Raw genomic sequence first — 72,089 nt, forward strand, 5'->3', positions numbered from 1 at the left:
TATTGACAGCCTTAGGCAGAACCTACAAACAATGACTAAAATCCACTGTTCCAACCGAATCGTCAATCTTGGGGTTGCTGGTTGTCTGTGAGGACATGTTGGAGACACTGTCAACCTGTGCTGTCCAAATGGTGGATTTCCCACTCGCAAGGACCCTGAAATTTCAAATAGCACTTTCTCTCTAAGGGCACCATGTATGTCCACGAGGCAGTATTTAGTCATTGTATGGAAGTCAGCCATTAATGTGTTTCTTTCCGGAAAACATGATGACCTACACCTTAGAGATGGTCACGAGACCTCCAAGGGTTTAGGGAAATACCATCAGTATACAAATATGTACCTGTTTTCAACTGGGAAGTGATGACCTGAACCCTGAAAGGCATTGAGTTTCATCTCAGCTCACTGGCCAGGGTCATTAGAGTGGTGAGTTCCTCCTTTGGGCTAGGGCACAGTGGGTACAATCACTAACACATTGTGCTGTGCCTGCATTAATGCCAGAGGCCAAAGAAAAGGGTCAATATAGAAGCCTGGGAGAAAGCCACCCGGCATTCTAGGGGGAATCCTGATGGTTTACAGCACTTGTGCAGCTGGCTGTGCTCAGGACCCTGAAGCACATGGTTGAGGTCAACACTGAAGGCTGGCCTCATCTGCCTACTTGGAGTCCTTTTGAAGGCTTCCTTAATTGGGTACTGTCCCAGACAAATTGAATGGATTTTGTCCCGCCCTCTCCAGGTCACATTAATCAAAGTGGCTGGCAGAGTGGCTTACTCATAGGAAATTTTGCCAAAATCCAAGACAGTGCAGAAACAAGCAATGTTTATTATCAAAAGGCAATTCCCCATGGGCTGTGCTCATATTTCTGCTTATCTTGCAATAAAGCAGAGGTACCGACTGCCTTTGTTCCCTAATATCTCTATTCCAAAATGTCAAGGATGTTTTCATAGTAATCAGTCTTGGAAGATAGAGATAGCATCTCCGTCAAGAGCAAAGGGCATGTTTATTTACTGGCCATTATAAAAGAGTTATGTCCCCAAAGCTCCGATTCCTCTCTGGTAATGCAACCCACTGTATATGTTTGTATCACCAAGACTCTCACGCTGTCTGAAGGAATTAGGGCTTGCGGAAACAGATGCAAGAAAATGCTGATATTCTGGCTCACTACTATTTTTGTGAGTCATAATGCCCTTTATTTCCAACCCAGGAATCTTATGTCTCAGCCAATATGCATGAAACTGGCAGCCTATGGTTTCAGCTTGTAGGTAGGATAAATTAGCAAACCTTTTACAGTTCTTGACATATGTTTTTTCCTGTAATTTTTTCTATTAAGTCATTTCAACACTTTTTCTTTATTACCTAAGTAGAAGCAGGACAGAGTAATGAATTGGGGCTTGCAGGGAAGTATTAAATACTAAAGAAAAAAAAATCTGTTCTTTAGAAACTTAACCATATTCTACATACATTTATTCATTCATTTCATAAACAAATATGGATTGTCAACCATGTCCTAAAAGTTACAGGAATACACAGGTTTCTGTGGAGTTAAACACACATATTGTTTCACTTACTTCATTGTGTTAGAACTTTTCTCAACCAATTACTGGAGTTGAGAAAAGATAAATATCCACTGATTTGCATGCTTTCCTGACTGCTGAAGGGGACTTACTTCCCCTGGGTTGGGCAGCACAGAAATCTGGGCTGGAGAGATAAACTGTCAACCTGGTATGCCAACTTCAGGTCCTCTTGGCTACACTCACCTCTGTTTCTTATTTCAGCCGCTACTCTGTAAGGGATTCACCCAATCTTACTCAAACGAAATATGACAACACCTTTCAATATGCCTCTCACCTGCCCAAAAGCTTCTCATCTGACGCCGAGGCACATGAGACTTTGGGAGCCACGGAATGGGCATATGTGAGCATCCTGGGGTAGAGAGGATACCATGCCCTGTGGGGTAAACCTTTGACCAGCAGAGTCAGGAAAGGGCAGACACATTTGTTCCCCTTTCTCCCTCCACACAACCCATCCTATGGAATATTGAGACACTGCACTCATATATCATGCTGGAAGAAAGTCTGATGAGACTGAGCACTCGACAGATAATAGGTGATAAACATCTGAGAAATGTGCCTTTGTTTTGGCTCACTCCTTATTCCCAGAGACCACACACCAATATCCACGTGGACAGGATTGTTAAAGAGGTCATATTTAAGTTGAGCATGAACACACACACACACCTGTTGGTATATGTAGAGAGGCAGGAAAGCCAGAACCAAAAGGCGAATCTAGGGGACCATTTTTCTTTTGAGGGGAAAGAAAAAAGGCATGGGTAAGAAATGACAAGTTGAATTTGACTGCAGTATTTTATGCATAAAACTCAGCCAGGGTAATTCTGCACTGAGATTCGGACCATTTTGATGGAGAGATTTGTGGTCCCCTTATAGAACCTTACGTGGCAGAGATAATTGTAAGTGGGGTGTTAAGGGTATCAAGTTGAAATTCGAGCAAATGAAAGCATGGAAAGATGAGCACAGGTGATCAAAGGAACGGCAGCAAGGAGAAGAAATGTCCTCCTCAAATATCCAACCCCTTTTCTGTCACCTTATGTTAAGCCTTATTATTTTCAAAGAGCCAACAAGTGATTCTGATGTAAATCTCACCAGCCCCTCTGGGTTCTGTAGTTGTCTTCCATTAAGTTGGTGTTGCTTGGACCTGTCCCAGTAACACAAGAAAGCAGAGAGAACCCAGGTAGTGTGTGCAACAGAGGGGCTCTGCACATACTTGTCTGAGTGGTTTTTACTCAGTCACATGAGGATAAAGAAGTGAAGGGAAGTAGAAATAACTGATAAGAAGAGCGATCTTGAGCAGGGAAGATAAAAACCAGGCATTTAGGAGACAATAAGGAAGACAGGAGATTCAGTAAATATGCATCCAAACATCCAGTAAATATACATCAAACTAGCAACATAAGACCATTGGATAAGGAAGTACAAAAGGTATATGGTAGAAAAAAAGAAAGAAAGAAAGAAAGAAAGAAAGAAAGAAAGAAAGAAAGAGAAAAAAGCTTTGGGCCACAGAGAAAATAACCTATAAAAAATATTCATCTTCACTAGTAAACAAAGAAATGGAAAAAAGAAAATGTGCCTTAAAAAAAGCAAACGGTTTACTACAGCTTTGTAATATAATGAAGTCCAGAATTGTGATGCCTCCAGTTTTGTTTTTCTTTTTTTTTCAAATTCTTTTATGTTTATATTTATTTTTGAGAGAGCAAAAGAGACAGCACGTAAGAGGGGGAGGGCCATAGAGAGAGGGAGACCCAGAATCCGAAGCAGGCTCCAGGCTTTGAGCTGTCAGCACAGAGCCTGACGTGGGGCTTGAACTCACAAACTGTGAGATCATGAACTGAGCCAAAGTCAGACACTTAACCGATTGAGCCACCCAGGTGCCCCAGTTTTTAATTTTCAAGACTGCGTGGCTATTCTCTGTAATGACTGTACAACAGAGTATGATGCTAAGCAAAAATAAGTCAGTCAGAGAAAGATGAATACCATATGATTTCACTCATATGTGTAATTTAAGAAACAAACCAAAGGAACAAAGAAAACAAAAAGAGAAAGAGACAAACCAAGAAACATTCTCTTAACTATAGAGAAAAATCTGATGGTTATCAGAGGGGAGGAGAGGAGAGGATGGGGAAAGAGGTGGTGGGATTAAGAGTGCGCTTAATGGTGATGAGCATTGAGTGTGGATAGAATTGTTGAATCACTATGTGTACACCCGAAACTAACATAACACTGTATGTTCACTAACTGGAATTAAAATTACAATCTTAATAAGACTTAAAAAATAGCAAACTGGTTTCAAAATAATAATTCTAGTAGGTTTGACCTCTGAGCAAAGGCTCTTTCTTGCACTAATTTGTAGAAAGCCATTTGCCAAAATGTTTTGGGCAACATTAAAAGTATTTTATAGTCAACTCACATTATTGAACTCCTAGAACTAAATACCTATAGCTAGCATTTGTTCAATGCACTCTAAATTTAAAAATGCTATGCTGATTGTTTTCTGAAGGTTATACCTTTCCATCCTCTCCTACCCTAGAAGGTATGTAATATCCTCATCTCCAATCTACAGACCAAGAAATAGAGGCTTGGCAATGCTAGGTAATTTGTAAAAGCTCAAATAAATTTTAAGTGATGGTGTCACAACTGAATTCAGAATCAACAGAGGACTACATATACATTTTTTTCCTTTGGAATATTATGAAGCCTTTATAAATAATTTTTGTTGTTTACTTATTTATTTTGAGAGAGACAGAGACAGTGCAAATTGGGGAGGGACATAGAGAGGAGAGAATTCCAAGCAGGCTCTGCGCTGGCAGCACAGAGCTGGAAGCAGGGCTTGAACTCACAAAACTGGGAGATCATGACCTGAGCCAAAACCAAGAGTCAGATGTTTACCGGACTGAGCCACCCAGGTGCCCCAGTCTTTAGAAATAATTTTAATGGAAAAACAACTGAGAAAAATATACAATATTCATAATACAGTTAGTTCCGCTGTGCTGCACGCTTAGGAAACATGAATTTGTTCCAAGAGGATTAAAATCTTGGGAACAATGTGAGGGTAATAGGAGTTTTGTGTTGTTTCTGCTCAATTTCATTTACAAGACGGACTAGCCAAGTGTGGCAAACCACACGATGAACCGAGCTGCATCAGAATACACAGCACAAATGAACACACACATCTCTGACATCCACCAGCTGTGAGTAGAAGAACTTCGGTTCAGGTCATGATCTCATGGTTTGTGAGTCTGAGCCCCACATCGGGCTCCATGCTGACAGCTCAGAGCCTGGAGCCTGCTTCAGATTCTCTGTCCCTTTCTCTCTGCCCCTCCCCCCTCACACTCTGTCTCTCTCTCTCTCTCTCTCTCTCTCAAAAATAACAAACATTAAAAAATTAAAAAAATAGATCTTTTTGAAGGGAAAGAACCATGTTTACTGACATATTATGTATCCTATAATCACTAAACATGGAAAACCATGCCACTGCTTTTATTAGATTCCTCTCTTTTTTTAACTTAGCTTTGACAAAATTGTTCAAAACTTAAACTCCGTTGTTTTTTTTTTTTAATTGTATGATTTTGTATAGCATGGGGGTGTGTAGGGACACGTATGTAACCTTATAGCAGAACTGACTGTACAATGTTCACAGGGTAGAGGGACACGGAATTCTACATACGGTGTGTTAAATCTATATAAACAGTAAAATAATGGAAATAAATACATCAAAATGTTGAATGATTATTTCCTGGTGTTTTTATTTCCGTAAGATTTCCTGGCCAGTGGCATTTCTGGTATTCCTCTCAAGAATTCCATTTACTTCACCTTTTTACTTTCTCTGTTAAATCTGCATTATTTTCCTTGTACAAGAAAAATTAAGGTGGTCTGAAATCTTAACTTTTAGTAAGAAGGCCTTTTATTTTCTAGCAATAAAGTTAAAATGATACGTGACTCCATAGCTTAAAAGCCAGTGGTACTTATATTTTGAACTATCCCTATATATATTGTGAGAGAGAGTGTCATTATAAATTAATATGAGATATCATAGAAGAAAACAGTGGTTCAAATTTGGAAGTCATATGAGCACAGAGGAATGAAAGCGACCTTGGCTAATTATACCAATATGTATGCGGGCTAAAACTTGCTTGATTTAAAATCATCACTGAGCCATCAGTTATAAACATTACAAGATTTCTGGCATGATAACCTGAAACTCAAAGAACTGAATCTTATTCAATATTTTTTTCCAGATTATTTTACAAGTTACCCAGCTGGGAATATCTTAACACAACTTGAAATGAAATGTTACACTGCAAAATTTTCATGTGAACAATGAAAAATGAGGTGTTTTTTTTAAAGGTGTGACCACTGAGATCAAGACTGCTAATGAGTCACATAACTTACTTAAAGTTGACAAATAAGGCATAAGGTTCACTAGTATCAACCAGAGTTCCCACCCACCCAAAAATTCAGTGAACCACACCCATGGTGGTAGTTGCTCTGCTTTGCTGTGATTTCATCATATGGGCAAGTTCTTATGATCTCCAGTCCTGATGTCCTCAGAATGGGTAGTGCGGTTCAGAGGATATGATGGACTCGGGCTAAAAGCCTGAAGCCCTCACTTCAGAAACTGACTTTACAAGGTTAAATGCCTCGAAACATGCATCATATGAAATGCTGTGTAAGTAGCCCCTTCAAAAGACTGATCTTTAGAATCACTTCTCTTGTCTTTTATATGATGTCAAAAAAATTGTACTCATATCAATATTCCTTTATTGCTTTTACAGGTAGTGGGTTGTAACCTTGATCCGACCTCCTGTAAATTTAACAACAGTGATATCAGAGAGCACTGTAGTGACCAGGTTTTATTTTTATGCTTCCTCAGACACTACTTTAAAGGTGATCTTCACCTTCCCAGAAAGCACCCAATTGAGGCTGAATATGTATTCTCAGCAGGCTCGGGTTGCAGGGTCATTTAGGCAACTCTCCTTTCTCAGGTATCACTCAAGATCAACAAGTGTTAAATACAACAGAAATCAACAATACTCAGGTCAATCACAAATAAGTTCCTTGGGCCCTAAAAACACATACAAAATGAGTTGACTGTCATCCAGTGTGAGAGGAAGATAAATCTGAGAAAAGAGAATTATTAACATAAGACTGTCAAACATGAATTCCAGAGAAGGTTCACAGTGTCTTTGGGCTGTTTACTCGATGGTTCAGGCCCTGCCATTAACTGGTGTGAGAAAATTCCTTTTTTTTTTAAACTGGAATAAATAATACACAATTCCCGAGGGTGATACGAGGCATAATTAAGAGAACGGTGTGAATATAGTCAATGTGGCATCTGTCGCCTTCTGTTGGTTCTGTGTTTATACTCATGTGGAAGAGAAGGTGAAGATTGTCACATCAGCTTCAGAAGGAAATGGAAGAAAACCAAATGAGGTACTGTCACGACACTACCAAAATATCTCAACTCTACGATAAGTTTGTCTAACAAATGCTCCTACGTAGGTTTATGTACATGTGTGAACCATGTCTTAAAACTATCGCTGATCCTAATCTAGACCCAGGATAGAAATAAAAATAGTAGGGCGCCTGGGTGGCTCAGTCAATTGAGCATCTGACTTTGGCTCAGGTCATGATCTCACGGTTCACGAGTTTGAGCCCGGCGTAGGACTCTGTGCTGATAGCTTGGAGCCTGGACCCTGGTTCAGATTCTGTGTCTCCCTCTCTCTCTGCCCCATTCCTGTTGGTGCTCTGTCTCTGTCTCTTAATAATAAGTAAATGTTTAAAAAAATTGAAAAAAAAAAGAAAGAAAAATAGTAAGTCCCTCATTTAGCTGATATGAATGAACGCTCATTCAAATCATGTTCATTCTAGGTATTTTTTTCGCAGCACTGGGAACAAATTAGTTATTAAAACAACTATAAATGTTTCCATTTGGGGGTTAAGTTCTAGCACACTATAAGCTAATACAAATGGAATTACATTACAGTCATTAAGACAATGGGTATATTTCAATGGTCCATGCTATGGTCTGAACATGTCCCTCAAAAATTCATGTGTGGAAATCTTCACCTACCAGGGAGATGGTGATGAGGACGTGGTGACTTTGGGAGGTACTTTGGTCATAAATATCAAGGCATCAGGAATGGGATTAGTGGCTTTCTAAAAGAGGCCATGGAGAGCTTCCTTGCCCCTTCCATCATGCATGGATACAAGTCTGCACCGTGGAAGAGGGGCCTCACCTGACCATGCTGACACCCTGATCTTGGATGTCCAGCCTCCATAATTCTGAGAATACATTTCTATGGTTTATAAGTTACTCATTCTATGATATTTTGTTGCAGCTGTCTGGATGGATGGAGACAGACCATATACAGAAAACGTAAGCATATACATGAAAACAGCGGCCACGGCCACCATTATGGCATCCAGGCTCCAGTTTCAGAAACAGCCTGATGACAGGTAGCTTGGCTGCTCTAGGATATGCAGAACCAGACGGGCACTGGTGTGTGGTCAGGCTAGAATCCAAAGACAGGAAGGTGGGGGCTGCATGTAACACTGACTCTTCTGGAGAATAAGACTGCAAGAAGGCGCCCTCCACACCTGGATGTTCAGATCGTTGAAAGACACAGCAGTTACAAGTAGGACTTGGAAAAACCATGTGCTTGTGTGACTGGATCTGTGATATCACCAGTGTCCCAGTAAGATGGAATTCGCAAGTGGCCAAAATATGATCTGGTTTGAATGTAGCTGAACAGAGGTTCAAGTAATGACATATATATGCATGCCAAGTCTTTAGGGGAAGCATACACACACAAAAACAAACAAACAAGAGCATATAGCCATAACAGTGATGATAATAGCAATAATAGTTCTGTGGTAAAATAGAAGCCAATAATTTGAAAACACTGATGGAGATATGTTTATAGAGAAATACAAATTACCAAAATTAATTTTTTAATGTTTATTTTTGAGAGAGACAGAGAGAGAATGCGAGTGGGTTGGGGCAGAGAGAGAGGGAGGCACAGAATCGGAAGCAGGCTCCAGGCTCCGAGCTGTCAGCACAGAGCCTGATGCAGGGCTCGAACTCACGAGCTGTGAGATCATGACCTGAGCCGAAGTCGGACGCTCAACCGACTGAGCCACCCAGGCGCACCAAAATTAACTTAAAAATAAAATGGAAAGCCAGAATATCTTCAAATTCTTTAAATGTCATCCTGAAAAGACACATCATGCTAAAATAATTTTTTTCAAAGGTAAGTTTTACCTAAACATTGAAGAAGAGATCATATTTATGATGGTTATTCTTATGAGTCAACTTGACTAGGCCATGGGATGCCCAGATATTTGGTGAAACATTATTTTGGATGTCTCTTTTGGGGGAGGGTGTGTCTTTGAAGTTCTGTATGAGATTAACATTTGTACTGGGTAGACTGAGTAAAGCAGACTGTTCTCTCTAATGTGGGCGGGCCTTACTTAATCAGTTGGAGGCTTGAATGGAAAAAAAAAGGGGAAGAGGGAAATCTTTCTGTCTGACCCCCAAACCTAAGACATCCATCTTTTCTGGCCTTTGGACTTGAACTGACACATTGCCTTTTCTTGGGTCTTGCTTGAACTTACTGGTTTTCTAAGTGAAACTAAATTAGCACTCCTACCTCTCTGCATGAGCCAGTTCATTATAATAAGTCTCTATCTATCCATCCATCCATCCATCCATCCATCCATCCATCCAGATACATTTGTTTTTAAGTAGGCTCCGTGACCAGAGCAGAGCTCCATGCAGGACTTGAACCCACAACCTGGAGATCAAAACTTGAGCTGAGATCAAGTGTCAGATGCTTAACCGACTGAGCCACCCAGCTTCCCCTAGAGAGATACATTCTAATGGTTCTGTTTTTCTGAAGAACATTGACTAATACTGATCTTATAGAAATGTGTGACTGGATGTGGATAATTCTAAAAGCAGAAAAGATAAAATGGGATAGGATAGCACATGGCAAATTAATTTGCTCACATGTGAACAAAATAGAAAGCGAAGATGCAAAAATCTTAACTAAAATATTAACACATAAAATACAACAGTGTGTGTTTAAGTATATGTGTGTCTATGAGAGTGTGTGTGTGTGTGTGTATGCATGTGTCTGTGTAATCCCTAAAGTTGTAGTACAGTTTCAAGCTTCTATAAATTTTACAAAGTTAAAATAACCATAATTTTAATTAATTTAAGATTTAATTATATTAATCACTTATATTGGTGATATTTTAACAATGTGTTTTCAGTTCTTTGTGTGCTTTTGTTTGGAAAACTTGAATTCTTTGAGATTCCTAATTCTTTCCTCAGTTGTATCATACCCCCTAATGAATTTTTTGAAGACATCCTTTGTGTCTCTCGCCATGCTTTTCTCTTCTAGCATTTCCAGGTGATTCTTTTAATTTCCTTCTCTCTGCTGAAAATTTCCACCTATTTATATACATTTCTTTCTATCTTTTCTACAAGAGACTCTCAGACCTAAATCACTGCTATTTTAAATTTAAATTGTAATTTAAAGTTTCAAATCAAATGATAGTCCAAACACCTGCATCACATTTGAACCTGGTTCTACTGACCATTTTACCTCTTGAGATTTTTTTCTTCTTTGCATACCATGTAATTTTTTTAGTTGAAAGTCAGGCATTAGGTGAAGAGCAATGTAGACTGAAGTAAATAATATTTATGTCTGGAGATGGCATGTCTCCTCTTGCCAAACCTTTAATCTGGAGGGTGGAGTCCATCTGGTTAGGAAATGAGGTGGATTTCAGCATTCCCATGGCTGTGCTTAACCACAGTGCGGCACAGATTTCAAACGTTTATTAGCTTAACTTTGTATTTAGGGGTATGCTCCAGCCCCCCACGTGGAGTCTTCAGAACCTTGTGCTGGAGCTCAGAACTGGCCTGTCCCCAAGTTCTGCTTCTTCTTCCGCATGCACTGCTGTTACTTGTCATCTGACTCTTGTTAGCCCAATGGGGCCCCGGGATGGCTCCTTCTACTGCTATGGGTCAGCATAAGATTTAGGCAGGTAATACGTCCTTGAGTCTCAGGAGAGGTGTTTTAATGATCTCAGGGTATTTTTACGCCCTTCCCCAAGAAAGAGGGCTAGGATTTTTTGTCGTTGTTTTCTTCACTTTGTCTTCGGTTCCTTTTGCCCTGCTCTGTTGGGTGTTCACTTATTCCCTGAAGGTGACACTTTTCTTCCTTCCCACAGCAGTTTCAAGCTTTTGTTGCATCGAGAAGACAGGGAAGAAATTTATATGGGGCTTCATTCTCTTCCCAAAGCATCTGCCCTTTCCCTCTCCTAGACCTGGCCCTTCCCTAGAAGAGAAAGGCCTCTCTCCTGACTGCTGACCAATGCTACTTTTGACTCAGTCGGGCCTGTGCAGAAGAGTGTAAACCCCCTATTTCCGCAGCCCCCAAGGACTCTGTTCTCTCACACTTGCCTACACTTGGCTTTCTGCAATATGTTAAAAATACTGAGTGGAATTATTCCTATTGGGTGGTAAGGTGTCTGTGTCTGTCCTGGGGAGCAAATGCAATCACACTGTGTCTCCTTGGGGCTACCTCTCCACAGTTTTCAGGTTAGTTGTTTGCCTGGTACCTCAGATCCTGGGGGGGGGGGTAAAAAAAGTTGTGATTTTGTAGGTTATATAGCATTTTTAAAAGGCTATGCATGCAGCTGTAAGAGCCAGAACAATGCTTTGTTCTGCTTTTCACATTCCAATAGAAGTCAAAATGATTATTTTTATGAATGATCATTTATATATTTATATTTCTACAAGTGATATATATGCCATTATAAACGAAAAAATCGTTTGAAAATATTAAACTGTTTGGTTTCAAAATTTACAAAATTTCAAAATAATGTTTTCAAAAATATGTACCAGTTATAGGTTTGAAGCTATTAAAGCTTAAAGCTGAAATACATACATTTCACACACACACACACACACACACACACACACACACACACTCCTATACAGAAATGTATTAGTTTCCTAAGGCTGTTGTAACAAAGGGACAGCTTAAAGCAACAGAAATTCATTCTCTTTCAGTTCATGCATCTGGAAGTCCAAAATCAAGGTGGTGGTGGGCCCATGCTCTCTGAAGATTCTAGGGAAGAATCAATTCCACAATTTTCTTTACACTTGTGGTCTTTTATGACCATCTTTCGTGTTCCCCGGCTTATACATGGAACACCTCACTTCCCAGCAATATCTTCATACAGCTTTCTTCTTATAAGGACAATGGTTGCATTTGATCCAGGCTTCATCATACTCCAGTATGGTCTCACCTTAAATTAACAAATCACATCTTCCTTGACCTTAATTTCCAAATGATTAACATTCTGAGGAACTAGGGGTTAGAACTTCAACCTATATTTGCAGGACAAAATTTAATCCATAGCACATATACACACATACACAATTTTGGCAGGGTTGTTTCCCTCTAGGACTGCAAAGATGGTTCAACATTAGATAATACATCTGTACAACTCATCACACTGATATTCATAAAATCATCTTATTTGATGGTGGAGGAACCATCACATTTGAATTTACATATCCACCTTACATGATAGATACTTTATCTAAAACAGATTACTACTAGAAATATTTCTTTTTTTTTTTTAATTTTTTTCAACATTTTATTATTTATTTTTGGGACAGAGAGAGACAGAGCATGAACGGGGGAGGGGCAGAGAGAGAGGGAGACACAGAATCGGAAACAGGCTCCAGGCTCCGAGCCATCAGCCCAGAGCCTGACGCGGGGCTCGAACTCACGGACCGCGAGATCGTGACCTGGCTGAAGTCAGACGCTTAACCGACTGTGCCACCCAGGCGCCCCAATATTTCTTTTTTTTTAAAAAAATAATGTTTATTTATTTTGAGAGAGAGAGAGAGAGAGAGAGAGAGAGAGAGAGAGAATCCAAGCAAACCGCACCTTGTTAGCACAGAGCCCAGTGTGGGGCTCAAACTCACAAACCATGAGATCATGACCTGAGTTGAAATCAAGGGTCGGATGCTTAACTCACTGAGCCACCCAGGTATTCCTAGAAAACTTTCTTAAATACCTTATTTATGAAACTTTAGGAGTACTCCACTATGATCAGAAGGAAAAATGTCAACCAATCTCCCTCTTAGTAGGATATATTTTCTGGAGTTCCTAACAACTTTCAGCTAAAACAAAGCAGATTAGTGTAAAATTTATAAATGAAGAAACATTTTCATTAATTCAGATGACCTAATATATATTTCTTAGAATTTTATGTAGACTCATCACAAAGTATAAATATGTGTAGTCTTTTCAATGTCAATCACACCTTAGCAAAGTTTAAAAAAAACAATTAGGGGTTTAATTAAGGAGAATGTCACTGACCACGGTTTTTTTATTACACAGATTATAAAATGGCAAGTAATAAAATAAAACCAGCAATAAAAATAGAAAGAAAGTTAATTAAGTGTTATTTGCTACAAATGATTATTATTTATAGTTTTACCATCAGAAAAGGCTGAGAACTGAGATTCAGAATCACAGAATACCAATCAGGCATAAGGGCCAATATTTTACTATAAATAGCTCTATCTAGAAAGAAATACTCACCAGTTTTCTAACGGGAGAGTATTGTTTAGTACCTGTAAGCATCCATTTTTTCACATGTAGGTGTAATATTTCTGTTTTATATATTTAAGGGCAAACACACTGTAAGAAAGCACATCCATTGTACTATGTAGATTGAACTTGTTATATCATTTGCTGCCTTCCTAAAGTCTAAAGATCAACCATAAATATTATTAAAGAGAAAATTGATCTTGGCAGATACAACTAATTTTGTAGCTACTATTTTAGCAACCCGGTTGTATACTTTTAAATCTGACACACTGTATGATACAGAACTCTCAATGTTTGACTTTGAAAGGGCTATGAGGCTGCATCGAGAAAATCTAAGAGGCTGGAAGGTGAAATCCAGGACTCAGACCATGGCAGAGGCATTGGCTGTGCTGAACGCCAGGCCCTGGTGTGTTAATTATATGCAGTGGTCAATTACCCACACCAATGATCCCCTTTATTGCTGCAGAAAATCAAAAATTTCAATACTTTACTTAGATCACATACAAATCAGGTTGATCTTGAGTAAGAGCATCTTTGAATATGAAGGACAAAAAAATAACCCTTTAATTACCATGTTTATGTCTCCTTTTTTAGTTACCCACAGAAAGTAAACATACTTAAGCGCGTCTTAGCAATTATAGCCTGCTTTTCAGACTGTTTAATTATGAGTGAATCAATCAATATGCCTCTATTCACTGCCTCATTTCAATACTTTATACCAGTTTTAAAACTGAACACTTCCTATAGACTTGGGCTTATATTTCTTGCTTATACGGTTATCCTAACGCTTAAAAATGACTAACTATAATAGTGCATCATTCTCGTGTACTTTCCACGGTATTGGCTTCTCTCCAAGCTGTTTAATGACTATTTTTTTGTTTGTATCCATCACACAGCCATTCCTGAATAAAGACGTCACGATTTCACCAGGCTGGCCAGAATGACTCTCTGACATATGCCTCAATGCTCACAATTTCCCTCAAAAGAGACCAACACTTTCACTCACTCTTTAAAGCTTAAAACTTAAAAACTGAACAAGTTAGGGTATGATGATATCTGTTGTGCAGCAGGGAAACTACTGATGATTTGGATCAGGCTTTTACTGGGATTCAACATGCAGTGTGGGTCGCTCCCACTTTTCCCATATAGCAACTAACTTTTCCATTATGTTTAGAGTCCTAGGTTGCCATCCACACTGTCCTCTCAAAAAAGAAGCCAATACTATCCAAAGACAAAAGAAAACAAGTTCTGATGAGGTTGCGGACAGAAGGATACTCTTGCATACTGTAGGTGTGCATGTAAATCAATAACAGCCATTATGGAAAACAGTACTGAGGTTCCTTAGAAAGTTAAAAAAACGGAACTACCCTATGATCCAGCAATCTCACTTCTGGGTATATATCCAACAGAAATGTGCACCCTCGTGCTCACTGCAGCATTATTCGCAATAGCCAAGACATGGAAACACCCCAGTGTCCGTCGACAGATAAATGGATAATGACAACGACTATATAGAGACAATTATTCAGCGATAAAAAAGGAAGGAAATACTACCATTTGTGAAAACACAGATGAACCCTGAGGACATTATGCTAAACGAAATAGGCCAGACACAGAAAGAAAAATACTGTACGATCTCACATGTGGAATTTTAAACAGTCGAACTCAATGAACCAGATTTATACAATGCTGGTCGCTGGTGGCTGGATGATGGGGAAGATCAGGAGACAAGGGTCACAAGGTAAAAACTTTCGGTTATATGATTAGTGAGTTCTGGGGATCTCATGTACAGCATGGTGACCATAGTTAAGGTTGTGTACTTGAAATTTACTAACAGGTTTCTTTTAAGTGTTTTAATCACCACCACCAAAAACAACAACAACAACAACAAAACAAAACAAGATAACTGTGAGTCGATGAGTGTATTAATTAACTTGACTGTGATAATCCTTTCAAATGCATATGTATATTAAATCATTATATTGCACATCCTAAATATATAGTTTTATTTATTTATTTATTTATAAAGATTTTTTTAACATTTATTCATTTTTGAGAGACAGAAAGAGACAGAGCATGAGTGGGGTAGGGGCAAAGAGAGAGGGAGACACAGAATCTGAAGCAGGCTCCAGGCTCTGAGTTGTCAGCAAAGAGCCTTAGGCGGGGCTCAAACTCACAGATGGCGGGATCATGACCTGAGTGGAAGTCCGATGCTTAGCCAACTGAGCCACAAGGTGCCCCCCCCCAAATATATAATTTTAAAAGGCTAGTATGCTTTGAAAAAGTAAATAAGCCATGTTTTCTTGGAGACCAAATGTGGAATCATTTGTTATTAGAGGCCAGCTCTAATAGGATAGATCTTAGATCTGAACTAGATCTGAACTAGATCTTAATATATTTGAGTCTTTTCATTCTAGCTTTATCCCTAATTTGCTGTGAGCCAGAGTTGGCGCATTCCTACAATGACCTATCTATAATTATGGCCATGAAATACAAAGGGCAGATATTAAGATGAGGTAAATATTAGGTCAAATGAAGACCTCTGCCTTATGAAATGATATACCCAAGCAGTGCTTTCTCCTAACTTCCAGTGAGTATCTAAGTACTGTGTACGTGCACGGTTGATTTCCAATCAATATTAACAGCACTTCCAAGGTTCATGTTATTTGACTGATACTCGACTAACTACCATCTTATTTTTATTGTTCATTTGTTTCTTTTTGTCCTTCTGCAAACAGGAAAGCATCTTCTTTGTTTCTTCTCTCCTTACTAGGAAAAAAAAAAAAAAAACAGTGAAGGGAAACCAAAATCTCATCTTGTTCTCTTATCTTAAACAGAGATAAGAAGTCTCACATAAGAGGAGTAAGCTGCCTGAGATCACTGAGCTTGATTTGAGAGTTTTTTGAAATGGGTAAAATCCCAAACCTAATGCCATCCCCATTACTTTGTTGCTGCTATGCTATCCAGAACTGACTTGAAACAGATCACATATGTTTTATTCACGTCAGTGTTTTGTGTGCTGGAAACAGGGAATGACTGAGAAAGACAATGAGAGAAGACTCACTCACAGCGGGTCTCCAGTGAGTAGCACACTTTCAGGAGAATGGTACTTGGACAAGTGTTACGATGGCCCAGAGATAAGACTGGATCCATTAGTCGGGGTAAAGCACAAGACGGCAGAATTTTCTGTCTGCCTTGGCTTTGAAATTGATGGTTTCTACCACTGTGTCCCTACAAAGTCCCACCACTCGTCCTGAGACCATCCGCTAAGAAATTAATCAAAAATATGCATTAGCACAGGCCTTCTACCCCTGACATTAAGATTACTATTTCTCACTCCACAAAAGCAAAACCTATTTGACTAACCGAATTGCTCGTGCTGTGGGCAGACCAAATTATATCCTTTCTTTGATTTGAAGTCAACATAGAAGCCTACCTTAAGTTTGCAATATTTTGGTAAGTTGTTGTGAATCCCCCAAATGCAACATACAAAGAAGTAAAACTTCTACTGGAGAATGGCCAGTGTGACCAGACCCGTAAAGAGGGCACACTGAGGATTTACGGTTGGGTGAGAGAAGGCTGAGGTCTAAACTGGCAAGCATTTGAACTGGGAGCATAATGGATGGAAAACGCCTCTTCAAGACAAATATTTTATTTATTTTATTTTTTTAGGTTTGCTACTTTATTTGGGGGGGGGGGGAGAGAAAGAGAGAGAATCCCAAGCAGGCACTGTACTGTCGAGGCAGAGCCCGATGTGGGGCATGAACCCAGGAACAGCGAGATCCTGACCTGAGCCTAAGTCAAGAGTTAGATGCTTAACCAACTGAGTCACTCAGGTGCCTCAAGACAAGTGTTTTACTGCATCACATTATGTTACATGCCATGCAGTAATCACACTGTTTAAGTATACATACAGTAATCATATCTTACAATGCACATGTTTTTAAAACTTCTAACTTTTTACACTAAATATGAAAAAAAGAACTTATTGTTTTATTTTTAACACGTTTTAAAATATATTTTTAACGTTTATTTTTGAGAGAGAGAGAGACAGAGTGTGAGCGGGGGAGGGGCAGAGAGAGAAGGAGACAGAATCCAAGGCAGGCTCCAGGCTCTGAGCTGTCAGCACAGAGCCTCACGCAGGGCTTGAACTCATGGACCCTGAGATCATGACCTGAGCTGAAGCTGGACGCTTAACTGGTGGAGCCACCCAAGCACCCCAGCACTTACTATGTTATTCAGGCTTTTAATACTGTAGACATTAGTTTGAAATATGTTCAGTGATTTCCCAATCACACACAAACACACGCATGCACATACATTCTATTCTGTCTGCATATAATGTTAATGTGTCTTTTTATTTATCAAAGGTATTCTAGAAGCAAAGATCCTTAATCTGAAAGATTCAGGCATTTGGACTTTGCATAAGCAAAACCCACATTTTTCTTGGAAAATGTAACATTTTAGACAGTTAACATTAAATAGGCTGTTTCTTGAATGATGATTGAACCACCATATAAATAAGTCTATGCTGAATGTGGACATACATGTAGACAAGGGGGGGCACAGAAAGACACGATGAAATCTGTCCTTTTGGAAAGTCCTATGGCATGTTAAATAAACTGAGAAAACTTAACAACAGGTGCATTAATAATGAAAGAGAGAAATGATATCTGAATTTAACTGTGCATCATTTTATCTGCTCTTTTAAAAATAACACAACAATGATACTGCTCTTAATAAAAAGAAAAGTATTCCTTTGGGAAAGAAAAAGAGACAAGAAATGTAGCATTTGGAAGCTGCCTTTGAATTAAGTAACTTTTAAAAAGGTGATGCAATTTAGATTTACCTTTATCTAGAAGCATTTTGAACCGACATTGTAACTTTCTTTTTTAAAATATCATTACATAGATACTGTTCAGATAAAACACATCTTTTATGTCTGTGGGAAGAAAGTAAGTCTAATATAAAACTTCAGAAGAAAATAAGTATGAAGGAGACAGTGGTAGGATACAAACTATTAGAGACAGGGCAATGGAACAGAATAATGATATGGCTGTGGCAAGATATTTTTCACATACAAGTTGCAATTTCAGGCATGCAAAATTAAAAGTAAAAAAAAAAAAGCCTGTTTATTGCAAAATGTAGTCCCAAAACAATGCATGTAATGTACAGGCATCATACAAAAAGCCTGGTTATTTTATTTTACTGTTTTCATTCATTTTGACGTAGGTTACAATGATGAGAAGAAATCTGGGGATAAATGGTTTATAACTCTGCTCCACAATTGTTTGTAGGCTTTTCCCACCACTACTGGGGGTCACTTACTATTATAAAACTTTTATTATGCTACCAATTTGAAATGTTAGATAAGATGGTGTGATTAGAGGAAATGCTAAGAACTAATCTTGACTTCAAACCCTACTTGCTTGTTTTCCTATCTTGTACATCCCTTGCATCAGACAGTGGTATAATGCTTTGCTGCTTAGAGCTGTTACTTCAAAAGAGCTACCAAGGGCTCAGTCAGTTACGCATCCAACTCTTGATTTTGGCTTGGGTCATGCTCTGAAGCTCATGGGATCCAGCCCCACTTTGAGACCCACGTTGGGCTCATGAGTGTGGAGTCTGCTTGGGATTCTCTTTCTCCCCGTCTTTCTTCCCCTCCCCCACTCGCTTGCTTGCTCTCTGTCTCCCTCTCTGTCAAAATAAGTAAATAAGCATTAAGGAAAGACCTACCAAAGTTTTGACAAGTGAATGCACTTAAGACTCTGGTTTTCAAGGGCTAGAAAACCACTATCTTATGGAAAATAAGGACACTCTGCAAAGTTAAATGGGGATCTGGAAGATGCCAAAAGAAAGACCTGCACAAGTATTACTTAGAACGGATGTGACCTGTTGTCGTTTCATGGAATTTAGCTACAGAAATCCATACAGCTGTATTCCAGGGTGTCACCATCAGCTTGACTTCAATAGATTCTTGAGTAAAAGGAAGTCTGTAAGTGTTTGCCAGGCAGACACGAGGACGAAATAGTCCGCTGTGGTCAGGGTCATGAAATAGAGACATCGATGCAGTGCTTCACCGTGGTGCTGCGATTCGCAGTTCTCAGAGGAGGTTGGTGGGGTAGCACCCGAAAGCTGTCTACCATGATGTGTGGACAGATATGTAACGTCACATTGCCCGAGCGGAAAATCGTGTTTCCTTGCCTCTGCCTGTTTCTCCTTAGAAAAGCACATTCTTTTTTCAATAAGTCAAAATCTTTTCCTGATTTCAAAAAGATAATTACTTGAAATGCTGATCGTAGAGTTGAATTACAGAGGCTCTGGATCAGAAATGTATTGCCTACAAACCCAAGAACGAATGCAGCATACCAAACCGGAAAACTCTGAAGCGAGGTCATTTCCTCATGGTGATTTCCAATATCCACACTTGTCAGATGAGAACTGTGAAATGGACTACATTCATAAATTAGAGGGCAATGGCAGTCCCATCTGAGCAGCTGTAATTAAGCCCTTTGATTCCTGAGAATGTTCTATAACCTAGATATACACATTGGCTCAAGAATTGCTCCCATCTCAAGGTTATTCAAAGTACGATTTTCAGCGAGTCAAAATAAGGCAACAGTTTTTAAAATGTGTTTTCTTACTTTAATAACAATACACGTACCATATTAGCACCGTGGAATAGAGTTCGTTTTAGACAGAATCTTACAAGCACGCCAAAGTTTGTATCAAATGTCTCAACACACGCACTTACTCTTAAGCCATCAAACACTGCCAATATGGAGTAATGGATTTAGTTTAATGCATGCGAATCTTCCAGAGAAAATAAACATCCTGCACACATTTACAAAGTGGTCTTTATTTACTTTTGAATCTGCACCTGATATAATTCTATGTAAAGGTGACATTTAAACGTACACCAACAACAGCAAAAATAGAATTCTGTAAGTGCAAAAGATTAAAACTATAACTTAAAACTATAAAACAGTACAGTTAAATCATTTTTGAATTTTATGTTAAGAGTATGACTAGTCTTATAGGTTTATTTAAATGCTCTCTTATTTGGCTGGGAGAGGGATGTTACAGCTTCATGTTCGGTGCATTTTCCTCAAAGGTGTCTAAAAGGATTCTTCCACAGTCAGCCTTGGAAAATGAAGTGATCAAAAGATCCAGTAGGAAGATGGAAAGACGTTTATTTAATTGATGGGAACACCGCTCACACACAAGAGCTACGGCATACCATTTTGTACAGCACATGGAAAAACTCCAGGTTTGGTCTGGAACTGATTGTAGAGCAGGAGTTTAAGAATATGGACCTTTCATCGATATTTCATGAGCAGCCCTGGGAACGATGCAGCGCACTGTTATGTGAGTGCTCTGGATTACTAGTTTGTGAACCCCCACTAACAGTGTGAACACTTTTTTAAGGAAATGTTTTATCCTTTATTTTAGGAAAATAATGTCTGCAAGAAAAGACTTATTCTCTGAACCATGAACTGTGTAGAATGGGTACAAATGAATTACTTTATTTTTTAAAGTGTATTTATTTATTTTGAGGGATAGAGAGAAAGAGAGCAGGGAGGGGAGAGAGAGAGAGAGAAAGAGAGAGAGAGAGAGAGAGAGAGAGAGAGAGAGAGAGAGAATTCCAAACAGGTTCTACACTATCAGGGCAGAGCCCAACGTGCGATGTGATCTCATGAGCCATGAGATCGTGACCTGAGCCAAAATCAAGAGTTGGATGGTCATCTGACTGAGCCATGCAGGTGCCCCCAAATGAATTATTTTCAAGATAACATTTCACTTCAGTATGAGGTATCTGGTTGAATTACCACCTACGCCAAAATAACATTTTTTTTTCTACAGTGTAGATGTTCTACCCCGGTATTCCTGATCTGTGGAATAGCTCACAGCAAGAATCATCGCTCCCACAGAAATTCTCGAGCTGCCAAATGTGTGCAAGCCTGGTGAATGGGCACTCTAGTGTTCTTGGTTGTTGGATCGTATAATCTGTGTGCAACAATTTCTGCAAAGCCTGTCATTTCTGTCAGCACAAATAGCTCATCTTCACCACGGAAAGGAAAAGACATTGGTCAATAAGGTGATTACCTAAACAATCTTCCACCAGATGACAGAAGGCTTCATACTCTTACTGGTTTCTCAAGTTCACAGACTTTGGAAACTCTCATTTTTGTTTTTATTAAAAAGGGAACAAAATATCATTCTCACGTAGTTTTTTTTTTCTCTTCCTGACTTACACTTTATCACCTTGGATAACATGATATATGAGTAAGATTTGGCCAGTGGGTTCCTGAATCTTACCTAATACAATCCTAAGAAAGTAAACATTTCTGTGTGCAATCCTCACTGTATCCAGAGATCATAGGAAGAGCCAACACAAACAAATAAAAAAAAGCCCTGAGACACAGAAAAAAGGGGACAAGACTCACTCATTATACCAAGAGATTCCTACATGGCACTGATTTCCCAGTAAAATGAATAAAATTCAAGTCTTTGAATTTGGGAATTAATTCTGCAAAAGAGGACATGTTCACTTTCATATAATCCACATGTACTTCACACAACTCACAAGGTTTCTTAGATGTTTTTAAAAAGATTTAAGATTTAAGTCCCCCCCCCCTTTTTTCCCCTTTGGATGACACACCTTTTGCTCAGGCATCAGGGCTTGACAGATGATCAGCAGTCAATGTTGTCAAACGAAAGTTTTCAAGTACCCAGTGGAAATCATTGGTGTGTGCTATCCAAGAGATGATAACTTCCAGAAATGTCACATGCATATCCATTCATATGTTTAAAAAATTCTCTATGGAAGTGATAGCTTGGATATGTCTAAAACTATGCCTTAAAATTTCAATGAGTGGATTTTGCCCACTGAAAGCCGTTCATGGGCACAGATACTTTGGACTTCCCTTTACCGGATTACCTGGTCCCCATAGCTTTCCTTGCGTGCCTCATGAATTTGCAACTGATCCTCAAAGTTTGCTTAGAATGTGCCCTTTTAAAAAAAGTTCCACATCTTTGCTCGCTTCCCTAGGCAGATTTAAGCCCTCTCTTCTCTTTACGGCGCAGAGCTACCCCTCCAGCAAGGCAGCTGGGAAGCACTGAGATTATCTCCCTCTACGTCTCAGCTCCTCCCTCAGACCACACTAGACTTTTCCAACAGCAAGTCCTGACTCTGACCTGCTTCAATGACCATCCTAGTGAATAGCTCCATAGCTGTGTTTGTGGAGGCAGGCAGCAAGGACATTAATAATTTCTACGATGACCATCCATATGAAACAAAGTCCTCACAAGTGGCAGGGAACATGCTATGTGTTTACTCATATACACTCCTCAGAAATGAACAGGTAATACTGTCCCCCCCTCCCCCCAGTGCATAAAGGAGAAAACAGAACAGTCAGAAACACAGACTTAGGAATCCATCCAACCTGTCTGTCTGTACACAGGTTCTCAATCACAGCGCCACACTGCTTTACAGCCTTTTAGAATCTCACTGAATGAATGATGAGAGAGAGCCCGTGTTCACACTGAAGGATTTGGCTTGAACATTGAGATCCTACTTGAATATCATTTCCTCCATTGGGTCTGCCTTCAGGTCAGCCACTTTCCCATTACAGGGAATTCTAACTGCACTTTCTTCCACATAGTTCAGACGGTGGCCTAACACTCAGCACGTGGTTTCACAGTTACTGTCCTAGACTGTGAACATCTTGAGGGCTGGGAAACTGCTTTTCTTCCTCTCTGGATCATTGTGCCTTAATATATATTTGCTGAAATAACTGGAAAAAATTAACATTCACTCATTAAAGTGCAGGAAAATGCAGCTTTAGATGTCACTGCTGGTCTCATTCATCTCTTAGGCTGGTGGCTGTACATTAGAACGATCTAGAGAGCTTTAAAAATGCAAATTCCGTTATGGGCATTCTGATTGCATGGGCGGAGGCTTGAACTATCTAATCAAAAAGTTCCCTTCAAATGTGAATGCAGACTCAGGTTCTATGATGGCTTTGATGCTCTGCATTGCTATTTATTCATGTATACTCAGATGAACCCTAGATGCTGGGGTGGGGGGAAGCCTCCTGAGAAAGCCAACCCTGCTCATAGTGGAAACTGGTGTGTGTTTTTTTTATAGACCGCAACTTCCTAGTTTTGTTTTGATTTTTTATACAGGCGCCCTGTATAGCAGCAGGTGCAGATAGACATTTAATGAGTATTTAATGACATGCTGAGCATGATTTAGTGTACTGGACAGGTAACACAATGAATGATAGCTCAAAGTTTGGAGATGTTGACTCCAACATTGGCTACCTTCCACCTATGTAACTTTAATAATCTGTCAGAGTTTGTCAGGAAATTTTAAAAATAAAAGCTGCTGTGTTGTTTTGTTTCATTTTCCAATGTGGTCCATTTTCTCCACTTACATACTGTATTAGCTTAGTGTTGCTGCATAACATGTTAACACCAACTGGGCAACTTCAACCAGCACAAGTTTATGACGTTAGCGTTTCCTGGGCACAGGCATCTGGGCATGTCTTGGTCTAACAGTGAGCACATCCGGTTGATTTCCAACGCCCTCCAGGCTGCTGTGTTTATCATGTACCTTAATCCGGGGAATGACCAGTCTATTACCATTTGTCATAAGAAGTAACCGAATCAAGGGAGGTAATGTTGAGATAACTCAGATTCAGAGGTCGCGGCCATACTCAACAGGAAGGAATATGCAGGGACTTCATACCCTGTGTCTGGAATCATGGATGCTGTCAGAATTCTGCTTACAGTGCCTTCCTAGGAATCTGTACAATTCCAGAAGCTCCAGTTTTAACCCTTAGACCTATTTCTCATTGAGGGTCACAAGCTTCAATTTTTACATACCCTGATTTTCTTTACTTCAACAAGTTTTAAGTAAAAAATATAATATTTAATTTCCTTCACATCTTGGTGGTTGTTTTTATTTAGATATTCTAACAATAGGCCTTGCAGAGAGGCTTGAAGATGTTGAATTCTAAGAGACCAATGTCCTTGAGCCACACTGGGGTAGGTTTTTATTTGAAATACAAGAAATCAAAAGAAAAGCACCTATTTAAAGTTTTTTCTGTAAGCCCATTTGCCAACACGAGCAGATATTAATCCTCAGGGTTATAAAATCCGTAAATGATTTTGATTTCTTCTTCTTGCAGAGTGTGCATACATTAAGAGTTTATGCGATTATTCTCCATCATTATTATATTTTACTAACTAAACTCCCGGGATTTTTCTCACCTTCAGTATTTGAGGCTCAGCTTTTTTCCCCCAACAACTTGTTATGCTCTCATTCTTCTGTCTTCTATGCTGATGGTTCAACTAAAGGAGATCAGCTGTAGGTCTAGTGGCTCAGCACAAGAGGCCCTGGGGCAGCATGCCCAGACAAGAATGCAAGCTCTGCCACTTATGACCAACCCTGTGCTTTATTTGTGTGATAGCACAGACCCTATCTTTCTTGGCTATTGTGAAAGCCCAATGAGTCGATACTTGTAAAATATTTGGGACACTGCCTAGCACATCATAAGCATCACATAAGTGTTTACAGTTATCCTAAGCTTACATTCACATTCTCTTCACTTTTATCTCAATGCCAGAGTTTTCCTCTGTACCCTGTCTCCTTTTTCTCTGCACTCTTACTATTTTGAACACATTGAATTAGTTCTTTATCATCTTTTATCATCAGTGCTGTGTCTTGAACATTTCATAGTTATTCCTCAGAACTAAATTTAATTTAACTCTCTGCCCAGTCCTCCATCTTGAAACTTAAATGTTCTCATTTTTACGTGACCATATCCAACAGTCCAAATTGTGTGTCAAACATTATGTTTCCAATATTGAACTTTCTATGATAAAAACAACAAACTTGTAGGCAATATATAAAAGGAGAAAGAAGGAAAACCTTCTTCCCGGTGACACCCACTGTATACTTTTAGTCTGCATGCCTAACCACAACCCTTACATATTTATTTTTAGAGAAATGCAATCATACGATTTGTGCTTCTGTGAAAGCAGCTTTTTCCCTTAACTTTATGATAGTGCACTTTTTAAAGTTTACTTATCTTTGAGAGGAGGGTGGAGCAGAGTGAGAGGGAGAGGGAGAGAGAAAATCTCAAGCAGGCCCCGCACTGTCAAGGCAGAGCCTGATGTGTGGCTTGAACTCATGAACCCTGAGATCATGACCTGAGCCAAAATGAAGAGTTGGACGCTTAGCCCATTGAGCCATCCAGGTGCCCTTATGTTTGTGCACTTCTATGTGAAATATGAGTCTATATTGCCATTCCAATTGTTGAGTGGTATTTGGTTGTGTAGGTGTACTGTGGTGTAACATTCCGCTATTTTCCAGTTGTTTACGATTTCTAACACACGCGTGTACACGCACACCCACACACGCACAAATCCAGACTGATCATGAATGTGCTCTATGTGCCATACCTTAGATCCGTCTTCATCCTGGAATGTTTTCTAAAAACCAGTACTTAGAAGTGAGACTTACTGTGAAGTGCATCATTAAGATTTTCTGCATGTTGTTACATTTTTACTAAAACATTATTCCAATTCATGATCTGATGACAGTATGTGTGAGAGGCGGTGTCACCTCCCCCACGCCAACCCTGAAAGCTGTCATTTGAATTCAGCAGTAGTGGTGTCACTTCTCTAATGGGCCTTGTACTTGGTCAGCCATCTCTCACATCACAACACTAACTAACACCTGACAGGATGCTAAAAAGCTCCCTAGCTCATGACACAGGAGGAAGTGATGGGTTGAAGGAAAGTAGTCTTCTACAAAGTTTCACATTTAGTTCAGGTTAAAGAGATACCAAATGGATAAAGAAAACTGATCTAACACCATCATCATACCTGAAAGTACAGAACAAGCCACATGTTGCAAAAGATCATACATTTTTTCAAATCTTGTGTTTTTAAGACATGAAAGCATTGAAATGAAATGTTTGCAATTTGTCACTTATCTTTTTGCTTGAGAAATTTCCTAGAAAACTTTGTCTTTCTCTCTCTCTCTTTTTCACATATCACTCATGATTTTTTTTTGAGCGCTCTTGTGTCATTTCCAATCTCTTTCTGGGATAGTGGCTTAAAGAATGATTTCTAAAATATGGTAAGATAACATAGTCTTCTGTGGGAGAGATTGTGAATTTTAAGTATCTGCTTCTTTTTGTCTTTATGCAAGTTCTCTTACAAGATTTGCCTCAAAAAAAAGAGAGTCTTGGAGTGATGTCAGCAAAATGGTAGGCTAGGGCAACTCTAAGCTCTCAGTCTTCTGTGGAAACACTAAAAAAACCCAAGCAGAGTCAATTTTGTTGGAGTTCTGAGAAGAGTCAAGAGTTTACATGAAATAAACAATGGCTTAATCAAGGAAAAAGAAACGCCTTCAAAATAACAGGTACTTTTTCTTGCCCTAGTCTCACTCCCCCCTGCCACAGTGACCACCTTTCTCCCTGGATCCTTGAACCTGAGCTATCAGAGCAGACTTATCTGTGGACTGTTCTGCAGGACTCCTGCAATGTGTCTGTAGGACACCTGAAGGCAGGACACAAGGACTTTGTCTCTGTTTCAACTAATGTAGAACTCGGGTAAGAAAAAGGGCAGGTATTGGGCATTTAAACATTAAAAGCTCAAAGCAGACTTTAAATCAAATAAGGTGACAAGAGGCAAAGAAGGACATTTTACATTAATAAAAGTTTCAGGGGTATCTGGGTGCCTTAGTTGGTTAAGTGTCCAACTCTTGATGTCAACTCAGGTCACGATCTCACGGTTTGTGAGTTCCAGCCCCATGTCAGGCTCTACGCTGACAGTGTGGGGCCTGCTTGGGATTCTCTCACCCTCTCTCTCTGCCCCTACCCTACTCATGCTCTTTCTGTCTCTCTCTCTCTCAAAATAAATAAATAAACTTAATTTTTACGAAGTTTTTATACATTGAGAAGGGATAACAATTATATTTCCATACCTAAAAACAGATACATTATATAAAACAAAATTCTAACAGAATTAAAGGGAGAAATAGACAGTTTTAAAATAATGGTTGTTGGGGCGCCTGGGTGGCGCAGTCGGTTAAGCGTCCGACTTCAGCCAGGTCACGATCTCGCGGTCCGTGAGTTTGAGCCCCGCGTCGGGCTCTGGGCTGATGACTCGGGGCCTGGAGCCTGTTTCCGATTCTGTGTCTCCCTCTCTCTCTGCCCCTCCCCCGTTCATGCTCTGTCTCTCTCTGTCCCAAAAATAAATAAACGTTGAAAAAAAAATTAAAAAAAATAAAATAAAAATAAAATAAAATAAAATAAAATAAAATAAAATAAAATAATGGTTGCAGACTTCCATTCCCCACTTTCACTAAGGGATAGGGCAGCCAGACCAGAAGATACAGCAGGAAAAGAGAGGGTGCGGCCCCACAATAAGCCAGTTTGACTAATGCACATATGCAGAACTCTAGCCAACAACAGCAAAACACTCATTATTCTCAAATGTCTAGAGAGCATTCTCCAGGATAGACCATATATTAGGCCACAGAAGTGTTAATAAATGCATAGAAAATTGAAGTCATACAAAATGCTTTTTCTGATCATAATGCAGGGAGACTAGACATTAATAGCAGAAGGAAATCTGGGAAATTCGCAAATGTGGAAATTACACAACCCACCCTTAAACAGCCAATGGGTCTGGGAAGAAAGCACACAGGAAATTAGAAAATAAATGGAGATAAATGAGAACAAAAACACAATGTCACAAAGCTTGTGGGATTCACTGGGACAGGGACATGCAGGGGAGAAGGCCACGTGAGGGTGCAGAGACTGGAGGACCCCCCCACACCCCAGCTAGAAGGGGCAGAAGAAGGTTCTCCCCTAGAGCCGAGAGAAACCCTGCACCCCGTCATTTGAGAGCTTGGGGCTCCAGGGATGTGAGAGAATACATTTCTCTTGCTTGAGCCACTAAGTTTGTGGTAATTTGTCCTCTCAGGTTCCATGTCAACCCCCTTGAATGACAAGTGGTCAGCTTCTGTCAAAGGTCCAGGGACTTTTCTTTGATTCCTCTACCTATAACAGCTTATAGGTTCCTTTTTATTTTTCACACTATCAAAATTGTCTCAATTTAGCCACTACTGGCTAATGGCCCAAACATAAGCTCTGATCCCTGAAATTTCAACATCATCATTAAGCCTTTGGCACAAGATTTAAAGTGAGGATGTGTTTTATCTTGCTTCTTTTATGTCTTTGAAGCCCCACTCATCAAAGTGTGTAGGAAATAATAAAGTGGTTATAGACTTAATTGCATTACCTTATATGATAAATTCATCTAAATGAAATAATCAGCAAGAATGCTACCTACTCAGTAGAATCTGTAATATTTGGATCTCCAAGTCTCTTAAAATAGCTCAACTATAATAGTAAACAGATTGGCATTTCCAAGTCTCTGGGTGGATTTAAAAGTTAGAAAAAGATACATAGGCATCTTAATAACCAAACCGCACTCCTGGTCATACAATAAGAAATTTTCCCATGAAAAATAATACAGGCTAGATATGACCTACCACAAGTTGGTACCTATGCTAGTGGAAAATATGTCACATTTTCTTCCCCAAATGCACGCTCTGGATCACCACCTTCCCTTTGTTCCAACAAAATGAACAAAGGTACAAGGAACACAGTACACATGCCTCATGGCGGTCAAAGTTTAGCGGTGGAGAACAGATTTCAGTCCAGCTGGTTTAAACAGAAAAAGATTGATGACAAAATATTAGATGGCATCTGGAAGTTTTAGGAGAGCTGAAAAGACAGATGCTGGCCTAAGTTTCCAGAAACAACTCCAAAAGTCCCCACCTGAATATATGTTCCCAGGTAAGCTTCAGCTCCGTGTCTGTCAGAGGGCTCACTCTGCAACACTAGGAAACCATCACTATGGCTTCCAGCTCCAGAACCACAGTTGGTTGTTGTTGTTGTTGTTGTTGTTGTTGTTGTTGTTGTTGTTGTTGTTGTTTTTCAATCCACATCCTCACATAATCCAGTTCTGAATTCAGAACCCAGATAACATGCACTTTGCAAAAGGGTCTGGGAACTGTGAGAAATAGAGGCTTGTTGTTTAAGCCACCCACTCGATGGTATTTTTGTTATGGCAATCCAAACAGGCTAAGACAATATGCAATCATGCCATGTGCAAATAAGCCCAACTTATCTCTTCCTTTCCAATCTGTATGCTTTCTATTTCTCTTTCTTGCCTTACTGCACTGGCTGAAACACCCAACTCTGTGTTAAATTAAGAGTGGTGAGGGCAGACATCCTTATCTTATTCTATTATAGGAGACACGTATTCAGTCTTTCAAAATTTGTGTTTCTTTCCAACATTTAAGATTAAGTAGACTTTTTGTGTGTTTTTCAGATGCTCTTTATCAAGTAGAGAATGTTACCTTTATTCAGACTTTTCTGATAAGTTTTATCATGAATGAGTGGTGGATTTTGTTAAAGGCTATTTCCACATTGACTAAATGATTATGGGCTTTCTTCCTTAGCCTGTAAATATAGTGGATTACATTGATTCATTTTTTAATATTGGACTAGTCTTGAAACTTTAAAATAAACTACTTTTCCATGGTGTATAATTCATTTTATATAATGGTGATTTCTGTTTGGTACTACTGTGTTAATGATTTGTATACTTACATTCAAAACAGATTTCATAATAGGTTTTGGTCTGTAATTGTTTTCTGTGTGTGTGTGTGTGTGTGTGTGTGTGTGTGTGTGTGTGTTTATTTTGTACTGTATTTTCTGGTTTTATTATTAGAATAAGACGAGTTTCATAAAGTGATTCATGAATTACTCACTATTCTAATTTCTGGAAAAGATTAAATGGAACTAGAGTCAATTATTATTTAAAGTTCTGTTATAAATCTCCAGTGAAATCACCTGAGTTTTATTTTAATCTATGAAGTAAAATTCCCTAATAGATGGAATAGGACTATTGAAATAATTTACTTTATGTTGAGTGGGTTGTGATCATTTGAATGTTTTTTTTTTCCTTAGAGGAAATGGTTCATTTTAGCAATGTTTTCAAACTTACATGTGCAGAATCGTTTGAGGTATTCCCTTATTTTTCTACTAATGTCTGCAGATCACTGTTTCATTCTTCACAGTGGTAATTTTTTCTACTTTTTTTGTCAGTTTTGCTAAACATTTCTTAAGTTTATTAATTTTTCCAAAAAATAAGCTCTTTGTTTATTCATATTCTGGTTGATTTTACTTTTTTAATTTCATTGATTTATGCTTCTCTTTATTTCTTCCTTTCCTTGTTTGCTTTATTTTGTTTTCTTTTATGTTCTTGAGGTGGAAGCTTACATTATTGATATCATGTGTATACTTTATTGTAATGTATGAATTTGCTGCTATAGATTTACTTCTCTGCTTTTTCACAGTTATTGATAATTTTTAATTTTCATTTTCAATCACTTCAACGTACTTTTTAAGGCTTTCTCTACCCTTGTATTATTTTGAAGTATGTTGTTTAGTTTCCAGGTGTTTGAAAATGTTTCTGTTATCTATTATTGTTTTCTACTTTTATTTTATTGTGATCAGAGAACATATCCTGCATGATTTTAATTATTTTAATTTTTTTCAGCCATGTGCTATGACCTAGGGTATGAAATATCTTGGTGAGCTATTTGAACATATTTTACAATTCCATTTTGATCTGTAGTGATTTTATGTGTATCTCTGTACAGCTTTTTAAAGTACAGCTCTCAGTATTATATCATAAATATAAAACCTTATCTATTGGTGTTATTTTGCCATTTTGAGTAAAACTAAAAACAAAAAGAACTCACCTCCTTGTAGGTCCTTTTACCTTTTCCCATTTATACTTGTCTTAAGTCTTTCCTTTCTATCTAGTGTTAAAACTTTTGCTTTAATGAAAACATATAGTTTAGAAACCTTAAAAGGAGAAAGAAACTATTGTGTCACCCACAATTTTGCTTTGTGTATTGTCTTTTTTTTCTACCCCCCCCCTTTTTTTCCCTTCCTGATGTCCTAAATTTCCTTCTTTCATGGTTTCTTTTCTGTTTAGAGATGTTTCATTAGCTATTCTCTTAGGATAGGTATTCTGGTGTCAAAGCTTTCAGTTTTCCTTCATCTGAAAATCTCTTGATTTCCCCTCATTCCTAAAGGATATTTTCACTTGAATATAGGATTCTGGGCTGACAGGTGACAGTTATTTTATTTGATTACTTGAGAAATATTTTGCCACTTCCCTATAGCCTTCCCTATTTCTGATGAGAAATACTATATCATTTTTATCTCATTGTAAGTTTTTTTTCTTGAATCAAATAAAAAATATATAAAATTTCTGCAAAGAAACAGAAAATTCCACCAAGAAATAGAAGGTATAAAATAGAATCAAGTGGAAATTTTCAAACTGAAAATATAATAAGTGAAATAAAACACTCAATGGATGGCCTAACAGCAGAAAGGAGTAGTAGTAAAATGAATCAGAGAAGTTAAAGATAGAAAAATAGAAACTGTCCAATATGATAAACAGAGAGAAAGTAAACTGGAAAGCAATGTAGAGCACTGAGACTATAAAAAAGACCTAATATATGTATCATAACATTCAAGATAGAAAGGAGAAAAAATGTCAGACTTAAAAAAAAAATCCAAAAAACTACAGCTGAAGCCATAATTGGTAAATAACAGAAACCTACAGATGAGGGAAGCATAGAATTCCCAAATAGGGTAAACTCAAATATATCCACAGTAAGACATACCACAACTAAATTTATGAAAACTAAAAGAACTACTACTTATTTTTTAAAATTCAATTTGCATCTTCCCTTCTCTAGGAAATCACCCTCTAATACATTCCCCCTCCGAGGGAATTCAGTCTTCCCTCGAAGATTAGGCATTATTCCTCCAGACTTCCTAATAACCTTGACCACTCCTTAATGGACCTTTCCATCAATTAGAAATGACTGAAATTCTAAAAAAAAACAGAATATATGACTCATATTTTCATAAGCAATAACATTTTGTTTTCTCATGCACAAAAACAGAGAGTTAAGAGGTTTCACTATTGATGCAAATCTCTGTTATACCAGAGATCTTGGCCAGCATTTTGGCAATTACCTTGCCTTTCACCCTTGTTGCAAGACAGGTCTGTAAGGTGTAGTCCTCTTATCTTTAGATTATCATCTCAGACGTGCAGGAGGAATGGCCAGAAAAAGGGAAATTTACTTTCATCATGGAGAAAAGTACTTTCTAAAGCATCCTTCCATCAGATTTTCACCAATAACTTACCTAGCTTCCAGGGAGGTTGTCAAACATGTATTTTACTCCTAGCTTTATTGTGGGGGGTGACAAAGGAGACAGGTTTGAGAATGGCTTTTGGAGAGCCAGTCAAGAGTCAGTCGCAATCCTAATGATGCTACACTTGTATTTTCATTGAGCAATTTCTCTTCTACATCAAATTTTCTTGAAGATATATACTAAGTACTTAATACGTGAATTTTTAATAAACTTATGAGGAGTGTCTGGGCAATATTTCTACAATTTGTGTAGTGATTATGCACCAGATGATGTTTGACCTAAAGAATTAAAACTCAGTATTTCAGTTATCCTCATGAAATATAAATTATAATTTTCATTTTTGTAATTAAGGTTACATGAAGTTCTAACTTACCGTAGGTTAAAGAGTACATTAGTGAAGAAGTCATTCATTGAGTCATTCATCAACCCAATTTATTGAGTCATTCATTGAAATCAATGAATTCATTGAATAGTGAGATCATTCATTGAATCCATTAAAATATATGTTTTCAAAGGCATTTTCATTTGGTATCAGTCATTTCGCCCCCAGAGCCTAGCACTGCTCGTGCAGCATGATGAGCCTTGGTAAAATTAATAAGTTCATGGGAATAGAGTAAATGTCAGGCATGAATTCATATGAAAGAGAAGGACAGAATGAACACAGAAGAGTTATTTTTGCTTGTTTATATTCTGTCATCCTGTTTACAATTTCATTTCTCTCATCACTGTCTTAACATATCTATTCTAAAATAATTTTATCATGTGTCCCAGCCAACTCGAAATTGATTATCAATTTTCTTATTTCTCCCTAATCCATACAGTTAATAAGTACAGGGCTAATTTCTTTTAAAATTTTCTTAATGTTTATTTGTTTTTGAGAGAGAGAGAGAGAGAGAGAGAGAGAGAGAGAGAGAGAGAGAGAGAATCCAAAGCAGGCTCCAGGCTCTGAGTTGTCAGCACAGAGCCGATGCGGGACGTGAACTCACAAATAGCAAGATCATGATCTGAGCTGAAGCTGGATAATTACCCGACTGAGCCACCCAGGTGCCCCTCAGTATGGGGCTAATTTAGAGTATTCTTGTTCAACAGATTTTCAAATAGAGATAACGGGGATCTTATTTTTAAAGTTTCTGCAGCCGCAATCCAGTTCTAATTTCTATCCCAACTGCTTTGCTATTAAGCCTGAATGGTTTCAGTTGCACAATCAGATGATGCAGTCACTCAACTGGCTTTCATTTTAAAGCACTCAACCTAATAATGTATCTTCATGAAAGGACTGAGATTCCTTTTTTTTAATATATTGGTATTTTTAGAATCATTCACTGTATTTTAAATTAATAAAAATTATGAATCATTTAAAAATTTTTAATGTTTATTTATTTTTGAGAGAGAGAGAGAGAGAGAGAGAGAGTCAGAGTGTGAACAGGGGAGGAGCAGAGAGAGAGGGAGACACAGAATCCCAACCAGGCTCCAGGCCCTGAGCTGTCAGCACAGAGACGAATGCAGGGGCTCAAACTCACGAACTGTGAGATCATGACCTGAGCCGAAGTCAGAGACTTAACTGACTGAGCCACCCAGGAGCCCCCAAATCATAAAGCATTTAATATTTAGTCTCAATTTGCTTATATTAGTGGCTGTGCCTTCCAGCATGGCCATCCTGGTTAAGGAATCACGAAACCTCCTTTACTATACTTCTGTGATCAAAATTATTTAAGCCTTATGTTTTTCTCATTTACTCCGCAATAAAAGCCTAACCTCACTGAGAAACACATTTTCTCTCCTTGTGACCAGGAATCCTCCCCATCGCTGCATCCTACATGTGTATAGCACTTTCCAAGAGTCATCATGAGGTATTATGCAGGATCACTGTTTCCATGTATGGTACTTTAGTGACCATTTCTGGAAGCCCAAACAAGTCTGAGTTGACAAAGATAAAATGATTGTCTTTCCTCTCAAGTGTACCCTTGACACAGTTCCTCTGTGTCCCATCCCCTCCTTACTTTGTAAGAATTTTGATGTTCACTATCATCAGCCATATTTACCAGGAAAGCCCTTGTCAGAGCTCACCTCATGCCAAGTACACGTGTTCAGGTTTGCTACCTCCTAAATGGCAGTGAGCCCACAGCTTTGCTGTGGCTCCTTAGGCTGCAATCACCTTCACTCCTCGGAGCACCTCTATTGTCCAGGGAAGAGGAAGACACCTGACTGACGGAGAACTCCCTCCCTTGCACCTCCTACCCCTGTACTCCTATTTCCTTCCCCTCCGGGGTGGTAGTGCTTCTGACATGTCCCATGGCTTCCTTAATTCGGCTCCAGAAGCCACAGCCCCCCAGAGGTAGGCATCCGTACTCTTGACACCTTTGCTCCTCCTCTCTGCTTCCAACCCTTTACCCAATTCCTTTTCCCCCTCCTTTCATTTTCTTCCCTCCCTTTCATTTATTCACTAGCGTGTGACAGCAAAAGAGCCAATCACTCAAATCACCCTGATGATAAATGCTCATTATGTAAAAAGTCAAGCTAACACTACATGAAATAAACCATTACATACTGCAAGGGCACCTGACTGGCTCAGTTGGTGGAGCACCTGACTCTTTTTTTGGCTCATGACCGCAGTGTGGTGAGATCAAGCCCCACTTCAAGAGATCATGGCCGCAGTGTGGTGAGATCAAGCCCCACTTCAAGCTCTGCACTGAGCGTGGATCCTGCTTGAGGATCTCTTTCACCCTCCCCTGCCCCTCCCTGACTCATGTGAATGCTCTCTCTCTCTCTCTCTCAAAAATAAATACACATTTTAAAATATACTACACACTACAAAACTAACATTATCAACCTGTGACTTTACGAACCAAAATATTCAAAAATAACTCCAGGATAAGCAGGAACCACTTGAATTTTAAATAGCGAATCATAAAGTCAACAAGAAAAATACAACTTGATGCTTAAAATTACTGTGGTAACATTTTAGTTTTAGGACTGTGATTGCTTCGAAATAAGCCCTGAAATACTATCAGCATTTTACCAAGAAATAAAGCATTATTGTAACCAGTAAAATTAGGCATTTGTTAACATCATGGCTATGTCATTTTGAGATTGTAAAGCTGGGGCAATTCATTTAATCTCAGAATTGTATTCTATAAAAAGATGAGGTGGTAAAAGATAATATCCCTTGTCTTTTCAAACTACTACATATGAAATCTTTTATGATTTATAATCTTCAAGGACGTGAGTGCTGGATTTTTTTTAAAAATTTTTTTTTCAACGTTTTCTATTTATTTTTGGGCCAGAGAGAGACAGAGCATGAACGGGGGGAGGGGCAGAGAGAGAGGGAGACACAGAATCGGAAACAGGCTCCAGGCTCCGAGCCATCAGCCCAGAGCCTGACGCGGGGCTCAAACTCACAGACCGCGAGATCGTGACCTGGCTGATGTCGGACGCTTAACCAACTGCACCACCCAGGCGCCCCTGGATTTTTTAAACAGGTGTGAGTGAACATGGTGTGTGTGTGCACACACATTTATGGCCGTGTGTCTGCACACATTTGTTTGTTTGTTCTCCCCCCTACTGTATGACACACACTAATTTGACAAAGTGCTTCCTTTTTCTCAAGAGCAGTGTCTGAGATGGTGAGCCCAAGGTGCTGTTAAAATTTAACACAAGATAAAGACCAGATTTGAAAAATCCTTGAGTAGGGGCGCCTGGGTGGCGCAGTCGGTTAAGCGTCCGACTTCAGTCAGGTCACGATCTCGCGGTCCGTGAGTTCGAGCCCCGCGTCGGGCTCTGGGCTGATGGCTCAGAGCCTGGAGCCTGTTTCTGATTCTGTGTCTCCCTCTCTCTCTGCCCCTCCCCTGTTCATGCTCTGTCTCTCTCTGTCCCAAAAATAAATAAATGTTGAAAAAAAAATTAAAAAAAAAATCCTTGAGTAGACAAAAACATTTAGCGATAAGCGAAACTTAATTTAGCTTATTCTGCAAAACACCTGAAATTTAACTCGGGCTGCTTCTTGTAAATGTCTCTGATGATAAAAGAGACTTAAGTCATCTTCGTAAAATGGTATCAAGTAGTCACTTTTAACCAATTCTCTGCTTCCTAAACACCAATTATAATCACCTCTCATTGTACTACTTAAACACCTCCCTCATTCTCTTTTTATAATGCATCCTGTAATATCAGGATGTAATAAAATCCTGAGCTGTTTTGAAACTGAATATTACAAGTTTCTGAACTGTTCTTATATTTATAGTAAACCCTTACTAAGTACTAAAAATACTAAATACTGAAAAAATACAAAATAAAAACATTAAATAAAAAATAATCCTATTTCATTGCAAAGATTTATGTGCACATGTGTTTATTATATATATATATGTATATATATAGTAAATTCACATAGGTATATATGTTTTTAATAATTTGGGATGTATGTCATCCTGTTTAAATTCAGAAAATATTGAAGTTAGCATCAAAGGACTTTACTTGAAAAAAGAAACACTGAAAATGTGCTTTCCAATAAAAAAAAAAAAAACCTGACTCAATTAGAGCTCATCCCATTATGTTTTTGAAACACTGAAACATTCACCTTGAGTCTCAAAGGTTGAAATAAAACACAACGATTTTTCCTTCTGGGATTGGTGCTGCCTTATTCTGTTTAGTCTGAGTGGCTTTGACTGCTCATCAAAGGTATTTACGCACCTCCAAGTTTGGATCAGCTCATTTTGACCATATGTAAATCATAGATTTTAGATTGAAATGTAACAACAGTGTAATGAGGAAAAATTAATCTAATGGAAAGAAGAAAAAATGATAAGCAAGCAAAATGTGGCTGATAGTAAGCTGATAATATATTCACAAAGTCTTGCCTGTTCTGTTTGCATATTAATCATCCTAAACACAGCTATTGGGAAGTATTGCTCCTTGTTTCCATTAGACAATCTGTTTTAAACAATATACCTGGGACATGACTGCTTATGACTTTGTTTATACACCATGGTTTGCATCTGTATAGGACTGACCTTCTGTGCTTTCTGACCCCACCTGGTTTTCTTTTTTTTTTTTAATTCATTTATTTACTTTGAGAGAAACAGATGGGGCAGAGAGAGAAGGAAGGAGAGAGAATCCTCACCAGGCTCTACCCCACCAGCATGGAGCCTGACATAGGGCTTGAACCCACGCACCCCGAAATCATGACCTGATCCAAAGTCAGGTGCTTAACCAACTGAGCCATGCAGGCGCCACCCCCTAGTTTTCTGAGTACATACTCAAAGGCCATGAAGGAATAAGAATCAATCTTTACAAGAATGTGTAACTGCTATGCCCACAAAGTCTGTAGAGTCTAAATTAGAGGGATCATATTTAATTTATATGCCTCATTTCTCAAATGGTGACTATAATTGATCTTTAAAAATTCTGGAATCTTTTTAAAGTAGTTCACACATTTTATTTTATTTTATAAATCTCTTGATTTTTTTTTCTTAACTGAGAAATATCGATCTTTCTATTGATAAACACTAGCTCAACAGAAATTAGATGAGAGGTGTGTCAGAATTCCATTTAGCTCAAATAAAAATAACATGCAAACTATTTAGTGTTTTAAATTAGTTTATAAATATATGCACATTACTTAAAGAATAAGTAAATGTTCATTTTTATATCAGAGGAACAATCTATGAGTGATGTCAACTGTCTCCTTCAAAAATATATGTGATTGGCCCTGGAAGGGGCCCTAGCATCATGATTTGGAAACTGATCCTCAGTTAGCACTGCTTTGTTATCTATTGTGATTATTAGGATAATGTGCCTCAGTTGAGATTTTTTTCAACAAAAATTCTTATTTGATTATTTTCCAAGTATAAAGTAAAGTGAAATGATTCAAAGTTCATCCTTTAAAGATGTCCTGGGTATAAAAAAAAAAAGGAAGTGAAACACTGACTTTAATGCCATATTTCCAATGTTTCAGAAGTTGCTTTATCAGTTGAAAGCCTTGTGCTATTCAACTAAACATAAAATCAGTTTCTTCACCTATTAAATACTGATGATTTTCATTATTTTAAAGATTAAATTAGTTTATTTGAGTGGAAGTAACCAACCAGGAGTAATGCTATAAATGTGACATGTGGGATACATTAAAGATTCATCAACGTTTTACCGTAGCATGAAGAGGAAGAATTTACCCAAAAGCACTAGTAAATGGAGGCTCCAAAATACAGAACTATTGTCAAGATACACTGTGTAAGATTTGATATTATCAAGATTATCAACTGGTAAGATCACAATTTAGAGTCAGGCCAGAAACCATTCAATAGGGATTCTCCATCTCTTTAAGAGGCCCTTAATTATATTATTCCATCTATCAGCTATGTATTACTTATTGAATATTTAGCATCCTTTAATTACAAAGAAAGAGAGAATATGAAGATTTGGATAAGCAAAGTAACCAGATAGAGCAAAATGATCCACACCAACAGCACCCAATGAACAATGTAAATTTCATAAAACAAATAGAAAAAAAATTAGTTTTTCTTGCCTCCTCTAATTTCTCTATTTTTCTCCCTGCACCAAATGTAATATAATTGCGTAAATATTTTAAAATGTATCCACAGATAAACATGGAAAGTTTCTCAGAGTCCTAAGAAAAAGTACACAACAATTAGGAAGTTTATTGATATTAAGTTGCTTTCTAAATTTTCAATATGTTTTCAATAGGCTTTCCCATTGTGTTCTCACAATAACTCTGAGGCAGAAGGGACAAGAGTCTACAAACCATGTTTTTGGCTGAGCAAAATGGACCCATGATCACGCAGGCAAGGCAGAATGGACACTAACCTTCCCGACTCCAGGTATGGTTATTTCTTAAAAACACTGAGAAGTCTGGCCTCCTAGTTAATATACATTCAGTTTACCTTTTTAGTTTATCATTACCAATTCATGCCTTTGCATTTACAGATTATCCATTGCAATGGGTACATGCCAAGATGTTGTGTAATGATTTCGTCAATAAACTTATTTCTTCTTACCAGGTCTCCATTCCTTCATTCTAAGCATCAATCACAAGCTGTAATGCTGTATTCCAAGGACAATGTGGCTACTCTTGGAAGAAGCATTGGTCAGTATTTCAGAATCACAATTTGTTCATAGATTAGATAGCCCATGAAAGAACTTAGCTGCCTTCTGATCTCTATAAGTATCAACAGATTAATACAAGGGTTGAAGTAGACATTCAAAATTATTTTTTGGAATTAGATGACTGCAATTTTAATACAGAGGAGAAGAGATGAAGATTTCAGGGATAGATACAGGTTTTATTAGTGTTTTTTAGGTATTTAATTGTCCTCAGTTGTTGCTGCTTTCATTTTTTTCTCATTCATCGTGTTCTATTTTATTGTTTTAGTGCCAGGTGTTTACTTGGACCTGTAGATGCCTTAGCAATCTTGTAGTTTTCCTCTGTGTGACCTGCTCCTCTCTATTTAACATTTATATCTCATTGTTAAATGAATAATTTCATAAGGTCAGTTGATTCTTAATTTGCGTACATCTTTTCTGTTACATCTTGATATTTTAAACAAGGGTTGCTTTGGGCAACTCCTAGAATTTTTCTAAGCCTCATGTCCTTAGTTTTTTTAACTAAATATTTTGTTTTGAAATGACTGTAGATTTACATTCAGTTTTAAGAAATAAGATCCCATGTATTCTTCACCCATTTTCTCCCCAAAGTTAACCTCTTACCAAACTATAGTACATTGTCCAAGTCAGAGTATTGATGTTGATACAGGCGAGATGAAAAACATTTCTGTCACCACAAGCATCTCTCATGTTGCCCTTTTCTAACAATACCCATGTCCCTCCTACCACCACCTCTTGTTGAAAACCCCTGGCAACTACCAATCTGTTCTCCATAGCAAAAATGCTATTTCCAGAGTGTTCCATGAATAGAACCCTACAGTACGCAAACTTTGGGATTTGGCTTTTTAGTTCAAAGGCATAATTCTTTAGAGACTGATACAGGTTTTTCTGTAATCAACAGTTCTTTGGAGGAAGTTTCAGAGTAGGAGGACCCTAAGATGAATACAACTAGAAAACACTCATACCCTACACTAAACAACCCAGAAAATGATCTGAAGACTGGCATAACAAACTCCATAACTAAAGGTAGAGAAGAGACCACGTTGAAGAAGGTAGGAAGGGGAAAGATGCAGTCTGGAAGCAAAATGGACCAAGGCCACCCCATGGTGGGGAGGGAGTCAGTGGTGAAGAGAAGGGCAAAACTGACTTTCACACTAGGGAGCCCCAAGGTAAAGAGAATAAGTGTCTATAACATGTGCCTTTGAAATTCCATGTACTTAAAGCATGGAATTTTTAAATTTTTGTTGAAGTTTATTTACTTTGAGGGAGAGAGAGAGGGTAAACTGGGGAGAGTCAGAGAGAGAGAGAGAGAGAGAGAGAGAGAGAGAGAGAGAGAGAAAGGGAGAGAATGAATCACAAGCAAGCTCCACAGGGCCAGCGTGGAGACTGACATGGGGCTCAAACTCACGAATTGCAAGATCATGACCTGAGCCAAATCTAGAGTCAGATGCTTAATTGACTGAACCACTCAGGCACCTCTGAAGCCTGGAATTTTAAAAATCAGCTGGCTGGCCTCTGGAAGAGCCTGGAAAGCCTTAGGAAGTGGACTTCCCACCCTTAAAGTGACATCATGACAAATAGCCCATGCAGATATATCATAGAACCAGCAGTTTGATAAATGGCTGGGACAAAGGGGAGGAGAATAATTTGTTCAACTCAGAGCATGGCCCAGAGAGAGAGAGATCATAAGGAGACCCCTCCAGGTACAAAGGAGCTGCAAGCATTATTTCCCTCCCCCACTCCCGCCAGTATAAACAACACCCACCTTCAGGAACCGGCTGGTTCCTACACAATACTCCTTATGTGACTTGCCTACACCAAGCTGCTCTGCCTCCCACTTCAGGGATCCATCCTTCCCAGTCATGGTGGTCTCAGTTCTGGCACAGCATGCCCGCTACTGCAGAGGACCAAAGCAAACCCTGCCAACACCACATTTTCTGACCTGCGTGTCTCTGGGACTTCATCCAGCAGCAGCAGGGGGAGGTCTTATTTTATAAGCAGACCCCTGTACACCTTCCTCATATGGGCCGTATCTCTGCTGGGAAGCAAACACTGCCCACAGCAGACAAAGAGAGCCTCTGAAGACAACTGGACTGAAGGAAAGGGAGGCCAAGACTCAACAGCAAAGCACATGTAAAACACGTAGGAGACACATCCTGAAGCATCAGGCCCTTGAAAACAGGGGCATTCTATTGTAGGGCACTATACGACATCTTCTTTATAAGGCTATTATTTTTAAGGGCAAGAGAAGTAGCTGATTTTCCTAACACATAGAAACAGACATGAAGAGTTAGACAAAATGAGATGGAGAAAAATTCCCCAAATGGAAAAAAAAACCCAAAAACCCAGGACCAATCCACAGCAATAGATCTAAGCAAAACAGATTTAAGTATTATGCTTGAAAGAGAATTTAAAGTAATGATCATAAAGATATTCATTGGACTTGAGAAGAGTGGATAATATCACTGAGACCCTTAACACAGATTTAAAAAAAACAACAACAATCAGAGATCAAGAACATAGTAAATGAAATTGAAAACACACTTCATGGAGTAAACAGCTAGATAAAGCAGAGGAATGAATTCATGACCTGGAATACAGATTAATGAAAAGTAATCAAGCTCTGCAAAGGAGAGGAAAAAATATTATGCAAATTGAGAACAGTCTTACAGAACTCAGTGACTCCATCAAGTGTACATAACAATCACATTATAAGGATCTCAGAACTGAGAGGAAAAAAAGGGGGCAGAAAATTTATTTGAAGAAATAATGGCTAAAAACATCCATAATCTGGTAAAGGAAATAGATATCTAGATCCAGAAGGCACAAAGATCTTCCCACAAATTTAACCCAAGAAGGTACAAACCAAGGCACATAGTAATTGAAATGGCAAAAAGTAGTGATAAAGAAAAAAAAATAAAGCAGCAAGAGAAAAAAAGACAGTTACATACAAGGGTAAACCCCATAAGATGATCAGCAGACTTTTCAGCAGACACTTTGCAGGCTGGAAGGGAGTGGCATGATATATTCAATGTGCTGAAAGGGAAAAAGTCTGCAGTCAAGAGTATCCTATCCAGCAAGGTGATCATTCATAATAGAAGGAAAGATACAGATTTTTTCCAAACAAACAAAGACTAAAGGAGTTCATGACCACTAAAATAACCCTGCAAAAAATGATAAAGAAAACATCATAAGTGAGAGTATAAAAAGTAAAAACTACAAAATCAGTAAAAACAACTATTTCAGAATAATCATTGAAGGGATTAATAAAATAAAAGGATGCAAAGTATGACACTATATACCTAAAATGTGTGTAGCAGAGGGAAGGACTAAAGAATGAGTTCAAACTTAAACGACCATCAACTAAATATAGACTGTTATATGCAGATGATGTTATATATAAATGTAATTATAACCACAAATCAAAAACGAATAACAGATAAGCAAAGAATAAAGAGAAAAGAATTCAAGTATATCATTAAAGGAAATGAGCAAACTATGAAAGAGAGCACGAGAAGAAAGGATCAGAGCAAATCTATAAAAACAACCACAAAACAAATAACAAGATGAAAATGAATACATACCTATCAATAATTACTTTGAATGTAAATGGCCTAAATGCTCCAATCAAAAGACATAGGTTGACAAAGTGGATAAAAAGACAAAATCCATCTATATGCTACATATAAGAGACTCATTTCAGAATGAAACACATTTGCAGATTGAAAAAAGAGGGTGAAGAGGGTAGCAATACTTATATCAGAAAAAAGACGTTAAAACAAAGACTGTAACAAGATACAAAGAAGGACATTATATAATAATAAAGGGGACAATCCAGAAAAAGGAAAAATAATTATAAATATTTATGTACCCAACATAGAGGCACCCAAATACACAAAAGGAATAACAAACACAAAGGAAATAATCAATAGTAATACAATAGCAATAATCTGGGTTTTAACATTTGACTTACATTAATGGATAGATCTTCCAAACAAAAATTTAACCAGGTAACAGTGACTTTGAATGACACACTGGACCAGATGGATTTAACAGACATAGTCAGAACATTCCATCCTAAAACAGCAGAATATACTTTCTTTGGAAGTTCATATGAAGCATCCTCCAGAACAGGTCACATATTAGGGCACAAAACAAGTTTCAACTGATTCAAAAATTGAAGTCATACCATGCATCTTTACTAACCATAACATTATGAAACTAGAAATCAACCAGAAGAAAAAAACTGGAAAGAGCACAAATATATCAAGGTTAAATGACATGTGACTAAACAATGAATTGGTCAACCAAGAAATCAAGAAAGAAACAGAAATTATAAGGAACAAATGGAAATGAAAACACAATTGTCCAAAATCTTTGGGATGTAGCAAAAGTGGTTCTAAGAGGAAAGTTTACAGCAATACTGATCTACCTAATGAAGCAAGAAAAAAGTCAAATAGCCTAACCTTACATCTAAAAGAGCTAGAAAAAGAACAACAAATGAAGTGTAAAGCCATCAAAAGGAAGGAGGTAATAAATATTAAAGAACAAATAAATGATGTAGAAGCTAAAAAAAAAAAAAACAACAACTAGAAGAGATCAATAAAACAAGGGCTGCTTCTTTGGAAAAAAAAATACTAAAATTAACAAATCTCGGGCCATACTTATCAAAAAGAAAAGAGAAAGGACCCAAATAAATAAAACCACAAATGATAAATGAGAAGTAACAACCAACACCACAGAAATACAAACAACTGTAGGAGTCTACTGTGAAAAGCTATATGCCACAAAATTGTACAATCTGAAAGAAATGGATAAATTCCTTGAAACATATAAACTACCAAAACTGAAACAGGAAGAAATAGAAAACCTTAACAGATCAATAATCAGAAAAGATACTAAATCAGTAATCAAATAACTTCCAAAAAGCAAAAACCCGGGAGCAGAGGGCTTCACCAGTAAATTCCCACAAACACTTAAAGACGAGTTAATATCTGTTATTTTCAAACTATTCCAAAAAAAATGGAAGAAGAAGGAAAACTTCCAGATTCATCCTGTGAGGTCAGCATTACCCTGATACCCAAACCAGATAAAGGCACCAAAAAAAAAAAAAAAAAAAAAGAGGACTGCAGACCCAAATATCTTATGAACATAGATGCAAATATCCTCAACAAAATATTAGCAAGGTGAGTCCAACAACACATTGAAAAAATCATACACCATTATCACATGGGATTTATTTCTGGGATGCAAAGGTGGTTCAACATTTGCAAATAAATCTATCTCATATGTCACATCAGTAAGAGAAAGGATAAAAACCATATGACCATTTCAATAGATGCAGAAGCATTCGACAAAGTACAACATCCACTGATTCAACAATGTACTCCATCCCTTAACAAAGTAGGTCTAGAGGGAACACACCTCAACACAATAAAGGCCTTATATGAAAACCCCATAACCAACCATCATCCTCGATGGTAAAAAACTGAGAGCTTTTCCCTTAAGGTCAGGACCAATACAACAAAGTCCACTGTCACCAATTTTATTCAACATAGCACTGGAAGTCAAAGCCACAGCAATTAGACAATGTAAAGAAACAAAAGCCATCCAAATTGATAAGGAAGGAGAACTCTCACTATTGGCAGATGATGTGATACTATTTATAGAAAACCCTAAAGGCTCCATCAAAAAAAAAAAAAAAAAAACTGCCAGAAGTGATAAATGAATTCAGTAAAGTCCCAGGATACAAAATCAATGTACAGTAACCTGTCACATTTATATAGACTAATAATGAAGCAGCAGAAAGTGAAATTAAGAAAACAAGCCCATTTACAATTACACCAAATATAATAAAATATCTAGGAATAAACAACCACAGAAGTGAAAGACCTGTATTCTGAAAACTATAAAATATTGATACAAGAAATTCATGATGACTTAAAGAAATGGAAAGACATTCCATGCTCATGGGTTGGAAGAACAAATGTTTTCTTTTATTAAAAAAATTAATGTTTATTAATTTTTGAGAGACAGAGAGACAGAATGTGAGCAGGGGAGGGGCAGAGAGAGAAGGGAGACACAGAATCCAAAGCAGGCTCCAGACTCTGAGCTGTCAGCACAGAGCCCGATGCGGAGCTCAAACTCACGAATGGTGAGATCATAACATGAGCCAAAATCAGATGCTTAATTGACTGAGCCACCCAGGCACCCCTGGAAGAACAAATATTTATAAAATGTCTATATTTACCCAAAGCAATCTACACATTTACCACAATGCCCATCAAAAAAGACAGCATTTCTCACAGTACTAGAATACACAACCCCAAAATTTGTATTGAACCACAAAAGGTTTTGAATAGCCAAAGCAATCTTGAAAAAAGAAAAACAAAACTGAAGGTGTCACAATTCCAGACTTCAATTTGTATTACAAAATGGAATAATTAAAACAGTTTGTATTGGCATAACCACAGACACATAGATCAATGGGACAGAACAGAAAACCCAGAAATAAATACACAATTATAGGGACAATTAATCTTCAACAAAAGAGAAATGAATATACAATGGCAAGAAGTCTCTTTAACAACTAATGTTGGGAAAACTGAACAGCAACCTGCAAAAGAATGAAACTTTCTTTCACCACACACAAAAATAGACTCAAAAGGGATTAAAGACCTAAATGTGAGACTTGAAACCATAAAAATCCTAGAAGAGAGGACAGGCAGTAATTTCACTGACATCAGCCTTGGCAACATTTTTCTAGATATGTCTCCTGAGGCAAGGGAACTAAAAGCAAAAAAATGAACTATTGGGACTACATCAAAATAAAAACTTGCTGCACTGCGAAGGAAACGATCAAAACTGAAAGGCAACCTACGAATTGGGAGAATATATTTGCAAATGACATATCTGATAAAGGGTTAGTATCCAAAATATGTAAAGAATTTATGCAACTCAAACCACAAAAAACAATCCAATTAAAAAATGGACAGAAGACACGAACAGACATTTCTCCAAACGGGACATGTAGATGGCAGATGGCCAACAGACACATGAAAAGTCGCTCAACATCCCTCATCGTCAGGAAAATGAAAATCAAAACTACAATGAGATACCACACCTGTCAGAATGGCTAAAGTCAAAATCACAAGAAACAACAAGTATTGACGAGGATGTGGAGACAAAGGAATCCTCGTGCACTGTTGGTGAGAAAACAAACTGGTGCAGCCACACTGGAGAATAGTGTAGAGGTTCCTCAAAAAGTTAAAAACAGAACTACCAAACAATCCAGTAATCCAAATTTACCCACAAAATACAAAAGCACTAATTTAAAGGGTTTCATGCATGCCTATGTTTATAGCAGCATTGTTGACAATTGGGAAACTATGGAAGCATTCTAAGTGTCCAAGGTGTATATGTATGTATATATGCATATACATACACACACACACACACACACACACACACACACACACACACACACACACACAGTGGAATATTACTGAGCCATAAAAAGAATGAAATATTGCCATTTCCAACAAGATGGATGGAACCAGGGAGTAGAATACTAAGCAAAATAGGTCAAAGAAAGACAAATACCATTTCATCTCACTCACATATAGATTATAAGAAACAAAACAAATGAGCAGAGGAAAAAAAGAGAAAGAGAGAGACAGGGACAGAGACGGAAACCAAACAGAGAAAGACCAAGAACAAATTGATGGTTACCAGATCGGAGTTGTTTGGTGGATAGGTGAAATAGCTGATGAGGATTAAGGAGTGAATTGACCCTGATGAGAAAAAAAAATAAGAATAAAATCATAAGAAAAAAAAGGAAAAATAGTTCTTTGTAATAGTTTCATAGTATTCCATGATATCAAAGTGCCATCATGAATTTAACCATCCACTTATTGAAAGACATCTGGCTTGCTTCCAGTTTTTAGTTATTGTGAATAAAGCTGCTATATACATTCATCTACAGGTTTTTGTGTGAATATGTCTTCATTTCCCTGGGGAAAATATCCAGGATGTAACTGGTGTATCCAGGATGTAACTGCATGCACAGGGGTTTTTGAGAACACTTTTAAAATGTAAAAATGTGTGTCTTAAAATTTAGAAATACTTTTACAACTTTGGGTTCAGTTTTCTTAGTATTTATGGGGCTATTCAGGCTGTCCATTTTATCTTGGTTGACTTTGGTAGTATGTGGCTTTTGAAGAACTGGTCTGTTTCTTTTGAGTGTTAAATTTATGAAAGTGTTGTTTGCCACGTTCCTTTATTAATGGCTACCGGGTGTGCAGAGATACCTCCTACTTCATTCTTGGCTTTATCACTGTCGACGTTTGTCAATTTTATTGATTAATTGACTTTTTCTTTTTACTATGAGCAGCTACTTTGTTTTAGTGATTTTCTTTGTTGTTTTTCTGATTTCAGTTTCATTGATTTCTGCTTTTATCTTTATTGTCTCCATTCCTGCTACTTGTTTTGAGTTTATATTAACGTTTTCTTTTAAATTTACTGATATAGAAACTTTACTTTGTACATTCCTTCATTTTTTCTAAGTTGAATTTTATTTATTTTGAGAGTGAAGGAGAGCATGGGCATGTGCGCACAGGAGAGAGTTGGGGAGGGGCAGAGAGAGAGGGAGAGAGAATCCTAAGCAGGCTCTGCACTATCAGTGTGGAGCCCAGCATGGGGCCCTAAATGACGAATGTGAGATAAAAAAATCAAGAGCCTGGGGATTAACCAACTAAGCCACCCAGGCACCCCTGGCCATAAACTTATTTTGATAGGTCTTGTTTAATTTCCAAGGTTTTAGAGATTTTCCTTTTATCTTTCCGTTATTGATGTCTAGTTTGATTCCATTATGGCTAGAAGGCATATGCTGAATGATTTCAAGTCTTAATTTTTTAAGGTTAATTTTTGGGCCAGGATACAGTCTTATACCTGCTGCTGTTAAGTGGGATATCCTATATATGTCAGGTTGAATATGTCGGTTGACTGTGTTGTTCAGTTATTCTATGTCCTTGCTGATTTTATTTCGCTAGTAATATTGATATATGGAGCCGTCAAATCTGATTGTGGATTTTCTATTTCCCCTGTAGCTCTATTAGTTTCTGCATCATGTATTTTGAAGATCTTTTATTGGATGAACACACATTTAGGATCCTTAGGTCTTCTATATTCATCATTTGTCATCATTTTATCCAGCAATATTTCTTTCTTTGAAGTCTACTTTATCTAATATTAACATGACCACTCTTGCTTTTTTGGTTAATGTTTGCATTGTGTATACTTTTTCATCCTTTTATTTTCAAACTACCTATGTTGTATGTGTAATTAATTTCTTCCAACTGCCATATAGTGTTTTTTTAACCTACATTTATTTAAAAAAATTTTTTTTTTTAAACTGTACATATCTAAGGTGTATAACATGATGTTTTGGTGTATATACACAGTGAAATTATTACTACAGTCAAGCTAATTAATACAATATCACCTTATATCATATCCTATATCATATTACTTCTTTGTGTGTTTATGGTGAGGACACTTAAGATCTACTCTCAGGAAATTTCAAGTATACAGTACAGTGGAATTAAGTTTCATCACCATGGTGTCCATTGGCCCAATCTCACATGTGGGGTCTAGAAAAGTCACACTTGGGGCACCTGGGTGGCTCAGTCCATTAAGCGTCCAACTCTTGACTTCAGCTAGGGTTGTGATCTCAAGGTTTGTGAGTTTGAGCCCTGCATCAGGCTCTGTGCTGACAGTGTGGAACCTACTTGGGATTCTCGCTCCCTGCCCCTACCTACCCTGCTTTCTGTCTCTCTCAAAACATATAAACTTAAATTTGTTTTTAAATTAAAAAAGTTAAAAAGTTAAGCTCATAGAAGCAGAGGGTAGAATGGTAGTTACCAGGAGGGAGGGTGGTAGCGGGATGAGGAGGTGCTAAAAGGGTACAGAGTTTCAGTTACACAGGAGAAAGTTGTGGAAATCTGATGGGTCTCTTTCTCTGTCTCTCTTTTTTAAACCCATGCTACAAATCTCTGTAATTTGACACATTTAGAGATGTGATATATATATATATATTTTTTTTAAATTTTTGTAATGTTTATTTTTGAGAGAGAGAGAGAGAGAAAGCGAGCAAGCGAGGAGTGGAGGGGTAGAGAGAGAGGGAGACACAGAATGTGAAGCAGACTCCAGGCTCTGAGCTGTCAGCACAGAGCTGGATGTGGAGCTCAAACCCATGAACCCCAAGATCATGAACTGAGCTGAAGCTGGATGCTTAACAACTCAGCCACCCAGATGCCCCTAGATATTTTATGTTTAGGCTATTTATTGATATGCTAGAGCTTAGGTATGTCATTTTGTATTATTATTTCATTATTATTTTCTTTGTTTCCCATTGTCTTCTTTGCTTTTCTCTTTCCACTTCCTTTTTAATAAGAAATTTATTGTCAAATTGGCTTCCATACAACACCCAGTGCTCACCCTCAATGCCCATCACCCCCCCGGGGCGGGGGGGCGCCCCCCCACCAAACTTCAGTTTATTCTCAGTTTTTAAGAGTGTCTTATGGTTTGGCTGTCTCCCTCTCTAACCTTTTTTTGGATTATTTGAACAGTTTTAGGATTCCACCTTGATTTGGTTTATGGTGTTTTTGAGATCACTTTATACAGTTCACTTCAGGCCGTCTCAGGCGTCTCCATATAATAAAAAAACATAGTCACTGGCATCATTTTACTACTTCAAGGGAAGTGTCAAAACTTAATTTTATGTAGGTCCATTTATCCTCTTCCATTTTTAAATATAATTGCTTAATGATTTAAATAATTCATTACAAGTAGGATACTGCATTACATTTTGGTTTTACCCGTTTCACTGCTCTTACCACGAGGACCTACTGAAACCATAGGTAATTGAGAGGTGGGGTGAAGGGATGTTTTTCCTGTTAGTATTTCCCTGGAATAGGGTGGGTATTACCCTCAAAAGTTTCCTCCCTTGTCCAGGGATATAGGCTTTTCTTGGAACTGTTTTACTCTGTGACTCTTGGTGGTTAAAAATTGGGAGCTTCTGCTATATCCTCTCTGGATATTTGGGAGTCAGTAAGGAAACCCAGAAACTTACCACCCATCATTCTTCAACCTGTAAGGTCCCCAGCTGCCTGCTTTCTTTCTACTTCTCAGATGCTTTTTATGCTTGTTTGTTGTATTAGGTCCAGGGAATTTTAATTGTAAAGAACAGAGTCTGAGAGGGACCATCTTTCAACACAATCCGAAAGAGTTTAAATAAAAATGGAATGGTCACTAAAACTCTAGTTATTTTTTTTCAAATGATAACTTTTTTTTTCAAAATCTCCAATGACATTTGTTCTGTTTACACATTTCAATGCTTATGTTAGTGTGTTAATTTTAATTTTGTTAGGATATTATCTACTTTTTAAAAAAATGGAATGTCTGTGTATCTCATTATTATTTTTGGATTTTTTTTATTCTCTTCTTTTATCCCTATTTTAAATTCATGAATAGTTCCTTTTGCTTATCTCTCTAAAAATATCTTGCCGATTTATCATTTATCGTTATTTTTTAATTCTATAATTTTCAGTTTTTGTCTTTAATTCCTTTCTCCAACTTTCTTGTTTGTTTGTTCACTTAAATACTTTTACCATTCTTTAAGATGTGCTCTAAGGTCTTTTTTTAATGTATTTATCTTCTGTTTTGTTAATTTTAACATTGGAAAAGCTATCATTTTCATCTGACTTCAATTTTGGCTATGACCCATAGACTGTTTTCTTACATTTCCCTTCCTGAGACACTGGCTGCAGTTTTAAATTCTTTTAGGAAGTGATATGAGAGTGTTTCCCCCTGTGCAGGCAGTTTATATTTATTTCTTTTTTTAAATTTCTTTTCTTTTTTAATTGTTTTAATGTTTATTTATTTTTGAGACAGAGAGAGAGAGAGACAGAGCATGAGTGGGGGAGGAGCAGAGAGAGAGGGAGACAGAGAATCCAAAGCAGGCGCCAGGCTCTGAGCTGTCAGCACAGAGCCTGACGGGGGCTCGAACCCACGAACCGTGAGATCATGCCCTGAGCCGAAGCAGGACGCTTAATGCTTACCCAACTGAGCCACCCAGGTGCCCCGAGTTTATATTTATTTCTGACCTCATTATGGTATGTATAGGGACAGTACCCTGTGAAATTCTACAGTTTAAACCTAAGATATTCTTTGTTGCCATGACTAAACATTCCATGAAAAGCCAAAATATGTTTTCCTTGTGTAGAGATGTAATGATCTCTTTGTAGAGCTGATAAATCAAGACTGTTGTCATCTACAGCTTCTAAGAGCTTCACTCACTCTGTCCTCTAGATCAGTGCTGCTCAAAGAATGATGCACGAACCAGGGCTGGTGTGTGGCTGTTTGTAAAAATCCATGATGAGGGGCGCCTGGGTGGCGCAGTCGGTTAAGCGTCTGACTTCAGCCAGGTCACGATCTCGCGGTCTGTGAGTTCGAGCCCCGCGTCGGGCTCTGGGCTGATGGCTCAGAGCCGGGAGCCTGTTTCCGATTCTGTGTCTCCCTCTCTCTCTGCCCCTCCCCCGTTCATGCTCTGTCTCTCTCTGTCCCAAAAATAAATAATAAACGTTGAAAAAAAAATTAAAAAAAAAATCCATGATGAGATAAGTAAAGAAATAGTCAGTATTTAGAAACTTTTTGTAACAATTTGATGGAGAAAGTTTAGTTCTATTGTATCTACGATTAACACTTATTTTAATTTCCTAACAATTTTTTCCTGAATTTATAAATCATCACTCCATAATAAAGGGATAAAAGGAACACATAGGTCTTCACCATGGGTAATTTCAGAAAGCACTCTCACTGATGTCTCTGATTCTGAAAATGTCATTTTGAAAAATTTAATAACACTGCATGTATATTATGCTTCCCTTTCCTTTCCAAATTATAGTATTTGTTCCATATCAAAGAGTTATCATGCTCTTTAATGAATTCATTTTTATAAATGTTATATAACCATAATAAATTTGCTCCTTAATTACTATGTAATCTTCACCTCCTGTACTTATAATCTTAAATTTCACCTTGTCTGAAAATAATGTTGCCTTTCCTCTTTTCTCTTGTCTGGTATTGATTTCTCCATGCCTTTATTTGTAACATTAAAAAGAAAAAAAACACTTACTTTCCATTTTTAAAATATGCTTATTGTCCATTAACTGAGGGTTTTTTTAATAGCACAGAAATGTTGCTTATTCTAAACTAATTTGACAGTCTATCTCTTAAAAGAAGAATTCATCTCATTTATAATGTAACAATTGTTATATCTGGTTTTATTCTTTCTGCTTTAACTTACATTAATCATTTGTTTATTTATTTGCCTCATTCTCCTAATTTTGCTGGTTCTACCAAGGGGCTCTTCATTTACTTTTCTTTGTTTATTTGAAAGCTCTATTGAAATTTTCCATTCCATTAGCAGCTGTTTTACCTTTACCTCAATGAAAGAAACATCTCTCTACCATCATATGAAACACAACAGCAACTCTTTCCCACTAACATTCTCTGTGCCCTGTCTTACAACTCATTTACCTAACCCCTAAAAGGAGGGCTTTGAACACATCAATACCTTGACTGACCACTACTACCCTATCTGATGTAGATGTAATACATCACCTTCCATGTTCCTCTCCCCAGGATGTACTGTCTTGAGATAATTTAATTTGGGATTACAGTTTGCATGTATAATTGTGTGACATAACACATGATTGTTACTCACTAAGGTCTCCTTATCATTCGTGATCCATTTAGTTACTTAATAAACACACATGGTAATTATTACAACACAGTCAATGTTCTATGAAGTTTACAAATATTAAATTCATTAATATCACATTAAGAATAAGTAATGTAAGTACTGTTATATTTAATTTGTAGATGAGGAAACTGAGGTATGGACATTCTGACACACTTCAGGTCAACACAGCTGGCCAGAAAGAATTTAAATTCAGGACATCTAGCTGTAGGATCTGGCTTTCGGTCACTGAGTCATGCTGTCTCTTCTTCATATTTAAAGAACTTTTAACTTGTGGGCATACGTGCATGTATGTGGGCATGTGTGTCCACACAGGGTTTGCTACATCCTAAAACATTCTTCCAATTATATCTTTCTGAATCTCTATGTTTTTTTAACTTTACATTTGTTTAAAATACTTCAAGCAGACTATCTGGGTTTTATAGTCTCTCAATGCTTGCTCACAAAGAGCTTTAGTTAATCTTTAGAGGGGAGCATCTTGGTCAGGAAGAAAATTCTTGAATGGCAGCCATCTTTATCTCAATAGTCTCTAGACCTTTCCACGGCTTCTAGCTTGCAAGGAAGAGACAAAACATCCAAATGACGGGTTTATCACTATTATCATCATTACTCCCTAAAGTTATCCTCAAGTCTAGACTGCTCTTTTTCTCAGGGAAATCCTTTATATAATATTTGTTTATAAATTTATTTTCCCCCTTAATTATCTATATTCCCCAAGTATCTTTAAATATCCCAACATATTTTACATTTCCTTATATTTTATTCTTGGTTTTAAGTCCCTCCACTTGATGCTCTAGGATCTTATAGCTCAAACATGTCTGACTTTTCTTCTAAGGCATTTATCAACTTCATCAGTTCCAGAGGATTCGTTCTTCTTTGTGTGGCTTCTGTGCACACTTATTCTTCTGTGTGAAAATCCTTAACCTGTCTTACTATAAATTTGGTGTTACTGTTCAAGTGTTCATCTTTTTCTCATAGCAGCCCTATCTCATGAAGAAACATTTTCGTGAAGAATATGAATAATGGTTTGTTGTTGTTGTCACTGTTCTCTATAGATGCTAGGCCCTCTTAGTTAAATTGTACGTTATTTTTATTATACCATTTTCATCGTCAAATCTTTGGGCTTCAGGTACAACTGCTAGGTACAATGAATGAGAGAATCCTAAGCCCCATAACTGGCTTGGGAATCAGAAACCCTGTATCTTCTGCCCACCTGCCCAGCACCTCCGGGAGATGTTTGGAAGGGAGATGTAGATGGGCTAGATTCAAAGTAGAAAGTGGAGAACATTGAGGCATACCACCAGGTCATAGTCTTCTTAAAATCTCTGAACTGAATTTATCCTCTTTTCTTTTAAATAAACATGCATTTTTAAAATAATAATGCCCCTCGAAATCTATATCCACCTTTATTCATATACCTAGTATCTATGATGTGCCAGGTTCTGAGACCTACCCGGGGGAAATGATTGCGAACACACGTTGTACTTCTTCTCATGCAGCTTCAGGTTATTGGAAGCTACAGACAAGAAGTCTGTGGAGAGGACACAATATGATACATGCTAGGACAGCAGTATACTGTCACTCTAGGAGAAGACACTACAATAGAGGAAACCAGCCTTGGTGCAGTGGGATAGGTAAGCATTTCTAAAGGAAATGATCACTCAGCTGATACCTGCGGTGCAGGGAGCAACATGTTTGCAGCTGAAAGTCAGAGAGTATATGGCATCCTGGGGAACTACAAATAGGTCTCTGACTCAAAAAGAAGATACGTGAATAAAAAAATGGCAAGAGAGAAAACTGAACAGGCAAACATGGGCAAAAGACATGAAAGACATGATTACTTAAAACTAAGGTGACTAGTGCAGGCTGAATTGTTCTCCCCAAAGTTCATGTGCCAGAGTCCTAAGTCCCAGGACCTCAGTCACCTTTAAGGAGATGATCCAGCTAAAATGAGGCCATCAGGGTGGCTTCGATTCGAATATGGCGTCCTAAAAAAAAAAAAAAAAAAGTAGAACCTTGGGCACAGAGATCCCAGGGAAGCACATGCACAGAGGAGAGGCCATATGAGGACACAGTGACAAGACAGGTTACCTGTGGACCAAGGAGAGTGGCCTCAGAAGAAACCAGACTCATCAGCACTTGATCTTGGACTTCTAGTCTTCAGACTAGAGACTGTGAGAAAAAAATGTCTGCTGTTTAAGCCACCTTGCCTGGTATTTTGTTGTGACAGCCCTAGCAAGTCAACACAGTGACTGTATAATTTGTTTTGTTAAATCCAGCACACTTATAAGAATGCAATTGGAACTCTTAATAACTGCACTGGGTTGAGGGGCCTAAATGGGTATTGTCCTTGACAACTGGGGGGTATAGGGAGGTGTGTGCCACGTGCACTGTCCTGGGCCATCTCTTCATCCTCTCATCTGGCGAAAATGTTGGATCCTGGTGGCACACAATTGTGTCCTTTCCAGAAATTGCTCTCAGCCAAAGGAAGTTGAATTTCACAAGGTGATATTCCCTCCCAGAGTGCACTCAATGACGGTTCCATGCTAGCAGCAGAAAAACCTGGCCCCTTGTTTTAATCTGAAACAACTCTAAAAGGTTATTCTAGATCTGGAGATCCCTGAGGCATTAACGGAGGCATATGCTACATGCCCATTACAGACAGCTCCACTCTGTCACCAATAATGCTGCCTCTCCCCTTTGCAGGTACTGCTTCTGAGAACACTTGCCAGGAAATGTGACAGCCCTTCCTACTGAAGTTTGCGACATGGATTTCAGAGTTTTAGCAGGCATTTCCTAGACAGCCCCACCTAAATAGAGGGCCATCCTATCTAACATGGATCTATCTGGAGGAGACATTTAAGGGTTTTAAGGAAGATAGCAACAGGATAATGTTTGATCTTTAGAATGATCTTTTTTTAAAATTTAAATCCAAGTTAGTGAACATATAGTGGAATAATGATTTTAAGAATAGAATTTAGTGATTCATCACTTACATGCAACCCCCAGTGCTCATCCCAACAAGTGTCCTTCGTAATGCCCACCACCCATTTAGCCCAGCCACCTCCACCAACACCTCGCCAGCAACCCTCAGTTTGTTCTCTGTACTTAAGAGTCTCTTATGGTTTGTTTCCCTCTCTTTTTTGTCTTATTTTTGCTTCCCTGCCCCTATGTTCATCTGTTGTGTTTGTTAAATTCCACATATGAATGAAATCGTATGATATTTGTCTTTCTCTGACTGACTTATTTTAATTAGCATAATACACTCTAGTTCCAACCATGTTGTTGCAAATGGCAAGATTTCATTCTTTTTGATTCCCGAATAATACTCCATTGTGTGTGTGTGTGTGTGTGTGTGTATATATATATATATATATATATATATATATATATACCCCATCTCTTTTTTATCCATTCATCAGTTGATGGACATTTTGGCTCTTTCCATACTTTGGCTATTGTAGATAGTGCTGCTATAATCACTGGGGTTCATGTGCCCCTTTGAATCAGCACTCCTGTATTCTTTGGATAAATACCTAGTAGTGAAATTGCTGGGTCATAGGGTAGTTCTATTTTTAATTCTTTGAGGAAGCTCCATACTGTTTTCCAGAGCGGCTGTACCAAGTCACATAAAATGATCACTCTGACCGAATCAGGTGAGTTCAAATTTCAGACTAGGGGACTACTGAGGAGGCTATTATACTAAGTCAAGCAGAAGGCAATGATCACCCATGTCTGAACAGTGGCAATGAGCATAACGTTTATTGGATAAATTTTTGATCAAGTAGGATTAGAGTCCATAGCACTTGGTTATTTGCTGCATGAAGATACTGAGAAGTAGGAGGAGATTTACACCCAGCTTTATGAGGGTGCTATTTACCGAAATAAGGGATTAGATGGTAAAGATGATGAGTTCCATTTTGTCCATGTGGAATTTCAAGAAATTATGAATCACATAAGAAGAGATTTTCAGAGTGCATTTGGATATATAACTTCAAAACTCCACTAAGAGCCCGAGACGTGGCCAGATCTGCAAAATGATGGTCAGTATGGAGATGAAATGATTTTGAGGAAAAATGTACAGGGGAAAGGACAAAGGTCCTAAGATTGAATAAAACAGAAAGTAGCATTTAAGATGCTGGCAGTGGACATGCGCTCAGTAGTAAGAGGGAGAAGGAAGAATCAGAGACCAACTGAATTAAGTACAATTATGAACGTCAAAGCAAAAACAATTTAAGACAGAGGAGGTGACCTTGAACACACAGGCAAGGGAAGTATATGAGGATAAAAGTGACCATCGGATTTCACAGCATGTAATCAAAGGCAACTTTAGTGAGGGCAGTGCTAGGGCAGAGGTGAAGACAACGAAAGCAAGAACAGGTTATATTGGATTTGAATAGAGAGAGAACTGGGGAAAGTGAGAGAGCTTTCAGAAGGAGATGTGGGTCTGGCACTTACGAAGAAGAGAAGGAAGGAAAGAGTTTGAGTGGTCGAAGTCTCAGAATGCAGTGCAGTTACACAAATGTTTAGACAAAGCCACTGCAGAGTGCTCAAGCCAGAGGGGTCCAATGGAGGAATCCCACATCTTACAGGAATGAACCTATGTGAGTACACAGCCATGTGCAAGCCCTCAGGAGCAATTGAAGCTGGGTGTGAAATCAGGGCCAGAGGATGTGAAGAAACGGTAGCTTGTGCTGACAGTGGGTTGTGTTTCCACGGCAGGTGTAAGCAACATCCACATGGTAGTTACATGGTAACAACATCCAGGGGGCCAGAATGTAAAGCCCACGAAAATACAGGACCAAAAGGGAATCAATAGACAAAGTTCCCAAAAAGGGAACAGATGATATGTAACAGGACACACGTAGGGTGTTGGTTTGGGGCAAGATGAGGAAGATTTCTTGTTCTGGAATCACTACTGTTTTGGAGAGGTGGTGGTAGGTCAGCATCAGTGACTAACTATGTCCTCCCATGGCAATATTTATACCTTTGCAGCGTAAGGAGTTTTAAGTAAAAAATTGGCATGGACATCAAGGACAGTGTCTGAGGCTTTATAACAATAGTACTACAACCAACATATCTATTACCTATTGACTTGTCACTGTCCTGAAATTTGTAGAAGGGAGTCATGCTAGCTAACTTTTGGATTTTCTGTGATTTCAAATGTTACTATTTTGCATAGGTTTACCAATCTAAAATGTTTTTTAGAGACCTAACATCACGGCCTTCATCCAGTTTCTCAATATGAATTTCTATACGGTAGAACTCCTTCGGGAAGCAAATAAAACAGGAATTGATTATTTTATCGTCCATAATATTAAATTTCTAAAAGAGTAACTCATGTACAGAGCATTAACTCAATTTTACTCATGGTTCTTTCACATAAATATCTACATAGAAAGTTTATATTCTGTATGCATTAGACAATTTTTGCAAAGAAAAAAATGGATTATGCTACACGTCGAACTGTCGGATATTAAATTTAACATAAAAGTCTGATTTTATTAATGTGTTCTATTTTTTCCCAAAGGAAGACAAAGTAAAGTGATTTATTTGCATGCACCGGTGAATAAATTTACATTCAGCCATTTTTTTGCTCATATATGCAGTACTACAAGAGAAGAAACATGTTAGGGTGGTTTCAAACAAGACAGGGAGTTTTGGTGTTGACAAACTGCATGCACTGTGGTCTTAGTTTGGCCTCCCTTTGTCTGTGTTCTCATCCACAAAACAAGGGGGGAAATCCTTGTTTTTTCTTACTGTTTCATACTTTCTCTGTTAATTGATTAAGATAATTACTTTGCTAGTTTCAGTCTTAAAAATGTTATATTTCATCATTTATACAAACAATGTGCATTAGAGTTTTGTTGTTTAATAGATGGCAATAAAAATGTAAGACAAAGGCATTTTTTTTCCCTTGAGTCTAAAATAGCTTTGAAAATATATATTCTTTATCAGGCACCTACTATATTCCAGACATTATGCTGGCTCTGTTTCAGTGACTTATATATCACCTAAAAGTCAATTACTATTTACCTGGGAAAAAATTTAGCTTTTAAATAGTTTTTCCATCTTTTATCCATTCAGTATAGTCTAAAATCTCATTTGCCTTTATCAAGTCAGGTGCACATAAAAAAAAAAAAAAAGATGTATCTCAAACCATGGTAGCATATTCATATATTAGTTACAAGAATGTGGTTTGAATGAGCCAGTTTCTTCAGCTTTACTTAGAGAGGTGTGTTCTTTTAGCTATTCCAAGAATCTGAGGATTTTAAGAATGAATTTTTGTATAGTAATGCACCAAAGATATTGGATTTTATGGAATTTTCTTTACAATAAATGATCTGAAAGCACACATGTTTTCCGATGCTACTGCAATCTTTACTGTGCTGTTAAAGTGTAATATGACCAAATATCATCATAGTCAAAAGCTAGCAAGGTGGCTTATATGCATTCAAATACACACAGGTGTACTTCTATTTAGTGTAGTAGGTGAATGGTGAACTATTGACATGTAGATTTGTTGATCATTTTGAAACAAGCAAAGGTTGAGTGATCTTTACATAAGTCATGTTGCCTTTCAAAAAATCAGCATCCCAAAATTTCTTGATTAGAAAATGTACTTAATTTGCAGAAGATTTTGTCATTTTATGTATGAAAATCTTGCATACATTCTTAAGAGCATGAAATTCTTCTATTTGATTTCATAAAACTCAGGCAGACAGAATATTTTAAAATATCATGTGCTTTATGAATTTATACATCCCTATGAGACTATTTTGTGATGGAGAATGAAAGTAGATAAATACTCAACAAAAGCAATAAAACACAAATTCTGCATTTTTGAAGTTTACCATCATTGCTGATTTGGAGCCATTTTACCTATTCAATAAATAGTGTTAATTTTAACATTGAATGATTGAAAGAAATCTGGAATTCTTTCCATCATATGTGTTAGGACCTGAGAAAGCCCAAAGCCAAATTTAGTTCATCTGCTCGGAGAGTACTGAGAAAAATAATTTATTGACTATTCTGTCTCTGGAAATCATATTAATGGAAGACAAAGTGTTCTGGCTCTAAAGAGAGTGGAAGGTGCAAATTTGGTTTTGAAAACACAAGGGTTCAGTGTTTTCCTTATTAACCAGTGGGGCTGCCGACACCCTCCTGTGATATTGGTAACTCAACAGGCAGGCATATACAAGGGTATAGTTTTCTGTTCATTATTTATTAAACAAAATCACCATCTTTTCTAACATCAGACTGGCCTATTACTCACTCTCATTCAGGGAGGCAGTTCAGCCTGAATTTTATTAGAGAAAAATATGACCCCTGGTGAACTCTACTAACCTATGAGTTTGGTATACTGGAAACACAGAGAAACTAGTATGTTGCTATAATCTGACATTCAGGCTATGTTCAACATAAACATCACACATTTAGTTTACCCTACAACCAAGCTAACTAATGACAGTGACAGACTGCAGAGTGGAAATATTGTGTTATTTCCTAATAAACTAATATTTTAAAAAGAATAAACATGTATAACAGAGTGTTAGGAAGGTTGGCACAATACTTATACAAGGAGTTTTAAACACAGAGATTATAGGTGATTTGATTTTCCAAAGAAATACAGCACTTTAAACCCACCATTTATAAAATCCCAAAGGGCAGTAACTCCTTCATTTACATGAACCTCAGCATGGAACCTAAATTTGTACTTTGTTTCTGCCAGTAATACAGCATGGCCTTGGGTTGTGATCCAAAGGGCATTCTACTGATCTTTATATGACAAGATAAAAGATGAGAAAAATCAATTTCTATGCCCTAAAGACGTAACTCACTAGCACTGGATTTCCCCAGACCTCAGTTGTTTTATAGGAACTTAAATAAGAACCCAAAAATATTAAGAGGGTGTGGGATTTACTACAGATGTATCCAATACTGTATTTTTTGAAAAGAGCAAAAACAAAATGCATCACACACAAAAGTGTGTATAAAGGGAAGCATTGAAGAGAACAAAAAAAGCAAAATTATTTTTGCCATTGTTATTGTACACTATTTGGATCTCTCCAGCACAACGCACAGAGAATGTATAAGTACATTTTTGCCCTTGAAAGCAGATGTTCTTGGGTTTTGGACATCAATCATTATGCATTCCTGCATTTTTCTGAATTGCTTTTCTAGATACCTTCAAATTCTCAAGTAACCCTTGAGGGTATGGGATCAGTGTCTAATATTTAAGGAGAAAATTGTTAACATTTATTAAAGTTTTTAATTTATTTTTTATTTAATGACTACCTACGAGGAAGATATTACCATCCCAATCTGAGCATGCTGATTCTTGATGACTAAGTTCCCACAGCTAGCAAATGAAGTCACTAGACTTATCCCACAATTTCTAATGCCAAGTATAATGTTTTACATTAGGTATCTTCTCAGAAACCATACATAAAGTTATCATTTCTTCTTTTTATCCCTTTTTTCTTTCTCTCTTATTTATATACATGAATCAAATCTGGCCTAGTTCAGTGCCCAGCCCATTGTATATGGATATTCAATATTGGCTTTGGGAATAGATTTGTATATATAAGCATAAGCGAGTTCACGAGAATATATAAGGGCTGTATGTATATTTCACAACTTTTGAGAGACATGGATATTATTGGCTTATGTGATCACAAAAATAAATAAAAAGTGGATACTTTACAGACAGTGGGATGTTTTAATACCAGAAATGCATTAATGGATCACGTAAAATATTCAGTACATAACCATATTCAGAGAACTCAAATTCTAAGTAGATGTAAACATATATACACATTGTCCTGACTAGCACCAACTGCTATGGCCCCAAAGCAGTTTCCTCCATTTAGCACTTCCAAAATAGTTTTTAATCCCTTTATTATTTATACCAGACCAGGCCAAAGCATATTAAGAAATAGTAGTCTGGAGGTGTTATTTTTAATCCATTAAAGCCTATACCTATATAATAGAATGGTGTAGAGAGTGTTCATGGAAATTAAAAATTAATTCACTTAACAGCATATACCTGAAACAATGGCAAAATTCCCCTCTGAAAATAAACCATATATCCACATGGGAGGCATCTGCCCTCTGTGAGTTCAGGGAAGTGTTTTCAGACCACAGTGTGTGATTAATTCTATCCTGTATGCCTAAAGAGACATAGAATAAGCAGCAACACTACCATGGTGAGAGGAACACAATCGTGCGGATGACTTTCACCCATTTACATGGATGGAGGGAGCACCACATTAAAATTCTTTTAGTTTTGATTTGAAAAATTAGAACTAAGAAAAACTCCCATTAGAAAATGAACACTCATTCGAATTCGTGCAACTGCATAAGATATGAACAAATGTTGCTCTGGATGAAGTGACATCAACCTTCTATCATATTATGGGAAATTTTCTAGAATGTTTTTATGCCTAGACTGGTGATTTCTAAAAAGGTTACATTCATTTTCAATTGTGATTTAGAACTACTTGTTTTTATTATTATCATTATTTTTTTTTTTTTTTCTAAAGTGTCTCGTTACTTCAAGAGTCTTCTCTGGACATTCTTAAGGCAAATGATGGGTAAAAACAAACATCTCTCTCTGCCTGTATTCATAGGTGCATTTCTCTACACTCATACTCCAATTAGCAGCTGAACAAATGCAGCACTTTTAAAAATAGGATCAGGGAGTGTCTAGATCAGCACAAGTATAGAATACCTGAGAGTGCTCAAAATTACATTTAAAAATTCAAGAACAAAAACCTGTAAGTTTTTATATTGTTTTCATCATTCAGTACTGATGATTAACCTTATGTCAGCTTGGTTAGCCTACAGTTCCCAGTTGTTTGTCAAATGCTAGTTTAAATCTCTAACTCTCTCTCACTGTTCTATTTGTCTGGAGAACGCTGACTAATACAAGTGGGATATAAATCTTGAAATAAAAAGTCACATGCTTATATTCATAGAAATTTCTTCACCCTCTAATATCCAAGCCACTTAAATTCATACACATACCTCAGTTCTTCCAAAAAGTAAATAATTTACCTTTTTAGTGCAAAACAGTGACTTGAGATGACAACTTCTCCACTTGAGGTCCATGCTAAAGCAAAGAATTGCAACATGAAATAAATAACGCATACCCAAGTCTAAACTTCAAAAGAATGTATAGGTCTCAAAATTAGTGAACATTCTTCTAAATTTAATGCAAATTGACCAATCTGAATAAATACACCTATATCATACTGATTTTTTTTTCCTGAGCATTCATCGCGGTATATGGCAAACAAGTAGAGTACATGCTGGAAAATTCTTACTAACACACCCTACTTAGGAGGAAGAATGATGAGCTATGGGTAGAGGGGAATCATGTATTCTCGAAATATGTTTGCCACTAGAGATCAACAGTCTTCATAAGCTGATACCTGTCAGGCTATGAGTACAGAAAACTGGGAAACAAACAAACAGAGCTTGGAGGGATCTGCAATCTACTGGATTCGGTAGGCAGCCATACTGGAAAGAAGATCAAAGACTAAGAACATTCCAGTGTGCAGCTTAGACAAGACATAAAGACATATTCTGAACACAGGGAAACAAAAATAAATAAAAATAAGCAGAGGAGAGAAAAAGATCATCCAGGGATTTCCCATACTCTTAATTCCAATATGGTTCCTTTATATTGCTATACCGGTGGCACATCCATTAAAGAAGTATTTACTGAGCAGAAGCAGCAATGGATGCCTCAGCTTAGAGTAGGTAAACTCTGAATGTTAATTTGCAACTATGCTAGGCGCTGGGAAGGAGGGATGTGCAGGGCTATGAAAGTATATAAGCAGGGGTCAGACCTAGCAAAGGTCAGTCAATAATTCTTTGAAGTTATGATGAAAAATGCATTGATATGTGAAAGATAACTGAGGTTTTTTATCTAAATGAATAAGGGGGGGGGGAATTACTCCATGAGGAGGATGCCATGTGTACAAGTGCCTAGGAGAACAGGGCACCAACCAGAGACGTGAACAAATAAACTCTTGTGTTGGAAGCCAGGACGGTCAGCGAGGTAGGAGGGATGGCCTGAGTAGTGATCAGGGCCACAGCATGCAGGGCCTGAGGGGATGCATTCAACACTGTGGATTTGATGAAAGAGCGGTTTAAAGACATCCAGACGTTTTAAATAAGGGACTGAAAATACTAGATTTGAGTTGTAAAGAGGTAATTTGAGCGCCATTGGAGAGAAAGGCTTGTAAGAGGGCAATAAGGACGCTGGGAAACCTTGTCGAAGGCTATTTCGAGATCACGTCGTTACTACCTTGCACAGCAGCAGTGGTAAAGAGCAAGGGCAGGGTGGGATGTGAGACCCCAGAGGGTCCAGTTCATGGGGCGTCATGGGGGTGGGGCACAGAGCAGGGGAGAGTGCTGCCGTTTCCTGACATACAGCAAAGAGTAAGTGGGCAGCGGAGAACATGAGTTAGTTCTGTGTGTGTCGAACCCTAGATACATCAAAGAGAAGACATGCATTAAGCAGTTGGATGTAATGGTCTAGAGCACTCGGGCTGGAGATACACATTCCGGAGACATTTACACCATGAAGCAATAGGTCTGGGTAATATTTCTCAAGATAAGTGTACAGAGTAAGAAGAGGGATGACCTCGGCTGAACACTGAGAAAACACAATATTTAAAAAAAAAAAAAAAATCTTGCACCATAAACCATGAAGGAGTGACATGGAAATGGCAAGAAGACAAGAAGCATGCTGGGTAACAGAGACTAAGATCAAACTTTCTAGAAAGAAGAGAGATTAATGTTGCAAAAAGTTAGGAGAGGTGAAGGTACAACAGTAAGTTTCAGATGGCCGTTGTATTTCATAGTGTAATCATCACAAATTATTTTAGCTAGAACGCTGTGGCTGAAAAAGCAGAGACAAGATCCACAACCGTAAGGGGTTGAATAAGTGGATGGGGAAGTGCGTAGACAACCCTCTTACAAAATTCGTCCGCAGTAGATGGGAGATGAAGGACTTAGGTGTGTGTGCACATGTATGTGCACATGTGTGGAAATGCACAGAATACACCTTTCGGCAGGATTCTGTGTGGTCAAATAATAAAATCAATAGTTGAGTACAGCTAGATATTATCGTTATTAAAAGGAACGCCTAAACTATAAACATTAATAGAAGTTATATATACTAATTCAGTTTTTATTAAAAATATTTATTCTGGGGCGCCTGGGTGGCGCAGTCGGTTAAGCGTCCGACTTCAGCCAGGTCACGATCTCGCGGTCCGTGGGTTCGAGCCCCGCGTCGGGCTCTGGGCTGATGGCTTGGAGCCTGGAGCCTGTTTCCGATTCTGTGTCTCCCTCTCTCTCTGCCCCTCCCCCGTTCATGCCCTGTCTCTCTCTGTCCCAAAAATAAATAAACGTTGAAAAAAAATATTCATTCAAATGAAACACTGTTGATAATGTAGGGCTAACGTATCTACAGCTCTATGAAGTGGTAAATTGTACCTGTGGTTATTAGGCAGCACAATTTCTTTTTGAAATATGTTATTTTCATTTACATTTCAAATTCAATATTGTATATGAACATTTGTGGGTACATATATGTGTAGAGAAGGGGACTGAGAAGGAAAACGCAACTATCGTAAATATAAATCTTGATTATTTTTTACAATGTGAAAGTCACTGTCAAACAGCATACAATAATAAAACTAAAACACTAGAGGCACCCCTGAATGTCTCCTTGTTCACTATATGACATCCCAAAGGCATGTACATGCATACTCAAGGGCCACCACTCCCCGGACTCCCAACGTCAAATATTTTTGTTGTTATGTATACTACACACTGTGTATTGTTTAGTATCTAACATCTTTCATCCAGCATTACGGTTCTGAGTTCCATTTACTTGACTGCATGGAACTGTAATCTGTTTACTATCATTGCTGCATAATATCCTACTATATGAACGTGCCACAATATTTTATCCTTCTGTTTGATGGACATTTGAACGGTGTTCATATCTCAAACATTTCATCAAACACTACAAACACTAGTTGTGCATTTGTTAAATATATGCACCTATTTCGAACAGTGGAATCCCTGGGACACAGAGTATGTGATAATCACTTTCCATAGACAGCATCCCTTGTTGCAAAAACACGCAATGGATCTAGGAGTATACATACACAAGTTGCGACTGGTCCCCATCTTCATCAGCACTAACTACTGTCCCTCTTCTCTTTAGCTACGCTGGGGGGTAGGTATCAACCTCCCCGTTTGGGGCACTCATCATTTCAGAGTAAGTAAATAAACATCAACAAATCGAAACATGTATCTTGTGAAATTACAACATAAGGAGATAGAGGATTTATGAAACATTCAAGAGCACTCTCAAAAACCGAAAATATTATATACTTTATCAAACAATATATGACACACGATAAGAGAAGATAGCAGACTGGGAAACTAAGGCACTGGCTGACTGTACAGAATGAAAGGGAGCCAAAACACAGGAACAAATAGGGAAAAGGCCATGCAGTGGATAATCAATATTGCCCTGGGATTAGTAAATCATACTTACTTAGTTGAAAGAGGGCAAATGAGACGTTCTTTGCAATTTTACCTAAAAATGAAGGAGAGCTGGAATTAAATATGAAGATGATGTTATATCAGGAATGAAAAGAATGAAGAGTGACAACATTCAGGCACGGTACTTGTTTCCCAGCAGCAAAGGCTGTAGCATATTTCTGAATATTTAGCCGAGATTTTTGTAGCCATGAATGTAAACAATGACATAATTAATATGAAGCGTAAAGTAATTAAATTGTTCTTCCCACTGAACAGAAATGTAAAACACAGGAAGCTTCCTACATCCAATGATAAATCTGCTCCCTTCTGAGAGTTTCCTCCTGGCTGCTCAAGGGCAGCACATAGTCACTGGGAAACAACGTGATTTAGGACCACTGCAAATCTAGGAGTCTCTGCTAACATTCCAGAACCACTAAGAAATATCAACAGGAAATCTTGGAGTTTAAAGTGGGAAAGAGAGTCCACTCTACGTGAGCTACGAAAGCTCACCCACTCGCTAGAGAGTACACCCCATGTCTCCATCCAACCAAAACCCTGTTAGCAAACTCTGGATCAGTCTAGGCAATGCTTCTCAGGTCTTTGAGCAGGTCCAGCTTTTGTAGAAAAGACATTGCTTTGAGACTCATCTGCCATCGTGGGTCACATGCGCAGGTAGGGAAGCCCCTGGAAATCCACATGTAGCACAAGTCAGAAATACAGTCACCATCCAGGTTGGGGCAGGTAAGTCTGACTATTCTTGAATGAAGACGTTCCCTGCTCCGAAAGCTCAATCTTGTGTATAAAGGTGTCTCTCCCAGGAGGAACCCTCAGATACCCAGACTGGCAAAAGGAAACAAATAATACTGTCTTTTTCTTTTAAAGTGTATTTCCTCACTGGAATCAAATATTTAGAGTAACCTACATGGTTCTTTTGACTACACACTCATCTATGATATGATTAAAAGAACAACTGTCACCAGACTATTGAAAAATGAGAAAAGCCTCAGGCTCTGAACACTCAAAAACTAGTCAAATTGAAACACAGTCACCATGGGGAATCAGTAGCACATTTTTTCATGTTTTTTTTCTTACTGATAATTAAAAGAATATTTCTTCAAAAATAGCTTGATCCTCCTGTCATAAGGATCAAATGGACAATCAGAGAAGCTTTATAAGAGCGAAAAATATTATTGCATTGTTGCTATATTTAAAAAATGGAAATCTTGATAATGGGACTAAGGTTTAAGACTGAAATCGTGAATTACAGGGTAGGTTTGTGGAATACACTTTACCATCACGAAGTAGAGACGAGACGAATAGAGAAAGAATGAGAAGTCAGGCAGAGAGAGGGAGGGAGAAAAGGAGGAAGGGGGTTGTAAGTGCTCATGGGGACGTGGTTAACACACTAATATTTGGGTATTCTGCTTGAGGTTGTATGGGAATATAACACGTTTTGGGTAGTGAATTTTCTTCAAAGTAAAACATTAAGCAAGTGAGCAAGGGATAAAAGAATCTGACAACCACTTGAGTTCATGGCAGTTCTAGGTTTATCTGTTTGTCATAAAACCTATGAGCTCAAAAGTGGGTTTCCTTTGTTATTTTTTTTTTTAGTGTTGGCACCCAGATAAGGGAATTTAATTAGGATTATACGTGGAACATAGGAAAATATTATGAGTTGCATCTTTCAGTGTTTTATGAGCATATTTTTTGACAGCTTAATAAGATATTCTCTATTGCATACATTTAAAATCCTCTCTAAAATTTAAATCACTTTAAGTGGTAAAGAGAGGGAACTGTGGCCTTGACTTTAATTTACTTGGGTATGATTGGATGAAATATGATGTAGTTCGGATGAAAATTAGTGCAAATAGCATGTACAGAGAGGTTTTTAATAAAATCATAGAGACTGTATTTGATATTAACATGTAAATTTTGTACAGCATGATTTTCTACTTAGTGCATAAAGAGGGCAGGATTAAAGGGTAAAAATGCATGTCTCCACCACTTGATAATGCATTAACCTAACATCCCCAAACACACAATTATTTCAGACTTCATCAGATAATGTTGTCAATTCTCAGTTTCAAAGTCTTGTTCCCTGGAGAAAGAATACCCATTAGAGAAGGATGAAAATGCCCTGAAGCAAAACAGCTCATGAAGGCAAGGGCAACATCAGAGATGATAATATGATTTCATTTATTTTTTTCTAAATCAATAATAATGGTGCATTTGCATGCTGGAATTTTAGAAGCTTATTTAAATATGTTATCTTACTCAAAAACATTCATGAATGTGCTTTAAAGATTCAATAACATCCTGTGATATGGGCAGAAGGTACTGTTATCCCAGTATTACTGATAAGGCAAAAGACAGACTGATAGATAAAGTTGGCTTTCTCAAATTAACATAGCTAAAGGAATGGCAGGTACAAATCCCCAAGGAGGAGAAACATCAACATTGTTCAGGGCATCTAGGTAATCTGAAGATCTTTAAACTATTTAATGTAAACTATTCATTAGTTACATAAAATGGATAGATATAAATATGGTATGAATATTGATATATAGATACAGATGCTCATAGGGGTTTGGACAAAGATATAGATTAATGACAAAGTGTTTATATAAAGAATCAATCTCCTTAGGGGAATGCAGGTATATGCAAAAATTCCTCCTGGTAGAACATAACTTAAAAGTCTGCTGAATTTTAAAAATATAGACAAAATCATGAAGTATGGCTTGATGAAAGGAAAGAAAGATAATTTTTCTGATGGTAAAATTAAAAGGAAACATGACTCAAGAGGTGTGAGCAAGATGTGTCAATGGGCTTGCTCGGGATTCTGGGTGAAAACAACAGTGAACACTGTTCCCTAAGAATTTATAATCACAAATTATCAAATGTGTATAATCACATTTACATGGTTTTGAGGCCTAGATTCAAAACACCCATATAATGTGATAAATCACAAACTGAAAACCAATTTAAAGCAGGGTTCTCAATCCTGGGGCTATTCACATGCAGGCCTGGGTAATTCTTTATTCTGGAGGGCTGTCCTATGCATTGTAAGCAGTCCAGCAGCATCTCTGGCTTCTACCACTAGATGCCAGACGCATGCCCACCCTCAAGTAGTGCAGGTTTATCCATCTTCCAGGGGACCTATTCCAGGTATTGTATTTGTGAGGCTCTTTAACGTTTACTTGCCTATCTATCTATCTATCTATCTATCTATCTATCTATCATCTATCCATCCATCCATCCGTCCATCTATCTATATTATCTATCTATCTATTTATGAATTAGGCAACCAATAAATCAAGGAAGAAATAGAAATTATAAGGAAACACATGAAAGTGAAAACACGATGGTCCAAAATCTTTGGGATGTGGCAAAAGTGGTTCAAAGAGGGAAGTTTGTAGCAATACAGACCTACCTCATGAAGCAAGAAAAATCTCAAGTAAACAACCTAGATTTGCCCTCTGAATCATTTTAAATGTAAAGTTCAGTCATGTTAACTATATACCTTGTTGTGTAACGATCTCTAGACTTTATATTGCAAAACTAAAGCTCTATGTCTACTGGACAGCAACTCTTCCTTTCCTCCTCCTCCCAGCCAGTAAGAACCATCATTCTTCTTTCAGTCTCTGTGGTATTGACTACTCAAGATAGCTCATACAGTGGAATCATGCAGTATTGCCCTTTTGTGACTGGTTTATTCCACTCAGCCCATGTCGTCAAGGTTAATCCATGTTATAGCATGTGAAGTGATTTTCTTCCTTTAAGAAAAAGGCTAAATAATATTCCATTGGACGTATATACCATATTTTCTTTACCCATCCGTTAATGGACATTGGGCATCCAACTCTCTGCTATTATGAATAATGCTACAGTAGACACATATGTGAAAATATCTCTTTGAGATCCTGCTCTGTATTCTTTTTGATATATACACATAAGTGGGATTGCTGGATCATATGGTAATTCTACTGATAGTTTTCTGAGGAAACTCTATAGTGTTGTCTGCAGATGTACCATTTCACTTTTCCACCAGCAGCACACAAGGGTTCCATTTGCTCCCCGTTAGGTTTTGATTTCTGTTTCTCTAATGATGAGTAATAGTGAGCATTTTTTGGTATGCTTGTTATTCGTTTATGTATCTTTTTTGAATAAATGTCTATTAATGTCCTTCATCCATTTTAATTGAGCTATTTGCTTATGTGTTACTGAGTTTTATATATTCTGAATAGCAACCCTATATCAGATCTATGATTTGCAATTATTCTCTCCCATGCCATAGTTTGCCTTTTTCACTTTGTAGATTATTTCCTTTGAGGGGTGGAAGCTTTTGTCTGATACAGTACAATTTACCTATTTTGATCTTTATTATCTGCACTTTTGATGTCATATCCATGAAATCATTGCCAGATACAATGTCATGCTGTTTTTCCCTTATGTTTTTTTTTTTCTAGAAGTTTTATAACTCTAGGACTTACCTTTAGCCATTCAACCCATTTTGAGCTAGTTTTTGCAGATGATGTAAAGTTATAGTCATTTTTCTTCATGTAGATACTCAGTTTTCCTGATAACCGTTTGTTAAAGAGACCATCCTTGCTATATTTTGTGCTCTTGGAAACTTTGCCAAAGAACATTTGACCACACCATGTGTACGCTCGTTTCTGGGCTATTTATTATCATCCACTAGACTTTAGGCTAGCACCACGATGTTTTGATTATTGCAGGTGTTAAATACGTTTTGAAAGCAGAAAGTATGAGACCTCCAACTTGTTCCTTTTTAACATTGTTTTGGCTATTCAAGTTTCCTTCATTTTGCACTTGAATCTTAGACTTTTTTTTCTGCTTACCCAAAAGATGGTATTGGGATTTTTGGTGAGGATTTAGTTGGATTTGTAAATCTGGGTAATGTGGCCATTTTACCAATATTGAATCTTCTGACTATAACTAGTAAAGACATTGAGTAACCAACCAATCAGAAAAAGCCCAGAACCAGGTGGTGTCCACAAAGAATTATATTAAATAT

This window comes from Herpailurus yagouaroundi, unplaced genomic scaffold (assembly GCF_014898765.1).
Source record: "Herpailurus yagouaroundi ecotype Mexico unplaced genomic scaffold, PumYag 181, whole genome shotgun sequence".
Taxonomy (NCBI): Eukaryota; Metazoa; Chordata; class Mammalia; order Carnivora; family Felidae; genus Herpailurus; species Herpailurus yagouaroundi.